Here is a 71,784-nt window from a genome sequence, read left to right as displayed (position 1 = left end):
ACTAGGTACTGCAATCCCGGACCGAAGAAATGACTGGTTTGACGGCGAATGCAAACTGTTAGTAGAGGAGAAGAATGCAGCACGGGCGAGAATGCTGCAACACCGCACGAGATTGAATGTGGAGCGATACAGACAAGCGCGGAACAGAAAAACTCGGTTTTCCGAAGGAAGAAGCGTCAGCAGGAAGACCGAGATCGTGAGGCGATGGAAAATCTGTACCGCGTAAACGACACACGGAAGTTCTACGAGAAGCTAAATAGTTCGCGCAAACGCTACGTACCGCAAGCCGATATGTGCAAGGACTTGGACGGTAACCTTCTCACGAACGAGTGTGAGGTGATTGAGAGGTGGAAGCAGTACTATGACGAGCACCTTAACGGTATTGCAGCAGAAAACGAAGGTGGCACGGCAACAGACCTTGAAGCACGCGCAGACGACGACAGGCTACCGGCCCCTGATCTTCAAGAAGTTGAAGAGGAGATCGGTCGGCTGAAGAACAACAAAGCAACTGGTGTAGATCAACTACCAAGTGAGCTATTAAAATACGGTGGTGAAGCACTGGCTAGAGCGCTGCATTGGGTAATTGCCAAGATTTGGGAGGAGGAGATATTATCGGAGGAGTGGATGGAAGGTACAAAAAGCGCGACAAGTTGGATTGCTGCAACTACCGCGCGATCACATTGCTGAGCGCCACCTACAAGGTACTCTCCCAAACTCTATACCGCCGCCTGTCACCATTTGCAAGAGAGTTCGTGGGGCAATACCAGGCGGGTTTCATGGGTGCCCGCGCTACCACGGACCAAATTTTCGCGATTCGGCAGGTTCTGCATAAATGCCGCGAATACAACATGCCCACACATCATTTGTTCATCGATCTCAAATGCGCATACGACACAATCGATCGAGATCAGTGATGTGCGTTGTTCGAGTATCAGGGACACCCTCGAGTCCCTTTGAATCTCGAAGGGGGTTACGGACCTTCGTGTCTGCTATTCAACATCGCGTTAGAAGGTGTCATCAGGAGAGCTGGGATAGACACGAGTGGCACGATCTCCAGGAAGTCCATCCAGCTTCTTGGCTTTGCCGATGATTTTGACATCATGGCATGGATCTTTGAGACGATGGTTGAAACGTACATCAGACTGAAGACTGAAGCTAGGTGGATTAGCCTTTTCATTAGACGCATCAAAGACAAAATACATTAAAGGAAGAGTGTTAGCACCCACCCCGAGTTAAGATTGACGGTGACGAAATCGAGGTGGTCAATGAACTCGTGTATTTTGGCTCACTGGTAACCCTCGAAAATGATACCAGCAGAGAAATTCAAAGACGCATTATGGCAAGGAAACGTGCCTACTTTGGACTCCGGAGGACGCTCCGGTTGAATAAAATTCGCCGCCACACGACTGTTTACAAGACGCTGATTAGACCGGTGGTCCTCTACGGCCACGAGACCTGGACTTTGCTCGTGGAGGACCAACGCGCCCTTGGTTTTTTCGAATGGAAGGTGTTGCATACCATCTACGGTGGAGTGCAGATGGATGATGGAACGTGGAGGAGGCGAATGAACCATGAATTACACCAGCTGCTGGGAGAACCATCCATCGTCCACATTGCAAAAATTTGGGGACTACGGTGGGCTTGGAACGTCGTAAGTCGTAATGCCGCACGACGACCCAGTGAAAATGGTTCTAGAAAGCGACCCAACAAGAACAAGAAGAAGAGGCGCGCAGCGGGCAAGGTGGATCGACCAAGTAGAAGGCAAACTGCGGACCCTTCGCAGACTACGAGGCTGGCGAACTGTGGCCATGGATCGAGTAGAGTGGAGACGACTTCTTCGGACAGCAGAGGACAACAAGGCCTTAGCCTGATTGGTAAGTAAGTAAGTATTTTATAAACATTTTAAGAATTTCATTTCTTCTGGTTGCTGCAATGTTGCCCAAGATTGGTCATATCAACTCGGCGAAGGGAAGCCGTTCACATCCGCCATTATCCATTTTTTACGATCGTCATAGCTGCAGCTACACGAGGGCACTCGCAGAGCTTGTGCTGTAGCGTTTCAATGGTCACCATGCAGTACGGACAATTCGAGTCGTTTGCACGGCCGATAATGTTCATTAGTCTGCGGTGTTCCGTCTTTTCGTTGACTAACATGTAGAGATCGCTGCGTTGACACGACGATAATCCTCTGGACGAAATATTTGTCCAGATTTTTTTTTTCAATTTTGACCTGGTTGGTTCAGTTCCACCATAGAGGTAACTCTAAGACCACTGGGTCCCGAAGAAAATCATTATTAGTTTTGGCTCACTCAGTACCAGAACAACGGTCCCAAGCAGTCCCAAGCTATTTCACTCACCCCTGCATGTTCTGCATGAATCCACACACCCCTGATGTTATCTGTCAAACTTTCATAGCGAATCAAAACAAACATAGTGTAGTAATAGAATTTCAACTAGAATAGGGTACGTTAATCGTTTGCTTGGGACCAATAGGCTACTAAAGTGGTGAGCCAATTTAAAATCGTTAGTTTCGTATTGATTGTTGGTTCCACCCTTGGCAGTTCGGTTTGCTCAAGATAAAGGCATAATTTGATCGCTGGTTGGGTTTTATTGGATGTTGGTTGGAAGCAAAGGAGTCTGCTGAGAAAGGAGTTTGAAGCAAGGAAGATCGGCAGGAGGAGGAATATTTTGGAAGAGAAGGGAACGATAATAGCATAGAGGTAACTCTAAGACTAGAAGGTCCCGAAGAAACGTGCTCAACTTTTTGGCTCAGCTCTGGTACTCTCTTCGGTCCCAAGCTAATCGACTCACCCCTCGAAACATAGGAAAATCCACAAACCCCTCATTTTATCTGTCAAACTTTCATAGCGAATCAAAACAAACATTGTGTAGTAGTAGAATTTCGACTAGAATGGGGTACGTTAATCGATTTGCTTGGGACCAATAGGCTAGTCAAGTAGTGAGCCAATTTAAAATCGTTAGTTTCGTATTGATTGTTGATAATAGTGAATCGAATCGATCTCCCTATTATCGGTTGATGAGATTGGTGGCGGTTGATGTGAAGCGCTTTACATTTGATCGCCGACAATTGTAGTTTTAATCCGAGGGGGACGACTCTATCTACGATGCAAAAAAGATTGTGTTTTGCTGTGGCTAGCTGCACGCACGCTGGGTAGATAAAAAGAAGATTGATGACGATTCTGGAGATTTCCTGCAAAAAGATGATGACCAATGCAAGTAGATGTGAAAAATGAAAGAAGATTTTTCGGAGATTGATTCGCTAGTGTGAGATTTTTTGAGCATCTAAACTTGAGATTTAGATGTGTCGCCCCCCTCGTTTTAATCCGCCTTTCTCTCTGGTACGCGTCAACTGCTGCATTGGAATTCGTGCGGGCGGCTCACGAAACAAGAAAGTCCCCATCGTTGCTGTCAGTTTCGCCGTGTGAACACACTGTGATGGAATTACATACGAAGGATACCATACCTTCGCTGTAATGAAGGCGTTTGATAAAATCACCTTCTGTTGCAGGGTAAGGGAGCGCATGTTATGTAACCATATAACTTGCGCTATTCTGGCTACTAAAGCAGTTTTGCTTCACCATCAGCCGCACTGAGTTGGTGAAAATAACACCATAACCTTCCAAAATCTAGGCAAACAATATCAACGTTCTGGCTTGCCTGTCTTGAAGACCCACTGTAATCGCCTAACAAAAACCATCCAAGCCAGGATGGTGGACCTCAAAAATCAGAACTTTGCTAACAGGATCCGCTCTCTCCCAGATTGTGCAAAGCCCTTTTGGAAACTAACCAAAATCCTTAAAAATAACCCAAGACCCATTCCACCGCTGACCCCACTGGATAGTCGTGGCGACCCAGTGGTTCATCTGATAACTCCAAAAGAGAAGGCTGCCGCGATAGGTCACCACTTCGTCAGCTCCCATAATCTCGGACAAAACATCGTCAGCTGAGGTTGCTGAAAACGCAACCAACCTCCATCAGATTCCTAATATTTTTACCGAGGAATCCGAGATTACGGCTGACGAATTGTTGGCCTATTTCAAATCATCCAAAAACATGAAGGCCCCAGGCACAAACGAAGTGACAGAGGACTAACTGGCGAAGAAATCAATTAAAATAATGTGGTTCGCTGTAATAGAATTTTCTTAGAAGCTTGTGCCATCATCCACCAGATGGGATAGTATTTTTGTTTTGGTTTTGCACAAAGTTGATTTCGTGTACAATGATTCTTTGACAGTGTGCAAAGAGTGCGTATCATTTTGTCATTTTTTTATGCATTTCAGTTTTGAGTAGAGTGAAAGAGATAGAACCAAAACATTCTAGTACATTTGGTGAAAATGCTAGTTCAATCCAGTAGTAGTGTTGCCATGTGGTACAATCCAGTAGTAGTGGTGTTGCCATGTGGTACACTGAAAAATTGCAATAGCAGGTTAGTCACCAAAGTTTTCGAACCGCTCCGTCTGTCACTTCGTTTGTGCCCCAGGTTTCGACAACATTCTGAATCTGGAACTCAAAGACTTGAGTTCCACATTCTACAACCATCTGGCACTGATTTTTAATCTGTGCCTCCGACTTGGCTACTTCCCCCTCGTGTTGGAAGTCAACTAAAGTCATACCCATCCGGAAACCTGGGATCCGTCCTCTCCTTCAAGTTATTGACCAGCCAGCATTCTCTCAGGGTTATCAAAACTGTTCGAAAGAGCAGTCTATCACCGGCTCCTACCATGTACCGAAGAACGAGGAACAGTTTGGTTTTCGGAAAGGTCGTTCGACTGTCCACCAGCTGACTCGAGTAACCAACATTCTCAGACGGAACAAGTCTGTTTCGAAAACATCTGCCACGGCGATTTTGGATGTTAAAAAAGCATTCGCCAATGTCTGGCATGATGGCATTCATCCATCGTCTAGGTACAAGGGTAGGGTCATCGGAGCTCTGACTGCCAAACTTCAGAGAGGCCTGGACGTCCTGTTTGAATATTTCAACAGCTGGAAGATCCGTATCAACGCGGCAAAAACCCAGGTCATCATCTTTCTACACTCTAAATCTCCCAGACTTGTTCCGTCGGTGAATAATAAGATCTGCTAAAACGGCTCAGTGGTGGAATGGTCCAAAGAGGTCGTGTACCTCGGGCTAACACTATAGACAGCAAGCTTCTTTTCAGGGAGCACGTTGACAAAACCAAAACCAAGCGCAACATCTTGATAAGATCGTTGTATCCACTCATCAACAGGAGGTCTACCCTGTCCCTGAAAAATAAGCTTGCTGTCTACAAACAAATCATCCTTCCCGTAATGGAATACGGGATGCCAATATGGGAGAGTTGCGCCAAATGCCATCACCTCAAACTCCAAAGGATCCAGAACAAGATCCTTAGGATGATCCTAAATAGTCCCCAGCGAACTAGAAATTTTGATATCCCCCTTCAAACATTAGAAGAACGGAGAGTTTTTATCCTGGAAAGGTTCAGATACACCGGTCTGACATCAACTAGTCAGATCATACGTGATCTAGCACGTTAGGTTAAGTTATACTCGTAGTTAGGTAGGATATCATTTTTTTTTTCAATTCAAACATAACACATAACAGAAAAAAAAGGTGTTGAATAGGGTTCTTTAATTTTGAAAAATGTATCGTTTTTTATACATCATCTCAAAGAGCTTCGTTTTCGGAGCACAGCGATATTTTTTTTGGAACCCACACATTTTCATCTCGATTTTTAAATCAAGATTTAAAGCAAAATAATAACTTCACTGTTTGACACTAAACTAACAAACTGACAGCTCGCTCCCGTACAAAGTGACACCGAGGGGCGCTAATAAGGTGATTTTTGCAAATGTAATCGTACTTATTTAAAATAGTTCCAGTGTACCAAAATTGATGAAATTTTGGGTTTGGGATCCATTTTTAATGCAGATTACGAATATGCATTTACCTCAATACCCTTAAAGAACCCAATTATACCCAAACAATCGATTGGTCATTCCGCTTGTTGTGTAATATTACCATAGAGGTAACTCAAAGACCAGAAGGTCCCGAAGAAACGAACTTAACTTTTTAGCTCAGCTCTGGTACTATCTTCGGTCCCAAGCTAATCGATGCACCCCTCGAAACATGGGAAAATCTACGAATTCCTCATTTTATCTGTCAAACTTTCATGGCGAATCAAAACAAACATAGTGTAGTAGTGGAATTTATACTAGAATGGGGTGCGTTAATCGATTTGCTTGGGACCAATAGGCTAGTCAAGTAGTGATCACTCTCGAGCCAATTTAGTTTCCAACCGATGTGGCTAGTGTGCATACAACATACACAGAAATTCAAAACAACCCAAAATTAAGTTCTTTTCACTCATCTCCCATGTTCCGTCACGCAGAAAAAAACATAGTGCAATCAAACAAATTATGTTTCATGTTAAACAAAATTTTGAATAGAATATGGATCAATAAAATTGATAGATTAATTCAACAACAAAATTGAGTTGGGATAATACCATAGAGGTAACTCTAAGACCACTGGGTCCCGAAGAAAATCATTATTATTTTTGGCTCACTCAGTACCAGAACAACGGTCCCAAGCAGTCCCAAGCTATTTCACTCACCCCTGCATGTTCTGCATGAATCCACACACCCCTGATGTTATCTGTCAAACTTTCATAGCGAATCAAAACAAACATAGTGTAGTAATAGAATTTCAACTAGAATAGGGTACGTTAATCGTTTGCTTGGGACCAATAGGCTACTAAAGTGGTGAGCCAATTTAAAATCGTTAGTTTCGTATTGATTGTTGATAATACCATAGAGGTAACTCTAAGACTAGAAGGTCCCGAAATAATGTGCTCAACTTTTTGGCTCAGCTCTGGTACTCTCTTCGGTCCCAAGCTAATCGATTCACCCCTCGAAACATAGGAAAAACCAATAACCCCTCATTTTATCTGTCAAACTTTCATAGTGAATCAAAACAAACATTGCGTAGTACTAGAATTTCGACTAGAATGGGATACGTAAATCGTTTGCTTGGGACCAATAGGCTAGTCAAGTAGTGAGCCAATTTAAAGTCGTTAGTTTCGTATTGATTGTTGATAATACTACTAATTTTATTGAATTGAACATCGGCTTTTATTGATTTAAAAAAAATGTTTGCTTGAATCAAATTGAAGCATCATTTAAAGTAATTGTCGTTTTTGTTGCATTGAAATGTTATTTTTGTTGTTTCAAAACCAAATTTATTTAAATTCCCAGGTCAGATTAGCTGTCATTATAAAAAATAAACCCACATTTTTCAATTATGGTTTTAATTAAGTTACTAACTAAGCCACTGTTTGTTTGTTAATTTATTGTGCCTGAACGGGTGGAAGAACGCTTTTCCCTTGTGCGCCTTTCTGTACACCTTAATAAAGATAAATCAATTCTGTACACCATGGTGTAGATTCTAATGTTATTGTTGGTGATAATTTCGAGGGTAATTTTGACAATTGTTGTGCTGCTGGTAGCGATTCTACTGTAGATGCCGATGTTGACGCATTTCAGTGGTGCAGAGGAGGAGTTCCTGTAATGATAGAATATTAGAAAATGCCTAGGAAAATGATCATTTTACTTTTTTGCTTTTTTATTAACAATGTTATGATGTCGATACAGACTGACACTGCACTACACACACATAAATATTTTTAAACAATTGTGTTGGTTTGATTTAAATGGGCTTCTTTATTGATTTGAAACTTCATTATGAACTGAAACAAATAGAAATTTCGTATTAAATAATAACAAAATATTTTATTGGTTTACGCCTCAGTGTTTTTTCTACGAGTACGATAAGCCAAATTTGGGTAAACCGGCTCAAAGTAGTTTGCATTTAAGCACGGCAAAAAAAATTACCCATCGCTAAGTTATTTTCAATTTTTTCTACCCAAAATTAAGTTCAATTAACTCAAATTTGGGTATATCGCATATTACTCAATTTTGGCTTCTCGTACGGAACTAGACGGTTGAGTCGAATCTTTCGTTCTATTTTTGACAACAATAGCGAGAGGAAATGAAACGGGCAGAGGTCAAATAACTCAAATTTGAGTTTAAAAAACCCAAGCGGTGGGTAGTTTTGTTTTTCTGTGTACGCTTGACGATTTTTTTTTATTTGAAGAATTTTCTTCTAAGAGTTATGTCTGTTTGTCTATGCTTCAACGGTTTCCCGGCGGTCTATCGGTGATGGGATTGCACACAATACGGTTAGGATGTTTGAAGAATTTTCTTCTAAGAGTTATGTCTGTTTGTCTATGCTTCAACGGTTTCCCGGCGGTCTACACGGTGTTTCGCGAAAACCCATTAATGGGTATAAAAATACCCATTTCCGCTAAAAGTGCCCCTCCTCATTTAATGGGTAAACTATGGTTTACTCATAAATGGGTAAATGGGTGGTCTGTCAATAAATGGGTGTTTTTTCACCCATTTTCTTATATTGTGTTTACCGTAAAATGGGTGAAAAAATACCCATTTTTACAAATGGAGGATGCAAGCGCTCGTTGATGTAAAAATGTTTTTAAAACATTGAAAATAAATGCAGGTGTTCCGCTCAAATTTTTCACGAAACATTATAATACAAATTATCCATTGTATTGACTTATCCGTAAGCCTCTCCAACGTTTTGGATTCTAATATTTTCCGGAGATCGTTTACTTTCGCCAAATATGCTGCGGACAGTAACTGTTTGGTTTGCATTCCCAATGAGCCGGTGACGGAAATGAGACGATAAAATTTCGAAGTGTTTTTTCACCCATTAATGGGTAAAAAATATACCCATTATTCAACCGTGAACTGATTCTTTAAATGGGTATTTTTTCACCCATTTTATGATTTCAAAATTCCCCCATTTTTTGACAGCTGCATACATGGTTTGAAAATGGGTATTTTTTTACCCATTAATGGGTTTTCATGAAACACCGTGTATCGGTGATGGGATTGCACACAATACGGTTAGGATTCTTAAATTGCACGCAAGCAAAATGCCAAAATATTGAATTGACATCGATTTTGTTTGTTTGCTTATCTCTGGATAGGTAATGGTCATAACAAATTTACACGGTGAAGCAAATTCATAATATTATTGGCTTTCATTACGCGCTCCTCGCTATAATCCACAACTTTATTTATCTGGTTTACAACGGTCTCATTGAGAAAACTCGTGCAGTTACTGCACTGTAAAATGCAAGACTTATCCGAATTCAATATAAGCTTTGTAAAATTAGTTGAGCAACAACCTTGTCTGTACGATAGTACCGTGGAGGATTACTACCGTGGATACGTCCAAGATAAAGCTTGGGAAACAATCGCGCAAACTATTGGAACCAATGGTAAGATTTGTGTGAAGCACTGCAATATATGTATATTTTACCCCAAATTGTTCTGCTTCTAGTGACTGTAAAAGAATGTAAAGCTAGATGGAGAAACTTACGTGGACGATTTACCAAACATTTGAAAAGCCATGCATCGTCCAATCCTGCCGAAAGCAGCAAACGTCCGTATTACCTGGCAGAGCATTTGTCATATCTATTACCCTTCACAAAACCCAAAAAATCGCAGGCGGAGAACGACGCTCCCTACCTTGAGGACAGCATATCTCGGTTCCTGGAAATAGATTCATCCATTTCCGATCAGATCATAGAGGGTGAGGAGCTTGAGCCAAATGAAGAAATCGAATTCAAGTATCAGTTCAGAGAACCCAGCGAAACAGATAAAAGCGAAAGATTTGACCATGGCTCAGGAAGTTCAAATAAACGTGATGCACCTGTACACTCCGATTCGCACCTAATGCACGAAAAGTATAGGCGATTAGATGGCAGCGGAGATTTTCCTTGTGAAGTAAAAAGATCACATCAAACACAGAACACGATAGATTACAGCGATAGTGATGTGTTGTTTCTGATGAGTCTGCTGCCAGATTTGAAACGCATGAATGACTATCAGAAAAGGAAGTATAAAATCGGAATACTTCGAATGGGGGGTGAAATCCTGAACGAGCATCCTGCAGCCCCATCGGCCAGTTCTTGTCAGAGGACAACTAGGCGTAACTCATCGTCATCATACATGTCGCCTGACTCCGGCGTATCAAGAACGCACCAAGGGCATGTTAGACCGTCAGGCAATGGAGAATCAAATGAAAATTCCACGTCCAATTGAGTAGAGGATAATCAGACATCATATTTAAATCACTAATCATGGTAAGCTCCAACTGGTATTATCCTCGGATTAAATCCCGATCAAGAATGTTCGGCTGCTTTGATGTCGACATTAGAGTTATTCAACGCGACTATAAGAAAATATTTTGCAGATCATACAAACAGGAACGGTATTAAAAGTTAATCAGAGTTGGTTGGAGCTTATACCGCCATAAGAACATGTTTATACACAATAAAAATTGGGGCCCTCTTGTTTATGTTGATACCGTACCTGGTAGCTCAAAAATTACTTAAGTTTTGGAACTAGTTTTTGAGATAAGTACAGTAGTACAGCTTTCGATATCAAAATACCGTAGAACCCCGTTAGTTTGAATAGCTAAAATAGCAACTAAACGACGCTCATTTAGAATTAGTTTAACTGGTAACCCTACACTGGTGCCCAATGACCTGTGTAGGGGTACCAGATCAGTGTTGGGAAAATATCAACAAATTCAAATCTCACCAATGCCCAGGATCACGCTTGATTTTCGTAGACAAAAATCAACAAGCATACAGTTGCGGTTGATTTTGCAAGCTGTGATATCGCAGCTCGGAATATCAAGCAAATTAAACTCATCAGCTGCAAATCTCAACAAACTGTGGTGAGATTGAGTTTAATGATTTTTGCTTTAAACCCGAACGCAACCGAAACTTCCATACAAACTAACGGCTGGCAGCAGCCACTTCGTGTCTGCCATCGGTGAAGATTAAAAAGAGATAGAAAACTATACTTTCTCTTTCTAAGAAAACGATGTGCAACAGAATGATTGTTGTGTCTAGTCAACTATCCGCTTGATTTTTGCACGTTGTGAATAGTCTTGCAATATCAAAGGAGCTTGTAAAATCAATATCAAGCATGATATTTTGTTCCGATATCACGCGTGATATTGAGAGCGGAAAAATATAATTTGATTGATGATTTTGCCAACACTGTACCAGATAAACAAATTATAAATCGATGCAATTGTCATTTAAGCTATTTAAACTAACGGGGTGCTACCACCGACAAACCGACATGAAACTTAAACATGATCGAGAATCCATAACGGCCGATTAAAATGTGCAGCGATCCCATCTGTCAAATCCATAGAAATGTTTTATCTAGCTAAAAATAATTTGATCGAAATAGATTAGACACGGAGCAACTCATAAATTTTGTACGCGTGTTCGTGGCTAGGATAAATATTTTCCGCGAACAGATGTCAGCACAAACGAAGTGACAGACGACTAGCTGACGAAGAAATCAATTAAAATAATGTGGTTCGCTGTAATAGAATTTTCTTAGAAGCTTGTGCCATCATCCACCAGATGGGATAGTATTTTTGTTTTAGTTTTGCACAAAGTTGATTTTGTGTACAATGATTCTTTGACAGTGTGCAAAGAGTGTATCATTTTGTCATTTTTTTATGCATTTCAGTTTTGAGTAGAGTGAAAGAGATAGAACCAAAACATTCTAGTACATTTGGTGAAAATGCTAGTTCAATCCAGTAGTAGTGTTGCCATGTAGTACAATCCAGTAGTAGTGGTGTCGCCATGTGGTACACTGAAAAATTGCAATAGCAGGTTAGTCACCAAAGTTTTCGAGCCGTCTGTCACTTCCTTTGTGGATGTCAGTTTTGTGCTTTGATCAGAAATTACTTTGTAATTTGTATGATCATTCATGTCGGTTTGTCGGTGGTTCTACGGTATAGGGGATCCCAACCAGCTTTCTTTGTGTACAGAAATCTGGCAAAGTGGCATCGCAGCGCACTACACAAAATTTTCAAATATCCTTGTCATTTTGAGAGCATGCATGTTAACATTCATGCGGTGAAAAGATCTGTAAAAATTGTAAGTTCCAACGCTGTTAACAATCGTTTATAGTTACAGCTACGTGCATTCACAACAATCTCATTATTTTGAATTTCATAAATAGGAATATAGGATCATGTAAAGTTACACCTTAAGGTACATTAATTATAAGAAAATATCAACTTTTTGTAACTTTTCGTGCAGCTCGGATTGAAAGACACTCGGTTACTTATCAAATTATATTATGTTTCTCAAATAAAATTAAGCAAAATTCATGGCGGTTATAAACACGGCGGTTATTATTAGTGCACCCCACACGACAAGTTTCATCAATATTTTCGTAGGGTCATCAATACAGGGTCGCTCCTCACTAAAATTGTTGTATCAGATGGAATATTCCGAGTCAAATCACAACTTTTCTGACAAAAGTTACCTATGAAGCCTGCTGCTGTAGTCAAACAGAAAGGGGAAATATTGAAACCTATACATATTGTTACCGGCGGGTAACATTGTTTTTATAAGGAACCAATGAACACGGGAAACAGATTATTTGTATTAGTGAATCAGTCAGGTTGAAACGGTTATTTTTAATGCGCTGGCTGGCGATATAGACGATAGGCTGAGCAAACGAACAGCTAAACTGATGGTGTATGCTAAACCAGTGGTGGGTGTCGATATCCACTGTACCTGGACGGAGTGAGAGCGGAAGTATGAGAAAGTGAAGAGTGATACAGCCAACGAAGAGCGAGTAGCGTGACGATGACGAAGGATCGGGAGTCGGGATTTAGCCTCCGAAGAAGATAATCGATCGCTGGGCCTCAAGCAATGCTAATTGGCCGCTGCCATCCGGCCGCCACCTTCTCGATCGTTTGTACCTGCCACGATCCCGCGTGTGCCGTCAGCAACACCGGCCACCATCACGATGGTGGGGCCTTCAGCGATTCTAACCGGCGACTTGCATCCGGCCATCCATCCACTGCCATCCGGCCGCCACCATTCGGCCGCCGCCACTGTCTGACCACAATCATCTAGCCACCGCTATCGGACCCCCGTATCACCATCAGCACCATGTGCACGGCTACTTCCGATGCCACCACCATTGGCATTATCTAGCTCATCGCTTGTCTCGGCTGTTTCGTCACCGCCACCTAGCGCCTCATCCAACAGTGTACCGGAGAAATTAAATAAAAGGTATTTAACCGTTGTCCACGAGTAATTTTGTAGGATTCCGTGTTCCGAAAACCCAACTTTTTTTTACGTAGGACTACGTTTGTGACTTTGTGAAAACCGAAAATGGAACATGTAACGAAATTATGAAAGATTTTAAACGTTAATAACTCAGCTGCTCCTGAACCAATTTCAATAATTTTATCACAAATCGATCAGAAATATTTCTACAGTAAAAAATTAAAAAGATTTTCAACAAGAAACTATTGAAAAAGTTGTAAATGTCAAGCAGTATCCTAAAGTGTCGAAATAACTAACAAATCCACTAATTACGTACATGCATATGCTGTTTCCCCAACACAGTCAATAAGGAATCGTTTCTAGACGAAACATGTCGATGTATCAATTCTGCTTCCCCAACACTGTCATGAGAGAGTCGTTAGTAAACGAAAAAAGTCGAAGTGGCATTCGCCTTCGATCTTCGGGCGTGTGCGAATAGGGAGGATGCAATTGCGTAACATTTTTCACACTCATCGCCATATTCAGAACCATACGCCCCCAACGACCACACAAAATGCTCTCCAGAATTGTAATCTTGTAATTAAACTTGGAAGCAGGGGTGCAAGTGATTTTGATCGATTCTCTTCATCGACTTTCTGTTTTGTTAATAACTCGACGGAAAACACATTCATTGATACGTTTGTTGTTCTGGATGATAGAAGAGCATAGCAGAAATAATGCAAAATAGGTGAAGCCATGGAACCTTATTCAAGGTGTCACTTCACGGTGAAGTGATTGCCGTGTAAATCAAATGGGAATCACTTCACCGAGAAGTGACATCGGTAATAAGGGTCATGGTCATCAAAAGAGGAAATCGATGAAGAGAATTGACTTTCACCTTTGATTCACATTAAATTACACTATTTTTTATGGATGTCCATTTATTCGGTTAACGATTAATCGTAAAGATTTTTTCCATCTATTCAGTTATTCGATCGCGCAATCGACATCCCTTCTTATTTCTACTCGTTTAATTTAGCGCAGTATAGAAAATAAATAAAAGTACTATGTATCTGAACAGGCATAGAGAAGAACCATGACGTGAAACAGGATCATAAATTCACCGAAAAAAGTGTTAAGCGTCTTTCTGGTAAAAGCTAAGATTTAACAACTTGTTGAGAGAAGGAGTTTAACGCTTTAGCTGAGTGGACACCGATATTCTGCGGCCTTCCAACCTGTCGCAGACACCAGTTCAACCCCTGTCCAGCAGCAGACGGGCCGACACTCTTGGGAGTGCCCAATCATTGCACCGACGAATATGGGATTGTCCGGTCCGATTTGCTGATCCAGCTGCCTACACGTCATCATCATTTTCCAAAGGCTTTAAACCTGTACTACCATCGGCACTTTTCAGGGCCAATAAGTTTTTCCAAAAGAGTTAAATATCTGAACATGTCCCAACTAAAATTCATATCAAAAGGTTTTATTCAAGGCACAAAATACAAGCTCCTGCTGCAGTTAACAAATAACATTTATTATATAAGACGACGTAGTCCTACGTCACCATTGTGTAGTTTTTGTGTACGAAATACGCGTACCTGTCAAAAGATAAGCAATTATAACGGAATTAAAAGGAAATAAATCAACAAACTCAAAACGCTCTTCATAAAGGGATTCCGTCAAGAGGTTCGACGAAATTAAAAGATCTATAAATATTGTCAATATCGATGTATTGACGTCAATCTTGACATCAATACAGAATATATTGACAATACGATTATTTTCAATGTTAAGTAAACCTCACACGCATCAATATATTGACGCGAAGGGGAATTATTGACAATAATATTGATGATGTGAATTCAGAAATATTGTCAATCTCAATGTATTGACGTCAATATAGAATGTATTGACAATACAATTATTATCAATATTTTTTTTTCTTTATTATAGAGATTTTTAGCCATAGGCTAGTTCATCTCTTACATATTGTCAATAAAAGCAATCGTGTAGAATCCACTTTTTGATTTTGCTTTATCATCAATAACAATCACCACACGGGCAAAAATGTCAATACTCAAAAGTATTGACAACCATATTGATGAAAATATTGATAAACAGATTGACGCAAAATCAAAAAAAGGTTACTTTCATGTTTCAATATTTCCTCTAATTTTCCTCTTTTGTTTGACTACAGCAGCATATGCGGCCTGTTCCTCGCCAGCTTTTGTCAAGGTGGTTGTGATTTGGCTCGGAATATTCCATCGGATACAACAATTGATAACCCCCCGACATAAAAATATTGATGGAAATATTGACGAAACTTCTGTGGTGTAGAGTTCACTAATATGTTCGTCGTCAATATTTTGAAAACTATGCAACCCGCTTTTTTTTACGTTAACAAGTATTTAGAAAATAAACGTTCATTCCACTTTGTTCCTTCAAACCTTAAACACCGTAATTTCCTTGTAACTCTGCAAGAGGTTATGGGCCCAGAACCTCTTGCATGTAACGGGACCCTTGAGCTTGACGTCTTGTAAAATCTTGGCTTTGATCGAATCCAATGACAATTTCGCTCCAGGCGCCTCCAATCTAATGAATTCCGCCTCGCATGATGAAAGGGCTACGGTTGGTTCCTTCTTCACATTCCAGGATATGGCAGCCTCTTGCATGGTGAACAGAGATAACCTGTTGTCGATCTTCTGTCATTAGGAAGTCCTCCCCAATCGGCATCGCTATACCCTTGAAGTCTTCCAATTTTGTCCTTTTCTGCGCTGTTCACTTCAGGTATCGGATGATACGCTTGGTTGCTTTCCAATGTTGTCTAGCAGAGTTGGCAAAGAATTGGCCCACAGCATTTACAGCCTACGTAATGGGGCTTATTACGGATGCCACTTCACGGTGAAAACTTGTCACTTGTCGTCACGGTGAAGTGATTCCCATTTGATTTGTACGACAATCACGGCTCTTATTTTGAGTATCACTTCCTTATCACCGTGTAGTGATACCCGTTATAAGGCCCAATATCTGGTCGACTAGCTTGCGCAACATATGACAAACAGCCAACAGCTTCCTTGAAGGGTACTCTTGACATCTGTGCTACCTCCTCAGCCGTTTTGGGAGACATCGATTTGCCTTGTCTTAGACTTGGATCTGCTGGCGTTGCGACGGGAGTAGCGCTGGATTATCTCTTCAAAGATTTTTGGTCCAACGAAAGACGCCCTTACACTCGATCTATGACAATTCGAATTCCCAGGCAGTGTGAAGCTTCACCCAATTCTTTCATTTGGAATTTCTTCTTCAAAAATTTCTTCAGCTTCTTCAACGCCCGGTTGTTTGTAAATATCAGCAGGTCATCTACGTATATCGTGACAAATAGCATAATGTCACCATCTAGGATCCAGTGTAGGTGCATATCTACTTGTGATCTGATCGTTGCAGTCCGAATTCTCGCAATACGGCTTGAGATGACCTTATCGGATCCTTCCTGCTGCATTATGTACAATTCTTCATCGCCTTCCTCACCCTGCAGGAACGCAGTAACCACATCCATCTGATCCACATCGAAATCGAACATCACTGCCAGTGCCATGAGGTAGCGAATTGTTGAATAACGTACTACCGGAGAATATACATCCTCATAGTCGACTCCTGGTTTCTGCGAGCAACCCTTCACCACGACTCTCCCTCCACATGGACATGGAGGTTGACGGTACTGAAGCAAAGGGTTATGTTTAATTTCTTTATATTTGCAACGATGATGGTTTCCTATAGTGACACATTGACACATATCACCTTCTTAATGCTTCAGTATGCCTCAAACGATTAATTCTTGGTTGTTAATAGAACTTCCTTGGTGAAATCGGCTGCTTCATGCAGACTGAGCAATTCTGATTATAGTATCAGATTTGTTCGGTATACAGAGGAACAGGGAGGGCTTATTAGAAACTTCTCACCAATTAAGTAATGAAATTCTAGTAATTTTTGCATATATGTAATTTCATTAATATTTTATTTTATTTAAGCATATTATTTTTGTTACAGTCAATAAGCATTAGCATACGATACAAGAGATTTAATATTACATGCTCGTTTTTGCGTAAAATAATCAATATTTATTTTACTTGTAATTACCTTTGAAAGTTTTCTTCAAGTTTTTTTTTGTGATCTGAAAATTTTCCCAGTTTGGTTAGAAGTTTCGAAGCTAACGCATGTCCACAGGCCCAATAGAAAGATAGGCAGAAAAATGTATCATGAAGAATGGTTGCATGCAGGGTTGCTTCCACTCACTTGCTATAGATGAGTGATTTTCAGAGTTTTTAATTCGTTAGATGTTGTAATAGAGATTTGTGTTGTTGGATGCGGGAGGAGATTGAAGGGCGGGTGTTTGATGTATAGAGCCTGTCAATTTCGCTTTCAGAATGTTGCAGTCAGCGGTTTTATGATTCGTCAGCTCTCGCGATTCGCAGAATCGTTGATTGTGACTGCAAGTGGATTTGGCGGGTTTTCTGTGTCGGACGCTTGCTTTTTAAGGAGCCAAAAACTAACTGCACTGTCTAACATGTGCAGAGTATCATTATAGCGTCTAATGGTTTTGAGATTCCTGGTTGCGTGAAATATATTTGTGAGAATATCTTTTTGAGATTTCAGTAGTCACGTTTTGTTTGTAGTTTATATTTTATTTCTTTCATGTAATCATCGTAAATAATAGTTATTCAATAATAGATAGTTCATCCATATATTCGTACTTTGACGCGAAGCGCTGTGGATTATGAGATGCTCGATGACCCTGGAGGGATCGATTTTGCTTACTGAGCAGAAAATCATGGATTTAACCCCAAGCGCTTCCACAGCACAATAAATCGTCACCATCATTTGTATATTTGATATTGAAATTAACCTTGGAAACTATTTGCATATCAAGTGAAAACGTAGTTCTGTATTGTCGCGAAGAATTATGGTTCTGAGATGCTCGATGACCCTGGAGGGATCGTTTTTGCTTACTGAGCAGAAAATCATGGGTTTAATCCTAAGCTCTCCGTCATGACTCTTAAAATTCATGATCACTAAACAAAATGAATATTTTCTTTCGATAGCCGGCTATCGAGAGATTAAATAAACAATACATACTTTTGGTTGCATCGCCAACTTGAGGTGAATCCTAACCGAATACCCTACCCAACCCTCCAACTCCGTAGCACTTATGAGGGTGTCGCTAAGTCGGTGGCCTCTCGTTAAGTACTACATCAACATTTCCTTCCCTATCCCTAGTTATGGTAAAGATGGGCGTGGCCGGGAATAGCGACAGTCATGCTTCTGTTACTCTTGTTTAGATTGGAACCAATGTTTACTTCCCAGCATTATTCCTGAAAGTAGTCTAACTGAGAATTTCAGAAGAGACGTGAGTGTTGCTAGTATCCAATCTACGAAGTATATCATAACAACGCTAACGCTAACGCTAGCCCTTCACCACGACTCTCGCTTTGCATCGCTGTATGCTGCCATCGGCTCTACATTTGGTTTTAAAACCCCACTTGTTACGGGTTGCCTTACATCCACGTCTGATTCTGTTCCAACGATGCGATTTCCTTCTTCATCGCTTGTATTCACAGCTTTCGATCAGGTCGCCGCATGACCTCATCGTAGGATTGTGGATCTTCCTCCACCGAAAAACTGACATGAATGACCATAGCAAAAACAATAAAATTTAACTACTGACATCTGGCTCCGTGTTCGCGGGAAATATTTGGCCAAGCCATGAACCTGCTTGCAAAAGTTATGAATTGGTTCGTGTCTGATCTATTCTGGAGAAATTATTTTTTTTTTTCAGTTCGGTATCACTGCACATTTAAATAGGCCGTTAACGATTTTCGGGCATAGGTCATAATTAAGTGTCATGTCGGTTTGTCGGTGCTTCCTCCATGGAAACATCAATCGTTGATGAATCGGATGGCTGGGTGAGAAAATCCATCACCAGAAAAGGAACCGTAACTAACAGAATCATCATACTTGCCTGGGTATACGCGCTCCCGACCGCTGCGCCTCAACCCTTGTTGACTTTCTTCAACTGGTCTTGTTTGTTGCGGTGGGATCGCAGGTTCGTTGCAGGCATCTTTGAAATCGTCACAAGATGTGCTTGAGCTGCTGTCCGCTGATTCTTCCTCGTCGTCAAAGCTGACTTCGTTCTCATTAGAACATTCGATAGGCACTAGGGGAAACGCTCCTATAGTTGCGGTACGTTAGAAGCGTTAGGTTTCTATAGTTGTGTATGGAGACTCAATACACAACTATAGGAACCTAACGCTTCTAACGTACCGCAACTATAGGAGCGTTTACCCTACGACAATACGGCCCAGTATTGATTATGAAATCGTTTCGCTCCAGATCGAATGAACACGCCTTTCACCTAAAGCCCTACAGTAAAAGTATGGACGTCTGTCAAAAGTTGTTCCAATCAAACCGTCAAAATGCACCGCTTTGCTCGATTGGAACAGCTTTTTTTCAGTTTTGTGGTGACAGTCGTCCATACTTTTACTGTAGGGCTTTACTTTCACCGCCTTTGGATCGAACCTTTTACGCTTCATCTTCGGAACATGGACCATCACGCTTGAACCAAAAACTCGCAAATGCTTCAAGCTTTTCCCTGTATTCTTCAAGAGTCTTCCCTCCGATGGACATAGCAGGAGAGCGATTCAGCAAGCAACAATTATCCACGGCCTATACACATTTAAAAAAAAATGTATGGACAATTATCTACGCAGGGGAGGGGGGGGGCTGAAGAATCCCAAAAAAACTGTCTACGTAGTTAATGAACAGCCCCAAACAGACAACAATCGATTGCTGGCTTCGTCCACAAACGTAATAAAATAACTATTGCCAGCCAACGACGGAACCTCTACCGGCCCACACATGTCGGAATGTACAAGCTCCAGAACCTTTTATGTTATTGTTTCACTTCTCTTGAACGGTAGTTGAGCTTGTTTGCCTTCTGAACACGTAGTGCAGTCTGCCAACCAGTTGATTGAAAAATTAACATCCTCGTACGATTACTTGAGCTACTTCAAACTAGGTAGCCTCCTTCAAGTGGTCCAATCATCGATGGCACAACTCGATGTCGTTGGTAAAAAATTACCGTTCCGATTCTACCACACGGTACAGTCCGCCTTCTTCGACTCCATGCATTATCAATTCACCATCATCTGGCACCTCGCACTTGTCTGCCGAGAACATAACTTTATGGCCTCGTTTGCACATCGTACTTACTGACAGCAGGTTTGAATCTTCAGAACATCATGAGCATAAGGGGAATCGTCCCGCTTCTGCAGAACCACAGTACCTCTCGCCACGGCCTTCATCAGGGCTGGTAGCAGGTCACTTTTTAGTGACTTGGTCACTATTTTCAAGCCAGTCACTAAAAAGTCTCTTTTTTCATCAAAAGGTCACTAAAGTCACTATTCCTTAAAATTTAGTCACTAAAGTCACTTTTTTACCACCGATGTTGAGAGTAAAAAAAAAAACTTCAAAAACTCACATCAAATCACAGATTGATTTGGTAAAAAATGTGTGTTAGAAAGATTCATTAAAATGCGTGTAAATTCTGACGGACAAGAAAAGTTGCGAACAGACGGAAATGTTAACTGTAAAATTGATGTTGACGAAATCACTAATATTTTTATTTGTTTGATCTCGAATTGGTTATAGACCTATCACAAATTGTAAGAGGTTTCGCAGGTTGCAATTTTCTCAATTTGATTGTGTTAGAGATCTCGAATTTTTAGGCCCAAAAAAAAATGGTCCAAAATGGTCACTCCGCTCATCAATTCTGGGTCATCTTTTTTGTCAGTGTGCCACAGGTGTGCCGATTGTGCCGGTCATAGAGCAAGCTGCGATTGTTTGTAAAATACCCATCCCGGCAACCCGGTATTTCTGACATCTTGAATGTTTTGTTTGAAATCGCAGGGATAAATCGGATTGAGGATGACGCGGGAAGTGGCGGGTGTGCGAAATTTTGGTGTGTTGTGTTCTTAGGATAATAAAAGTTCTGTGTTTTAGGGTTTTATAATGCCCTCAAAGGCAGCCCAGACAACCAGAAGTCGTATAACAATGTACAGAAAGTATCGTAAATATCTACAGTTTAAGTCAACATCGCATATAAGTATGACATACATCGCATTATGTTTCAGTTAAATCGTAAAGAATGCAAATTTCCGACTTAAATACGACGAATCTTTTTTTCATCGTACTGTTTCACAAATTAAATCGGATTACATCGTAAGGTTTTTCAAATTGAATTTGTTATTACAGATTGAATCGTATATAATGTCAAATCAACTCGTTTAAAAAGAAATTTAAATTTGCACGTATATGGCCTCCACTTTGTATATCACAGAAACAACTTTGAATATACGTACATTCTGGTTGTCTGGGAGAACAGAAACCTAGCCTTTCGTGATGTGAAAAGCAACGGTATATTAGCGGCCGGAAAGAGTTGGAACCGGTGGGGAACATGGTTCAAGATCGACTATAGAGGATGATGAATAGACTTCTGTAGTTTGTTTGGTGTGAGTTGCAGCATTATTTGAATTAAGGGTATTAACGAGGTCTGATTAACTGCCTCTGTCTCTTGAGCCCACTCTAGAACCATTTCGTATTTAGATCTATATTTTAACTGCTGGTCTGAGTTCCTCTGGTATATTCAATTAGAGGATGTTACAGTTGTCTAGCAGTGCTCCCATTTTATTTAAAATGATCCAATGCCTACGAAATTGTGCCGAAGATGTGCCGACGAATGTGCCCAAGCTGTGCCGAATCTAATTTCGGCACAATGTGCTGAGTGACTTACCCCTTTGTCCAAAACTCCAAAATGCATCCCTAAATCCGTAATTTTTAACGATCAAGATTTTTAGACCTAGACGCATTCAAATTTTATTTTATGTCCGTGATCTTTCCATCTGGGATAATTTTCTTCGTTGCACAGTAATAAGAGGTTTTTTAAAACTGCGATCTAGAAAAGTTGTCTATGTCCCACAGTTATTTGTTTGTTTCCTTGTGTTACAGAAGATTATCTTCTTGGAAGGAATGGAGACGACCAGTGCGTTATAGCGGCTACAAATAGGAGAACGATTTTTTTTAATTAAAATACTAATCGCTTATCGCATCGCTTCATCAATATCCTAGATATTTAAAATTGACTGTCTTAATAAAATTGTCAAAATTTGTCTAAATCTTTGAATTTGAACATTTTTCTCCGTGCCTCAATTTTGCGATCTAATCATCAATGTGTGCTTTCGATGCTTATATCAACTTAGTAAATAGCAGTGATGGAAAAGTTCGCAAAAAATCACTATGACTCTGAACTTTTCGCTTGGTGAACTCGTGAAATATCGCGAACTTTTCCAACACTGGTAAATAGTTTGTTTAAAAAAATGCTTATTCAATTCATATTTATTTTTTGAGGATAGTGGGATCCATAAACCGTTTGTTTTATTTTTTAGAAACATGAAAAATGCGGGTTTGTGAGCTTATAAAATTTCTCGAAGTGGCAATCGAAATCAATGAAATATTGAAACCATATCTTTCTGACCAATAAATGTCACCATTGGTCACTTTTTTATTGTTTAAAAGTCACTATTTGGTCACTATTTTCGTTATTTTAGTCACTAAAGTCACTACTATTAAATCACATACTCACTACCAGCCCTGCTTCATAGAACCATTGTTTGCCGTTCCAACGTCGTGTTCTATCACCATCTCTTCAACAAACTTCTGGCTAGGTTGTACCATGTGGCACGTCATTCCCGAGTCAATATACCACGTCTAGCTCTTGCTTGACATCACCCATGTGCGATGTGGTGGAAGAATCTGCGTTCGGAGCTAACAGAAGTTGAATCAATGCCAATCTATTGTGATATTCGGTCGGCAATTAGCATCGCGAACACTGGTTCGTATAATCCAAGAACGAAGCATATTAGTATTCGCTATCATTTAGTACACGAAGCATTAGAGCAGCAAACAGTGAAGCTCGAATACATCTCGACAGCAAACCAACCTCCGAATGGATTCACGAAACCAATCACCCTTAAGAAGCAAGCTAAGTTAAGCCAATTCTTAGACATCGCGGATTAGAGAGGAGTGAAAACCAAGCAATCCGCGATTTTGTTACGTTAGCAAGTATTTAGAAGATAAACGCTGTTCCTTCAAACCTGAAGCATCGTTTTTCCTTTTAACAACAAGATATTTGTATCAATACCTTCGAATATTGTCAATATTTTCACGTCAATGTTTAAATGAATGCACCCACCACACGAACATAAATATTGCTCCTGCAAACAATGCATCCGATCGTCGATCCGGCGCAACTGGTAGCTCGCACACGCCCACCAACACCACCACAGGTAGAGGAAAATTTCCCTATCTGATGGTAGTGCTAGTATGCGTGGGCGAGCCACCAGCCACGCCAAATCGACGATCAAACGCACCGCCCCCAAAAGCCGACACGTCCCTCTGAAAAAGTTATCGAGATTTCTACTAATTAATGAATTATTGACAATTACCTCTCATGATCCTTGGCTCCACTATGATTTTAACTTACCACTTTTTGATTATTTATCAAATACCTCTCCAAGTATATAACGCCCCGATGCCTTGTTGGTTTCTGTTCTCATTTGGATTGGTCCTGAATTTGTTTGATATCCTCAATTGAGTTTTTAAATTTCTTTGAATTCCAGCTTGTACGTGTCTCACGTCATATGATTCGCCATTCATAAAGATAATGCGTTAAAAGGGAGCAAATCATACATAAAGGTAGATTAGTATTAGTTGTACTTGATCCAAACAATAGAAAGAAGCATAGATAAGTTAAGAGTTAGTTTTGATCCGTATTCAGCCCTGCCGGCCCCTTCAACACTATTTGCAGAAATTGTGATTAGATTATGCGACACTGCTACTACTACTAAGTTAGATGCATGACTTGTCAATTTTCGCTAGAGAAGAATACTCCCCCTTATTCTGCGAGTCACGTGACTCTCTGTCACCGGTGAGGTGACTATTGTCACCTCGTGTGAGGTGACTCTCCATGTAAATCAAATGGAGAGTCACCTCACACGAGGTGACTATTGTCACCTCACCGGTGAGAGAGAGTCACGTGACTCGCAGAATAGGGGGGACTGTTTTCTAACGCAACGCAATGTATCAATGAAGGTGTCTTTCAATAAATCACTCAATCAATTTGATTATTGAAAATTTGCTCAAAAGGGTTTAGTTGACACATCATACCTTACCGAAAACTAAAGCACAACACCTAATTCTTATTTCAAACCTACCAACATATTTAACACACCTTTCCTAAAACTTCACTTATTCGTAAGCGCCTGATTGAAGATATGACTGCTATTGACATTCCCCCTTATTCTGCGAGTCACGTGACTCTCTCTCACCGGTGAGGTGACAATAGTCACCTCGTGTGAGGTGACAATAGTCACCTCGTGTGAGGTGACTCTCCATTTGATTTACATGGAGAGTCACCTCACACGAGGTGACAATTGTCACCTCACCGGTGAGAGAGAGTCACGTGACTCGCAGAATAAGGGGGATTGCCTGTAATTAACAAATATACTAAATAGAAAGATTTATTATACAACTCTAAAAGCTAGTTGCCTCCCTAAGCAGACCCCCCGCGTCCTATCTCTTATGTTAATTAACTTTCTGAATTCTCTAATTGAAGTTCATTTGATGATTATTTAGTTAATAACTGAAATCTCTAATCTACCTACACAATCATAACCCATACTTTTAAACTAAAATTTAACGTGTTTCAAGTACTTCTGGCTCTGACATTATATCTTTCTTCGTCCCAGGTGACACCTTCAAGTGACTAAAATGCTTCACTTTGGAGTTAGTTTCCAAGCTAATTTTAAATTGTATATTGTATAGGGTAAATGTTCCAATTACGCTCTCACGTTTCCACTATGTCGCACCACAAAAATATATATGGGTATGTCACAATAGAAGCACACCACAGTGGAAATCCCGAGTCATAGTTCAAACACTTATCCCAAATCAAAATGAAGCACATATAAGATTAGTTACAATACCATGTATGGTGTTTAACATTGCTTCCTGAGTAATACTTCAATGAAAACAACAATGAAAGCTTGTCTTGCAAATAGGAGGAGCACCGTTGGGTACTTTCTGAAATATTTCAATAGTATAATTCCCTTGCAAACCCAAATAAATCTATCTGCGTAAAAATAAATAAAATAAGAGTGATTTGCGGCAAAACCCGCCAGTATCACACCCAACGTCAGTGCCTATACGTAAGCGTACTACGATGCGGCTCTCAATTAAAGGAGTAACAAGTGTGATACTATCACTCCTAGACTAGATCTTTGGTTCTCTCATGCAGTGGTTTATCAGAGAGGGGAAGCTTAGTAATCCCCATTGCCTGCCCATGGCGCCATTCTATCGCGACATGAGTAAGCAACGCCGACCATAAACCTACCGTCTCCAACACTCCACTAAAAAGCATGAAATTAAGCCCGCCAACCAACAGCAAGGTGCAAAAACTAGCAAAGGGGAGGGGATGACGGAAATATTGATGCACACAATGAAACAAAATCAAAAAAGTTTGATTGGGGAGGGGGACGCTTAACCCCTCCCTCCACCCTTCGCTGCACCAGTGATCAGATTAATGGATTATTTTGGAGCATCTGTCATCGTAACAAAAGAACAATCCATTGTTGGAGCAACTCTATCAAATTTATTCTGCAACTCGTTCCATTACCATCTAAAACTTACTCAAAATAAGAAGAAACAACTTTGTCCTTCCGTTACAGATACAACGAAGCAGCAAACACAATGTCCCTCTTGAGCACCCGTATCGCTTCGGAGAACTTGTTTTCCAAATCGGTATTGCCGATCGTCTTAGAGGCCTGCACCATTTGACGCAGTAATTCCTCCAACCGTCTCATACAACGGATAATCGAGCCTTCGAAAATGTCGGTCATCTTACACAGTTGCAAAAACGAGGATCCTTTGCACCAAGCCAGCACGACATCCATCAGGAATGGCTTAAAGGATTCCACGTACCGTTCTTCGTCCAGCTCGACCTTGCACTCGTTCGAGACCTTGGCGATTCGCCGTGCAAGATCCTGCATCTGACGCAGCGGCCCGGACAGTTCCTCGGTTGCAACCGGAACTTCTGCGCTCTTTTCGTCGCACACAAAGCACGACAGTAGAGCACAAGCCTGGGAGGTCGTCAAGTTCGTGAAGGTCCCGTTGAAGATCATCTCCGTCAGTAAAAGTTCATCGGCGCAGCTCAATTCGCAAGCTACACGTCCCTTAAACTCGATGACATCAGCAACCGTGCAGTATCCCAGTCGACGGAGCACCCGCTTACGATGCTTCAACTCGTCCATGTGGAGCAAACTTTTCGCTTCTCGGAAAGCGTTTTTCTCCAGCTTGAGTTGACGTTCTAGTTCCAGTTTCTCCATGTACTTTGTGTAGAGTTTGTCCAGTTCCGGCGAATCGTGCAACGGATGGGAGAAAAGTCGCTTTTCAAACTTGTCGATCATATCTACGATGATTTGGAAGTCCTTCTCCTTGATGTGCATGTCGTTGATGGGGTTCAGCAGTGGAGGTCCTTCCGGGAATCGCTTCTTTACTTCGTTGATGGTTTTGAGAACCGAACGACGATTATCCGCCGGTCGGAGGTCATTCGGATAGTACACCCGAAGCGAGCTAACCCGATGTACGAGGGTATGCAAAACCGGTACGACCTCAACCGAGCCACGTTTGTTCGGTGGACAAGGTTTAGGGACACCTTCCTTCTCGAAGCCGTCGTCGACATGCAGAAGCACGTCGATGATGACTTTCGTTTCCGCTTTCAGGGGATTGGTTTTAGCGTCAACAGTTTCTTTTTTAAAGTTTACTATGATACCCCACTCGAACTCTCCGGCATCTGATTGAATTTTGATCATCCTTCCTGGTTGTAGGAACGGAACCAGATAGGTGGGTCTCGTGATATATTCCCGGAATTGTTTTCCCAATGTGTCCAATTGATCTCTGATGTGGTGATAGGACGCAATCGATTGTTCATCTTTTATGTAGACACCTTCCAGCTCTTTCTGCTTCTGCTGTACTTTTTTGTAAATATCCGGAATGGACGACTGGTTTTGAAACTGGAAGAACGATCTCTCCAGCATGTACTCCGGATTGATTTCCTCCACTCTCAGCAAATTCAACACCATATTGTACGTCAAATGGAATGCCGAATTCATTGGATCCGGCTTTCCCTGAACTATCTCCTTTCCTACCGCCGGCGAAACCGCTTCGTCAATCATCAGAATAACGATACCTTTGTCATCCAAGCCACGACGGCCGGCACGTCCCGACATCTGAATATACTCACCCGATGTAACCCACCGGAAATCCTTACCGTCGAACTTACGAGGACCTGTGAACAGAACCGTACGGGCAGGCATGTTCAAACCCATGGCAAAGGTCTCCGTGGCAAACAGAGCTTTGATCAAACCTTCCCCGAATAGGATTTCGATGGTTTCCTTCAGGATTGGCAGCAACCCACCGTGATGGATACCGATTCCTCGACGCAACAGAGGCAGGACATTTTCCACCTGAAAATTTGAATGCAAATCGTAATTTGAACAGTTAAATCACGACCACGCAATCACCCACCTGAGGCAATTGTCGATCCTCCTCGCTCAGCACGTCCATTGCATTGTTGAAAACCTCGTCCACCAACTTCTTCTCCGTAGTCGAATTAAAATCCAGCTTCGACATCTGCATCGCATAAATCTCGCAATCCTTCTTACTGAAGGAGAAAATAATGACCGGAGCAAAATTTCTCTCCATAATCATTTTCACTATTTTGAAAATGTTCGTCTCGCCCGAATTGGTTGCTTTCAGACCACCTTTCTTGCCTTTCTGGTCCCCTTTGGCGGCATCTCCGGCATTTTGCAGGACCGCCATTGCAGTGTTGAAATTGTCCTCCTTGAACTGACCCTTCTCATCAACAACCAAGTGGATTCCGTCACCTCCGACTGGAAACAGATAATGCTGCAACGGTGTCGGACGGTAATCTGTGTACACTACATGGCACGGTTGTTTATGAATATGGCAAACCCATTCGGCAAACTGTCGAGCATTCGGAATGGTAGCGGAAAGGAACACGTAGTGAACATTATCCGGTAAAAGGATAAGCGTTTCCTCCCACACCACTCCACGCTCTTTATCTCTCATGTAGTGGATTTCGTCGAAGACGACCCAACCTACTTCACGCATAATTTCCGAACCCCGGTACAGCATGTTCCTCAAAATCTCCGTTGTCATAATCAAACAGGAAGCAGACGGATTGATCGTCACATCCCCGGTAACAAGTCCAACGTCTTTGAACTCTTCATGAAACTCTCGATACTTCTGATTGGACAGGGCTTTGATCGGAGTAGTATAAATGACCCGCTGTTTTGCGGCCAAAGATATTGCGATTGCATACTCCGCTACCACGGTTTTACCGGCAGAAGTGTGAGCCGACACCAGAACCGATTGCTGATTCTCTATGCACAGGATTGCCTCCTTCTGAAACGGATCCAGCACGAAAGGGTACTCCTTCACTGGCTTTCCGGTACGAGGAACCAGTGGCATGTACTTGTGATCGGGATATACGGCTACCTCATGGGTACAAGCCTCCGGCGATTGGATTGTGTGGACCTTGATGCGGGACTCGATGTTATCCAAACTAGAATGAAACACACTTCGATGAGACACTCTTCGGCCAACAACAACAAATCCAACCGAACTTACTTGATATCATCCAGAAGCGATTCAACTTTAGCTCGTTTAGTGGACTCCTCTTCTTCGGCGTCGTCGTCATTGTCTTCATCCAGCTCGCGCTTGGGTCCACCCGTTTCGCTGTAGGAAAGAAAAACCCTTAGTTAACCAATATGATTGGATAGAATTATACGTACTCCTTAATCTGTTCAGGGCGTCCTTCCTGACGCTTGCCGGATCTATCCGTTTCCTCTACCACGATCGGCACATTGCCTGCGTCCTCGTTGTCGTTCTCGGCTTCGAACAAATTGAAAAGATCATCGACATCCGCCATCGTTCGAAGGATTTCAAACGATCACCACAATACAAGAGTTTTGCAAGAATTTTACACAAATCGATGCTAGTTTAAACAAATTTTCCACGTAAATGCAGCTAAAAACGAACTATTTCAATAGGAAAAAAAAATGTGGAACGGCGTGCGTGTTGTGTTGTGTTTATACGGAATAAAGTGACGTTTCGAATATCGACAGGTTTCGGAACAAAAGCACGGTTGTCAGTGTTGCCAGGAAACAGGAATTCAGACATAAAAAAAAAAGTCAGGGACGTACGAAGGTGGCAGAACGTATAGCGCCTGCACGGTGTTTCGTGAAAACCCATTTATGGGTAAAAAAAATACCCATTTTCAAACCATGTATGCATCAGCTGTCAAAAAATGGGGGAATTTTAAAATCATAAAATGGGTGAAAATACCCATTTAAAGAATCAGTTCACGATTGCATAATGGGTATATTTTTTACCCACTAATGGGTGAAAAAACACTTGGAAATTTTATCGTCTCATTCCGTCACCGACCATTGGGAATCCCGAAAAAAAAATTACAGTGAAATTTTCAGTGGAAACAATGCTCTAACATTAATATTTATTGTCGACAATAAAAATGATTGTTATAATGTTGTACTCTTCCGAAAACGGCAAAACTGCTACCTAGCTGTACAATGAATGTACATAATAAAATGTTGTTACAATGATTTTTATCGTATTTTTCATTTATTTTATTGTTAACATGATTCGATCATGAACAATAATTAACAACTCTATTACAATAAAAATTGTTGTTACATTAAATATTGGTGTATTTTCATTGTGGGTTACTTCACGAACAATAAAAATAAATCTGATTGAAGCATGCAGACTATGAGAGGGTCAGCAACACTGCCAATGTAATTAAGATAGGCGCTGCTCGTATGGCTCTGGCTTTGACAGTTCGTTTGGCTCAAAATCAGGCAGTCCGCGTCCGCTCACATCTTATCCTAGACCCTCTCTAAAGCTTAATGGAGACCTTTTCCGTGCAGTCAATAATTATACAATAATAATAAAAAATTCCACCACTTGAAGATGTCAAGAAGTAACTCTCAGGTGGAACCATATTTCATGGGCGATTCTCTCCAGTCGAATGCATTAACTTATCAACGACGCTCAACCACCAAGGAGACGTGACCTAGGGATATTGAGCGCAGGGGAGTTGGCCTGCATTTCTCACAAGTTCCGGATCGAATCTCGATCCATAACCAGTAAAAAAAAGGACCACCCGTAACAGACATATACCACCCCTTCCCTTCCCGGGGCAATGTTTTATTTTTTCGATTTATTTTTAAAGTCGATAAAGTAGATCTGTCAAGCCAACACATACACTCTAAAGTACACTGCTATTTTTTTTAATCAATAAATTCGCCAACCAACAGTAAAATAACAATAATATATAATGTTATTGAAAAAAAAATATATGCGAAAATCACGAAAATTTCATTGTTAAGATACTTAACAACCCCCCTTTTTTATTGTAAATTTTCCATTTACCATGAAATTTATTGTTTTGTACAACATAAATCAAGGTAAATTTATTGTAGACGTAACAATATAAATCATTGTTAAGACAAAAATTTTCGTCTTATTGTTACATTGTTTTTTAATGTATTTTTGTTGTTATTTTTTTTCGGGATGCAAACAGTTTCTGTCCGCTTTTCTTTTAGCAAAAATGGATCTCCGGAAAAGATTACACTCAAAAATATTACAAAACGAATATAGATTAAATTTTATGCATTTTATGGTTTTTCAAAATTTATACATTGGTTCGATTCAAATTTTCGTCAAAATTATACTAAGGCTGTGGTCCATTTGGTGAATTTTCACTTAAATTTGACACATTCGAAACTAAATTATAATGTTCGAAAATCCCTCTGTTGTTGATCGGCCAATTTTCGAGAAGGTGTGTGTCAAAATTGATTCCTTGTCTGTCAGATATAAGTCTGCTGGAATAGCAGGTTAATTTGGAAATTTTCCATCTGTCAAGTTTAAGTGAAAATTCGCCAAATGGAACACAGCCTAAGTCCGAATAACGGAGTGGAATTCGATCAGTGTTTACTAAAATGACAGGAAAAAGAACATCTGGATTCCCTTTGGAGCTTCGTGCTGGTGAAGAGCTTCGTCCCGGCGGATTTCTACTGCGCCTGTGATCTGCTGGGTAGCATCGAAATTGTAAGTATTTTTTTAAATAATATTCATAAAAAAATAAACTAATTAAAAGCGTCCTGAGACAATTTCAATTTTAATTTGAAAACAATCATATTCACCATACATAAAATAAAGAACCGAAAAATACATTCTCTCGAATAAACCGTATCTAAGCATTGTAAGTGTATTTCGATTTTATACTATGGGACGCTCGATGGCACGCATAAACTATTTTTATACTAATAGTACGTTCAGACTACAGAGTTATAACATGTTATAACGGTTGTCAAAAAATTGCAACACAGAAACCACCATCAAGATAGCGCTATAATATGTTATAACTCTGTAGTCTGAACGTACTATTACGGATAAGTCTATACAATCCATTAGTAGTGTTGCCATGTGGTACAATCCAGTAGTAGTGGTGTTGCCATGAGGTACACTGAAAAATTGCAATATCAGGTGCGTCACCAAAGTTTTCGAGCCGCTCCGTCTGTCACTTCGTTTGTAACATGTTATAGCGCTATCTTGATGGTGGTTTCTGTGTTGCAATTATTTGACAACCGTTATAACATGTTATAACTCTCCAGTATGGCCAGCGTTTAAGCTCGTGTTCGCGAGGGTTGGAACTGGTTTCAACCTGGATAATAAACAAATTCGCTATATGAGAAAGCAACAAAGAAAATCGCTTGGCAACAGAACCTCTTAAGCGTAAAAAAGTCAAGTATTATCGAGAGTATTATAGTACATACAAGACACTGAAGAAGTCTGCACATTTACTTACTTACTTAAGTGTCCTGAGCGCCATCCCTGGCGCAAAGGGCCAACGTGAAAGATCTCCATCCTGGGCGATTGTTTGCTTTCGCCTTGACCTGGGCCCAGGTCAAATTCCGGTCGACTTGCTTAATCTCCTTGTTTAGGCTTCGCCGCCATGAGCCCCTGGGTCTGCCTCTGCTGCGATGTCCGGCTGGATTCCAATCCAGCGCTTGTTTGCAGATTTCATTTCCGCTCTTCCGTAGAGTGTGGCCAACCCACCTCCACTTACGTTCCCGAATTTCTGTCGATATCGGCTTCTGGTGACACCGTCGATGGAGCTCGGCATTCGAAATCCAGTTGTGAGGCCACCAAGCACGAATTATATACCGCAGGCATCGGTTGATGAACACCTGCAGCTTCTGTGTGATCTCCGCTGATACGCACCATGTTTCGCTAGCGTACAGCAGTACAGATTTCACGTTAGAGTTGAAAATTCGGATCTTCGTGCGGAGACTAATCTGATTTGACTTCCAGATGTTTCGTAAACTCGCAAAAGCAGCCCTTGCCTTCTTGATCCGTGCACCTATGTCACTCTTGGTTCCGCCGTCCGACGCTATCTGGCTGCCAAGATATTGGAAACTTTCAACCTTCTCCACTTCCTGACCAGCTACCGTAAAATTGGATGGATTTCCCGTGTTGATATCCAACGATTTAGTCTTGCTGACGTTGATGTTGAGACCTGCCGCTGAGGAGCGTTCGGCGAGATCGTCGAGCTTACTCTGCATGTCAGAACGCCGTTGTGATACTAAAGCAACGTCATCCGCCAAATCTAGGTCGTTTAGATGCTCCATTGTAATAGGCTGCCAGAGCAACCCACGGTTCGGCACACGGTCGATCGCACCAACCATTATCTCGTCGATTACGATGAGGAACAGTAGCGGTGATAGAATACATCCTTGCCTCACTCCAGCGACTACCCGAATAGGGTCAGATAGGGCTCCGTTGTGCAGCACCCTGCACGTGAAAGCCTCATACTGAGCTTCGATGAGGTTGACGATTTTATCCGGAACTCCCTTGCGCCTTAGGGCGCCCCACAGGTTTTCGTGGTTGAGTCGGTCGAAAGCTTTTTCGTAGTCAATGAAAACCAAGTAAAGGGACTCTTGGAATTCGTTGACCTGCTCCAAGATTATGCGGAGCGAGACAATATGGTCCACACAGGATCTTCCAGCACGGAATCCCGCCTGCTGCCGTCGGAGAGTCGCGTCGATCTTCTCCTGTATCCGGTTGAGGATAACTTTGCATAGAACTTTGAGAACACAACACAGTAAGTCTGCACATTGTAGACGAAATACGCATATTTGCCAAGGATAAGCAAATACCTAAGGTAGAGGAATTAAATGGAAATTAGTAATCCTTCTCTCTCTCTCTTTATACAAGTATTCCACTAAGACGCCCACATTCATCAGGACTCTTAAGCGTGTTTGCCTAGTCTGCCAGAAATCGGATAAGGAAGGCTTCATAAGGCTGCAAAGACTGGACCCACAAGACTTGCGGAGGAATATTAAAGCGTCCCTTGGCCTTTTTGTGCCAATGCACAGTGGTCCAGAATACAGATTAAAACTTTAGACTAAAAGTCTCTTCTACAAAGTTGTTCCTTATAGTTACGCCCTCATTTTTATGACAATGAATTCTAGGGTGGTTCCTATTATGGTTAAAATCAAAAATCTAACTTTTTTGAAGTAATGAAATTGGGTTGTTAGCGGAATGCTTAAATAAAACAACAAAAAAGGTTATCTTCCATTTAATTCCACTTAATTAATTATACATGACAGATACGTATTTCGACTACAATGTGCAGTCTTCATCAGTGTCATTCCCACTAAAGAACTTATCAAAATCTAACCCCCTTAAGTACTCATCTCCTAGGTAAAAAAAAGTCAAGATCACAGGTATACAATGTGTTGAATTATGAATTGATGTTAAAAAAGCGGAGCTCTAGGAACAGGATCGTGGATTTACCACTTTTACGGATGTTCCGGATCTTCCGCTGCACAGTCCGAAGGCCATCTGGGTCTATGACCCAAATTCATTTTTATATCACAGATCCTAGTGTTAAAAAAACGCGTAGCTCTAGGATCAGTTTCATGGATTGATTATTTTTACGGATGTTCCAGATCTTCCGGAGAACGGTCCTATGGACATCCAGGTTCATGTTTATGTCACAACCCCAAATTCTTTCTATCATCACAGTTCCTAATATTTATAAAAAAAAACGCGGAGCTCTAACATCAGGATCGTGGATTTACCACTTTTACAGATGTTCCGGATCTTCCACTGGACGGTCCGATGGCCATCAAATACATTCTTATATCACAGATCCTAATGTTAAAAAAACGCGGAGCTCTAGGATCAGTTTCATGGATTGTCCACTTTTCGGATGTTCTATAGGATCAGTTTCATTGATTGTCCACTTTTACGGATGTTCTGGATCTTTTGGAGGACGGTTCCATGGCCATCCAGGTACATGTTTATGTCACGACCCCAAATATTTTTTTTATATATCACAGTTCCTAATGTTAAAAAAAAAACCGCAGAGCTCTAGGATCAGGTTCATGAATTGACCACTTTTACGGATGTTCCGGATTTTTCGAGCACCGTTCCGTTGTCTCCAGGATCCATATATAGGAACCATGACTGTATTCTGGCTAATTGTGAACATTTGTGCCCATTAATCTAAATTACAGATCGTGCGCCACTTGCAAAACCCTACAAACACACCTTTCAAAAAAACGTGTAACAACTCTTTTGTGTGCTTTGTTTTTTTTTTAAAGTAGACTACTCTATTTTCAATCTTTTTACAATCAAAATCATCTACAAACCCTAGAAATTCTAAAGGTACCACAATTTTTGAAATTCATTCAGAAATGGCTAAGTTATGCCATTGCAAACATGCCGTTACACGTTTTCGGAGGCTTCGTAGTCGGCGTAAAGTTGTTTACCCACCGTATTCGGAGTGTTAATCACCCATATTCTTGTTTCGTTCGAGCCATACCATATGGGTGAATACATTCTTTTCTTAAGAATTTGAATGGCAGGGAATAAAATTTGAAAATTCCTTGAATTCCAGGCAAGATAAAATGCCTTAAGGGTTCCAGGTTTTTGCCAAGTAGTACACAGTCTGAACCCACGACTATCTTCGTGAAATGCTCGCATAAGGTGATTCCTTGTAGAGTCCTTTTTCTTATCACACTTCGTAATTCCGAAAGTACAAACACCCCTATTCTGTATTTCGTTTCGAACGAAATTCTCATACAAAAAAATATTTTTTTGTATGAGAATTTCGTTCGAAACGAAATACAGAATAGGGGTGAAAATCTCAAGATTTACGGGGTTTATAGAAGAAGGTAGCAGTTTCAGCTAGGACGTGCACTCACAAATGCTTAAATATTTTGATTTGCGGAATTGCGAAGAGTAATCCGAAAAAGGGGCTACAAGGAATCACCAGAAGAAAATGTGATAAGGGAAGAAATCATGTTACGGAAAGGGAGACTTTCGTTCCTCATATAACAACCCATCTATAGATCAAGGTGGACCACACATCAACAATCACTCACACGTGGGCGGAAAGGTAATAAAAACACAAGCTTTTATGTTTATAGCTATCTTGGACTCTGTGTACGAGTTTTCGCAATGTTTCATCTTTTGAAATCAACTTTATTTTTTTCATTATCACTCGTAAACCTTCTTGTTAATGTGCCGACCGTGCAAGTTTTACTCTGTTTTACCATCGTTTTTTTTTTGAGTAATTTGTTTTTTGCTTTCTTTTTTTTGCATTCTTTTTTCGGCATAGTATTTTTTTTTTTGTTCAGAGTTCGTTAATTCTTTTTTATGGTCTCTGTCCGAGCCAAGTGTCCTATCTCTTACATTTCTACATCATTGATAACAGCTTTTTATGTTCTTATCAACTACGACAGTTTTAGGTACTGATGAGCTTGCAGCAGCTACTATCTGCAGCCACGTCGCCGAGTCGAACCACACAAGGTGCGTGCTGTGTGCTGCAGTTATCTCGTCTGTAAGAAATACAAGAAACAGAAGAACACAGAAGAAAACAAAATTCGATGGTCCAGAGTCAAGGGTTGCCAGCACGCTCGCAAGAAGATTTACAGCCAGCTCGAACAGGTCGGCCCTCTCTGTGTGATGACATCCGGATGGGGACGATGGCGCTCAATCCTTCCACGTTGGTTAAGGTTTAAATAATTTCTTCAAGGTCCTAATCGCTTGTTTCTTTGTGTTTTGAATATATTAAATTAATTTTCCCTTCCTTCGTTAGGTTGTTCTAGGATTACAAATCACTGTATGTACACCTTATGTTTATTATTTGTTTCTTGTATTATCTTATAGCTTTTTCATCTATAGGTGTGTGTATAGATTTTATTTTTTTATTTTGATAATTAATTAATAGTTAATTACTAGACTTTTCTCGATAAAACTATCATCGTTTTGTTTGTAGTTTGAAAGCCGCTAGAATCCGCGCGGTTCGAAGCGTGCCCATTATCGAAATAAAACTTTCATAGTTAATAATTTTGGTTCTGTTCGAACAGTCACATGACTTAATAAGTTATCTGCTTAAAAATGGGTTTCAATTAACGGACTTTGAACAATACAATCTAACCTAATGTTTGTAGTTCAATGTGGGTTGGGAAACATTCCTGATCGAATAATGATCTCAGCTCTGAGAATCGAAATTCCGTTCGACAGATCTAACAATTCCAAACGTCACAAAACATTCGACTACAAAGGTAAATAACAAAAAAAAAAAAACACTTTTCTTAGTGGAGAATTCTTACTTGCTACATTCGAAGAGAACAAAATCCACTTAAACGGTAATGACAAAAGTGAAATAAAAGTTAATATTTCAATTCAGTTAACTGCTTTCTGTCTCTGCTACTGATTCTCCCACAAGTGATGGCCACGGTAGCGATTATCAACGGCGCCAGGAACGGTCCTCCGATTCCATGTCCTCTTCCTCTTCCTCCTCTTCGACCAACTGTACTTCGGAAGTTTCTTCCATAGAGGCCGTTTCGTTCAGCGTGTCCATCGATGCAGCTGAGGAGGTGGTTTCCGCCCCAACAACAGTGCCAGCATTTTCACCAACTGCCTCATCCATCTTTTCAGCGGTATCTGCTGCGACCTTACTCAATCCGTCCGCTTCGGAAGCATTCTCAACCGGGGAAGCTTTTTCCTTGCTTTCTGTTGTAACAACTTGAGCTCCCACTGGGGTTGCGTTGTTTTTGATGTTAGTGTTGTTGATCACAGCCCACCCAATCTGCAGGGTTATGTCCCGGAACATCTTTCCGCGAACAAGCGCCTTCTCCGCATTCTGGCGAATCGAGTAAGTGATCGACAGCGATGGCACCGTTTCTTCCAGCTGATGCTTGGTAATCTCTCCGAAATGCTTGAAATGTCCAAGCAGGGCATCGGCATCTTCCAGGGAAAATCCAGTTATGGCGATCGTAGTTGGACGTCGGTCAACGCTGGTCGAACCAAGTGGAGCAACTCGATTGGTAGCTCGAACCGCGCGAACACCTTGCGGACCATACAACTGAGGTTTGCTGACAGGGGCTGCACCACTGACCACTACCGGGGTAGGAGCATTTCCTGATCCCGGAACTCGATGAGTACGTTGTTCTTGGGCAATCAGCTCCAACTCCGCATCCAGGATCTCTTTCTCGTGTTGTTCCTTAGTCTTGCGTTTGGGAGCTACTTGAGCCACGATTTGAGACTGATCACTGGCAATTTCCGCCTTCAGTTTGTCGATCTTACCTTCCAGTTCTTTGATCGAGGAGAGCAGCTTGGCACGGCTTGGATCATGCGCTTCGAACTTTTCGACCATCATCACCAACGTTCGCAGTTCCTTCAGGTAGCCCTGCAAAAGGTCGTACTTTCGCTTGCGTAGTCCTTGAGTAATTTCCTGAGTCTTCCTCATAAGATCGGACTTGGCGTGATTGATCTTAGCAGCATGCTTCATACGGAGTTGATTAGCCGTAACGATCGGGGTGGTAGTCGTGTTGATCAGTTTTGTAGCGGTGGTTAAATGAGTGGCTACTACCGTGTTAGTAGGGGCTACATTCTCGCCACCACTTGCCATGGAAGTTGCTGCAGAAGTGATAGCGGCAGCAATTGGTGTTCCATCCTTGGAAACAGTTGGGGCTGCGGATGTAGGTGTTGTTGCAGCCGATGAGATGTTCAAGTTGTTATTGATGCTGTACTGATTCGGGTATGATCTACGCAGTGAATGCTCTGTCTTTGCGCCTGGTGTAATTGCAGGCTGATCTCCACCGACCGGCGACGAATGCCAGAATACTTTAATGAAACGATTGTTCAGCACTGCTTCGGTGCTTCGGTAAGCCACGTTTGCTTCGGCGTGCGTTGAGAATGTCACTATGGCCGCTTCTGGATCTCCGTCATAGCTAATTTGAATGTTGACAATCTTTCCAAACTTGGAGAAGTGGTTATTCAGATGAGCAATTGCATTCAAACCACGCGGAATTTTCCTCAACTCTAAAGAACAGTTATGCTGTGGGTTGACAATGCCTCCATTGCCAGCCGGGTGACCAGTCACTCGTGGACCTAATCGGTTATTCATTGGGATCTTTCGCTTCATATGGGCATCAGCGACCGCAACGGCATCCTCTGGTTCGAACCTGCGCTTGGGTTGTTGAGCCGAAACGTCTCCACCTTTATTCGCATCAACAACAGGAACAGAAATTAGCTCTCTTTGCAACGGAGTGGCTCCGATGGGATTACCTGGAAAACCGGTGGGGAAACCAGGTGCCACACCTCGAAAAGACCCACTCAACGCACCTCGCGGTCCAAACCCGGGAACTCCGGCAATGTTTCCCAGCCTCTGTGCAATCGAAGGACGTCCAGGAGGGAAATTCGGTGGTCTGTTCCACAGTTCCGGTGCGTCCGGACTGTACTCTGGATGGATCGGTCCCGTTCGCATCTGGGCTGCTGATTGGATCGTAATCAGTGCAGGATTGTTGATATCTTCCAAAACCACCGGATCTACGCCGTGATCCCATGGACACGTTTCACCTCGCATACAGTAGCCCTTCTCGTCGAAATCCCTGCAGCGCTGCCTTTTCGCATTCAAAGGCCCTGGTTCAGCACTGGGTGTGTGATCCATCACAGGAGCAGGCACGGCAGCCGATGCCGCCGCCGCCGCAGCCGCCGTAACCGGCGATTCGGATCTTGCCATTTTTCTACGATCAACCACCGGCGAAGGTGATCGACTTCCGGACTGACTTCTGTTTACCGTGCGGCTAGCACCGCCCCCACTTGCTCCCGAACTACCACCGCCGGAGTTACCACCGCCGCCACCACCGCCGCTTCCTCCTCCACGTCGGTTTTCATAGCCATGGTTCTTACGGTCGTACCGATTACGGAACGATTCACCACCACGGCCAAGCGGCGATTTGTTACTACGGTACTGACGGTTCGCCTTGTCCCGGTTGGATTCACCTCGGAGGGGTCCACGATCACGTGAGCGGGATCGACGAGATTCGCGCGATCGTTCGAAGGAACGTGAACGGGACCGGGACCGGGAACGGTTCGATATCCGGCGGCCACGGTTGCGACTTTCTTTGCTCTGGAAAAGAGATAGAATGGAAACAAGGTGCGGTTAATATTGTTGCTTAGTGTTAGAATAATTCCATGATAGTTTCGAGAGAATGCAAGGAACTGAAGAACATTTCAAGTGGATTTTCATGAGATATCTATGGACTATTCTGAGGTCTTCATAACTATGTCAGGGTTCCCAAAATTTTCCTGAAGTTAATGAAACTGCCTTGAAGTTCTTTTGAAGTATGAGAAACTAGCCTGATGCTCACAATACTTCTAATCAAAATTTTAAACTTCCTTAAGTTTCCTTAAATTTTCTAACGACCATTGATCTTCTCTAAATCTTTAACAATTCGCTGAAGTTCTCGTAACTTTTTTTTTTAATTTATGTAATTTCTCTAATGTTAATGTTCTCCGAGGGGGGCGACACATCTAAATCTCAAATCTAAATGCTCAAAAAATCTCACACTAGCGAATGAATCTTCGAAAAATCTTCTATCATTTTTCACATCTACTTGCATCGCGTATCATCTTTTTGCAGGAAATCTTCAGAATCGTCATCAATTTTCTTTCTATCTACTCGGCGTGCACGCAGCTAACCACAGTAAAACAAAATATTACCTACATCGCAGATAGAGTCGCCCTCTTCGGGTTTTTTTTCTGAAGTTCATGGAAATGCCCTTAAATTATCGACACTAATTCATAATCTTCTTCAATAGTCGAGACTTTCCTGATGTTATTAAAACTGCCAGATTTTTGAATTTCCTTAAAGTTGACTGCTCTGCATTTCTGTATATTATTATAAGAACCCACAATTTTACTGAAATAAATTTTATTAATTAATAAATTTTCCAGAGGCGTCGCGTGCCTCATTTGTTTACCTGTGCACCAAACTTTGTTCGTCATAGTTTTCCACTACATATTAGTTTTTGTTTTTTTGTTTTTTCAATGCTCCATGAATAGCGTCGTGAATATGCAATTGTTTCATTTGTAAATGATATCGTTTCGCAGCGAATTGACTCAACAGAACTTTTATCAAAATTAAATTTCCATGCACCCACTCGGCAACTCCGAAATCGAAATTTATTTGCCATAAAACATCATCGCACAAATTATGCAAAATATGGGCCATTAAACCGCATGATGGCCTCTTACAATAAACACTGCGAAACCATTGACTTTACAATGTCTCGGCATAAACTAAAGCAATATTTTTATTCCATAAGAAATAACAACTCATAAAAGAAAAGACAAGAAAGCTGACACTACTTTTTTTTATATAAATATATATTTAAGAAAACAAAACTGTATTAGTTGTACTAGTCTACGTTGGTTGACGAAATAAATAAATAAACAATTCGAAGGACATATTCTCTATTACTATATTAATCACTACCTAACGTAACATTTGAAGGGCCTATCATCTTGTGTAAACAAAACTTGTATGGCCCTTTTTGCGTTAACCGAAGTAGGAGGAATTGCAAAACTTAACTAATTCTCGTTTTTATCACAAGGAAGTCGAAGAGTTTTCTTTCGACTGAAGCGTAATGAAGAATATCCGTCAAACACTTCCGAAAACATTTTTGATACAAATCAGAGTCAAAATCAAGAGAAAATTCATGAAGTCCCCTGGGTAGCAAACTTGAATTAATCAACTCTTTATTCATCAGAACAACACTATCAGAATGGACCATGGACGCTCATAAGTGTGGACAGGCGCACCGGCGCAACCATCAGAGAGATTTGATTGAGTGATTTACAACTCGACAGTGCTTTTCATCGATTTTCTCTTTGCATTGCTACAGCTAAGCGAAACAATTTTCTAGAATTTGTTCAATGCAGAGTAGTAACAGGTTGTATTGGCTATCAAAAGCAACAGCAAACGCACCGAGAAACGTTAAATCTAACGAGTTATTAACAAAAGAGAAAATCGACGAAGAGAATCGATCATCGCGTATAGGCCCTTATGCATGTTCACTGTCGAACTGACAAGAGGGTGAGAGCGAGCTTTTGCGCTCTCTTTCTCCATTACTCTCTTTGCCTGCAATCAGATATCCAAGTGCACAGCAAGAAATGCACACTTTAGGTAGAGTCGGTGTATAATGAGTCACGCCAAGAGAAAAACAGTTTAACTCGCATCACGGTTTTCGAAAGATTCTCTTTCCTTTCACTTGGCAACAGAGGACTTCTACATCAACTTCAAATGACTTCTAGCCATAAATAAAAATAGCGGCTGTAGTAAATCATTATATCAGTGATTTTGTCAAATTATCTTAACAAAAAATAGTAGAAATTCTCATTACTGGTCATTACTAAACGTATCCCATGACAAGCTAATGCTCACTGCGTATTTATGATAATTTCTTCGATTATATTTTATATTTTATTGCAATACCTTTCGTGGACCTTTCATAGCATCGTAATGTTTGTTTACTTTGCTCGATAGGTAGCCGGTTTGACAGTTCAATAGGTAGACTTGGCTTCACTCTTGGCGTGACTCATTATACACCGACTCTAACTTTAGGCACCCATACATCACAAATGTTCTTCTAATTTAAACTCAGACATTCATACCGGTCTGCAAGTATGATACACGTCCAAAGCGTACCAGACTGCTGTTTCCGTGTTGCTCCCGTTTGACGCGTGACTGCTGAAAGTTTCAATTACAACTAGTGGTGCAAACCGCCATGTATTGTGGAAAATTTGTGGTATGTTTCAAGAGGTGATAGAAGGTCTGCCTGGCTTACATCAGGCATTTGACCATTCACAAACTAGCCACCCGCCACCCAAAAAAGCTCGCTTTAGGTACACTATTTAACGAGTTTTGTCATGGTAGTGATATCGACATGCTTAGAAATCAATACATTAGGCATTAGGCAGACCATCCGAACTGAATTTAATTCTTTTTGAAGCAAACCAAGGTCGAAGATTCAATTGAGCCACACTATAAAACAGTTTATTCATGGTGTCTTGTGGTCTGGAGTAAAGAAGTACAGCTATAATGTGGCCATAAAATCTATAAAAATCTAAACGCATTTTTTTTTTAATTATTTACACCTGTGTCGTACACAGGTTGCACATGTGGACGCGACGCCACTGAAATTTTCCTTGAATTTTATAAACTCACGGTACTCTGCCGTAAATCACAAATTTTCCCTGAACTAATCTGGACATCCTTGAAATTGTCTATGCTGAAGTTCTTTTTTTTTTTTTGCAAATTTTCTTATATAGGGGAAATGTAGGTAATGTCGGCCTACATGTCCCTAATTTGGGCCCATCGCTAAAAGTCTGCTATTTATCAATTTTATCTAGATGAACGAGTCATTAGGACGGTACTAATGGATATTTTTGGCCGCTATTGAAAATTTAGTCGATTGCTGAATTTATGTATGGGCCCAAATTAGGGACATGTAGGCCGATATTACCTGCATTTCCCCTATAGTCATAATTCCCTGACACTTCTGAAGTTTTCAGATCAATCATAGAATTCTCGGAATATCCCAAAAGTCAACGGAACTTCTTGAAAGTCGCTGCAAACTTCCCTAAGTTATTAGGCTTATTCAATGCACCACCAATGTAGAGGGCGCCAGTCTCGAGTTCGAGAGGAAACGTCAACCAAACCGATTGTTTACATCAGAAAAAGTATTTTTCATAACGCAAGTTAAAGCATTTTTCATTGAACATCTTGTCAATTTCCATCGGTAATCAACTTGGCTACACTTTCGCAATTTTATGAAGTTCTAGAAATTTCCATAATATAATCACATATAACACCCTTAAAATACTCTCACATTTTCCGGATGTTCTTATAGATTTTATTGCGTTCAAGAAATTCTCTCTGAGTTTTGCTGAAGTTTCCAGAATTTTCCTGATTTTCTCGAAATTTCTTTAAGGGCCTGTTCATAAACTACGTAGACAGTTTTTTTGGGATTCTTGATCCCCCCCTCCCCCTGCGTAGACAATTGTCCATACAAATGTTTTAAATTTGTATGGACCAAGGATAATTGTCAACCCCCCCCCCTCTCTTAACTGTCTACGTAGTTTATGAACAGCCCCTAAGGTTTCTGCAATTTCCTTGATTCTCTAAATCGCTGATCTATCTTGATGTTCTCGGAGATTTCCTGAAGCTCTCAGTTCTATTGAAGATCTCGGTTCTACACTGAAATAAATGGAATTCTCGCAGAACACCTCTCGCAGAACTTCCCTGAAATTCTCTGGTTATATGTGAAGTTCCTGAAAAATTTCTCTAATTTTAATAAATTCTCTGAACAGCTTAAGGGTTCTCGGTGTTTTTTTTTCCAGCACACCATGACGTTCCTGCATGTTTCTAAACTCACGACAATAGGGGGCTTATTACGGATGTCACTTCACGGTGAAAACTTGTCACTTGTCGTCACGGTGAAGTGATTCCTATTTGAATTGCACGGCAATCACGGCTCTTATTCTGAAATTCACTTCCTTATCACCGTGTAGTGACACCCGTAATAAGGCCCATCATGTTCTATATTACGTGATATCCCATACAAACGAACTGTCAATCTATAACATGAATAGTTCTTGATATAGCTCTGTTGTCTACTTGATAAAATCCTGAAAAGCAGTGACTGGCAACCAGGCCACGAAACAGCTGGTCGCTATTTGTTGGCTTAAAATGTCACTTTTCCGTCGAGTCAATAAAAACATTTGGAAAAGACTCTGGATGAACAATAGAAAAGGGTCCATCAGCATTTGTAAACAAACCGTCTAAAGCTCTTTCCTCACAAAACGAAGGCCTCTCACGCAAACCAACACCATCATTGTGTAGAGGAAACTTTTTCCTATTTGATGATGGTATTGGTTTGCGTGGGCGGTCTTCGCTTTTTGAGGAAACTGTTTGTTTACAAATACTGATAGGTCCTTTTCTATTGTTGATCCAGAACTGGCAGTTTCAAGCAACCATTCTAAATCTCCTGACCCACCTACCCGAGACGAAGTTCTTCCGCAATCAATACCATCGGATTGGCTCCATTCAACTGTCGCCAACTAATGGAAGGTTTCACGGTGGTGGTCGCCTTCGGAGTGTGCCCGTCGAACAAAAAAAAATGTAGCAAATCAACGATTTTCTCCGGTACCCAACCAAAACGTCCCGTCACCAAAACGGACGCCGTTTTGTGTCGACTGCCCAGGTACAGTAGGAGGAAATCAAGAAGCTCTACCGATGGGAAGTCATCAACATCAAGGTGAAAGTCAGTGAATAAGAGATTCCTCGCGAGCGTAATCCAACTGCGTGGTGCTGAGCGCTGCGCATATTGTTTCCGCCTCAGACGTTCGATGATACTAAAAAGATCCGCATTTAAAGAATGTCCATGTGGGCTTTCTTTACCTTGCTCTGGCTGTCTGTGTAGCCTGCAAAATCGACGCAACGACGGTTGAAAATGCAGCGTTGAACAGCTTTCCATTTGTATGATATGAAACTGGTCAGGCTGCAGCAAATATTCCGACACTCATTGGTCAAAAGTATACGGATCTCCTCGGTACTGGCTTCGTACGCTCTGAAAGCTTCCACCCGATAACGCCGTCAGGATAGGTTTCCACAGCAAACACAAATCCCTGATGCTGCACATGCAAACAATAACAAAGTTTCTCACTGTCATAAATGATAAACCATATCAAGTCACCGTAATGTGAACACCTCAACTTGATATCGATATCATCTCTTTATATCACGTGATATAGAGCGTAATGAGAACGAGGTATAAAAGTGTCCACAGTTGTCCTCAAGTTCTCTATATTTCTGATTGATTGAGTGATTGATTTATCTTTATTAATGAGGCTTTCAGCCTGAGACTGGTTCGCCTCCAAACATATTTCTGAAGTTCTCTTGACAACGGTGTAGTTCTCCGAAATTCTAGGAACTTCTTAAAAGGTTTCTGCAGTTTTTTCGGAAGTTAGTAGAACCGCTGTGAGGTTCAATTTACTCTGATGCATTTTCGAAAAATTCAAAAGCATTTTTTTTCGATGCATCATTTTAGATTGCAAAACAGCTCGCTTCATTTAGTGTATAATAAAAAAGAGAAGAATGACGCGAGCTTTTTGCAATCTGAAATGATGCGTCGAAAAAAACTGCATTTGAATTTTTCGAAAATGCATTAAATAATCTAGGTCCTATTTAGGATTATCTGCAAAAATGCAAATTTGATCAACGCCCACCTACACTTGTGAGCAGTTGCGAGTCGTTTCATAAAAACAAAAAAACAATAAAACAATCGATGGCAAATAAACTAATTAATTGACTCATTTATTGCGAAGTTTTTCTTCATTTATACTGGAGTGATTTTAATTTCGTCGTTCTCAAATTTCGCTTTCACCAATCCCACCTTGGAACATATTATATGATAACGCTTGGTTTCCATGGCATTTCTTCTGATGTTTACTTTTGACTCCTTTGTTCCAAACCAGCTGGTTAATCCTCTTCCATATGTTTACTTTTTACCCCTTTGTTCTCGAGCTTACACGGAGAAACGAAAGAACTCAAAATTGACATAGAAAGTACTTGAAAATAAGTTTTCCCCTAACACTACTGTTTTGGATACAATTCTATTCTCATTGATAAGCACTTTTAACTTAATCATGAAGTAAAACTAAAACAGTTACTTTTACTTTAATACTCGAAAGTATTAAGTTGATAGGCTTGTTTCAAATGTTACGCGAGTATTATTCATGTGTTCATTTTTAGTAAACAGGGCCCCGCTGTTGTGTCACTTTTTGTCGAGTGAGTGAACTCAAATCTATCCGTGCACTCGTCTATGGATTTGAGTTCACATTATCCCAAATGGTCATTACCCCGAATCCCTTGCGAAAAGCTATTGATTATATATTTTCCTTATATATTAAAAGAAGGGAATAACGGCGCCGGTGGTGTAGTGGTAAGCGTGCTTACCTCTCACCCCAGCAGGCCTGGGTTCAATCCCAGTCGGCGCCGCCGGGATGTTCTGAGGCATAACATCTCTGATCACGCCTTCCTTCGGAAGGGAAGAAAAGCCGTTAATCCCCGGTTCATGAGTTGATGGGTCGATAGGTAGGGTCCAGGTGTAGGAGCTGCTTTCCTGGCGCGTCGGTAGCATTGGTGCTCAGCACGGAAAACAAGATCGACGGAAAAAACAAACCAAAGGAAAAAAAAATTAAAAGAAGGGAATATTCCCTGCTTTATCATACATCCAAAGAATTAATTATTTTCTCTTTTATATATTCAAAGAAGGGAATATTCCCTTCTTTATCGTTTATCCAAAGAATTAATTATTTCCTTTTCTTATATTTTCAAAGAAAGGAAAACGCCTTGAACCATTAAGAAGTTTTTCTATTCTTTTTATACACGCGAAAGAAGATTCCAGGAGTGACTATAATAAACAAAAATAGTCAATCTAATACATGTCATACTTTTCTGGGGAATGGTTCATTCTGGGGAATGGTTCATTCTGGGGAATGGTGCATTCTGGGCAATGTTATAGAACCGAATTTCCCATTCAGCGTGTTGATTCAGGCGCAAGCTAACGTCATCTTCTGTCGAACTGTGCAGTGAGCTTAGCGAGAAATTCGTTTATGTTGCCGTGGTAAACCAAAGAGAAAGTCGATGAAGAGAATCGATCAACGAGGATAGGTTCTTTTCAAATGTTACGCGAGAAACCACAATACTGGATTATTAACTTTTCGAGCACCAAACCGAACCGCGGATTCCATTTATCCGATTTCTTATGCTTTTTATACCGTTGGAAGGGTTATTTCCTCAACTTTTATTAATATGTTAATCACTCTACCTGTTTTTATCAGTCTATAAATCCAGATTATTAGTTTTTAACATAATTTTCCAGAGGACATTAGGTAGAGGAATTTAAATATTATCTTCAATCTAAGCAGCGTCCGCACTTCTATTAGCAATTTGTCAGCGTCACGAACACATGACGTTTTCGTTTGTTTGTATTTATCTGATGCTAGCTATTCTATTTATTCCAATCGACAGAATTGTCCAAAACGGGTTTAAAACGTTTTTACGACGCTCCAAACTTCTCACGAGAGTGTGACTATTGTCGGCAGCCTCTTTTTCTTCGGCAACCTTTCCACTTGAACTGCGTGTTAAACAGCTGTTCTATTATCGGCAACTCGAAATACCCCGCATTTTGAAGAACGTATATTTTATGATTCTGGCATAACAAGATTGCTCAGTCGTTAAAATGTAATCAGAGTGAAGCTGAAAGACTAAGATCTTTAAATACTTTCAGCAAACTGTTTCGGTGGTTTAACGTTTAAATTGTGGTTGCTGAAAACAGGTGCCGAAGCCAGCATTTACCCTACCTACTCTTTCAGTAATGCAAGTAAAATCCGACTATGTTGCATTCTACTAGATATTTTTATAAGCTTTCAGGGAAAAATATGCAAGAAGGAATAAATTAGTTTTAATTAGCTAAAACGGCTTGTCTACCTAGTACCGTCTCGACAAAAAATTAATTTCAACAAAAAAAATAACAAACGCTCCCACAAACTAACTTTGCCAACAAGATAAAAACATCAGAAATCCGTTGACAATAGCCGAAGATATTACAAAATTGAAGAAAAAAAAGTGATTTTACTCCGGTAATCGAAGAGTTAAAAACTTTTGAAAATCGTCCAAAAACTGATACTAAATAAATGCTAACTTCCATTTTGATCCAATTATTTAGCCTGGGCGTTTATCAAAACCAAACCAACGACAACGCGCCGACTACAGGGCAATAATGTGGGTGCCTTCTACGGATGACTCTCAACTCCGAATGCACAAACGGTCTCGCAGAGACAATTAATCTACCGATTAAGGGCAAATAAAAACCGTACCAATTGTACCTCACCTCTCTCTCACCCCCTCCCCTGAAAACAGGGGGAACAATGATCGAGAACATTCAATGACGTCACCGTCAATATAGTGTGCTGCTCATGTTGTGGCTTCTTTCTAGATTCAGCCTACCCACTACCAGTAGTAAGAGCGCAGTGATAAATATAGACAAACAAACGACGACGACGACGATGCGACGTGCAACGTGTAATTTAGGTGCAATGGGAAGCACATAGGCGCCGTTTGGTCACCCCACTATAGACGGGAAAAAAACTGCGTTTACTGGATACTTACATGTTCGTCCTTGTTATTGGAACTTTTGATCGGAATTTTGCCGCTAGCATTAGATGAATTCTGACTGGAAACTAGATTGTTGTTGGCGGCCGGTGTCGGAATTGCTCCACTGTTGGCACTACTTGATAGTTCATTGCCGATTTCGTGCACTACACTGTTGTTATTGTTGGTACTGGAAGTGACCGAAGATTTTTCCCCGGAGGAAACAATTCCAGCCGATGCATCTTTTGATGATTTACCGTTGCTATTGTTGTTTTCGTGCAGAGGTGGTGTGAATTCTCTTTTGATACGAACTTTGGAACTGCTGTTGTTTGTATCATCAGGGGTTGCCGACGGCTGTGACTGTGCCGTTCCAATGGAGCTGGTATTTTGCTGTTGCACCGCAGCCGCAGCTTCTACTACGGCTATCGCTGCCGCTGCAGCTGCTGCTGCTGCCTCTTTGGCTTGCACTATTTTGATATAATCCTCACTTTTGATCGATCTGAATAACCGTTCCAAGAATGGTTCCGTTTCGTGAGCGAGAAAAACATCCAGCTGTTCTTTCATGCAGTCCCGCAGATCTTTTTCGGGTTTGTCTTTTTTAAGCAGCGCCAACACGTACCGAGCCAATGCTCCCGGATCTGCGTCACACAGAGGTTCCAGGACCTCCGTCAGCCACGTCTTCAACGCATCCGGATTGTTTATATGCATCGCTGCTTTCGACCTTTCAATTTGTGTGGCGGATAACTACGAAATGACACCTCGACGAACTCTCCTGGAGAACACAACACGTCCGCCCTGCTGCTATTATTAAAAATCCACACACGCCGATCTACCTACGGTATTTCGATGTATTGTGTAATGGCGATGTTTCACTGAATTATTCTACTCTGTATGTGTGAGTACAGCTGCTGCAGAAAATTTTACTCTTGCTTCTTTTTCTTCCTGCTGTTCTTCTCTTCTTCTTGCCACCAGCGAAAAAACGCACCAAATTGGACACTATCTCGTCTTTTCGTTTTTTATTTCAATCTGAAACGAGAACAAACAGCACGATTAACAGATTGATTAACACCACTGGAGGAAAACTGACGAAAAAACATTAATTTTAGCAATCCACGCACCAGTTGACTAGCGATAAAATTAATAAGAAACAATCTCGTTCAACTTCAATCTCCACCATTCGCTTTTGCCTTTTCCGACTCTGGCTACTGGCACTGATGATGGCTGCCTGACTAGACTGTCCATGGACCAGTGCTGCCAGAAGCGCAGAGAAAATAATGAATCGCAATTGCATGCAAATAGAAAATTGAATAATGTGAAAATGGTTTTTGTATATTGGAAACGATACACTGATAAATTGAACTATTCCCATTTTGGTTGAAATTTAATCAATTTGACATTAAATTCAGTTTAATCATATCGAATGATTAAAAATTAATCCTCTCTTTCTAAAAAATAAGCATCTGATATTAATCCCAGTTTAATCATGATTGATTAGATTGTAGATTATCTTTTTTTGAATAAACTTTAATCATTTTTGATTATATTTTAATAATTTTTGATTGAATTTTAATCTTTTTTGATTGTACATCAGTATTGAAAAAGAAAAAAAATTAATACTGGAAAGATTATTTCGAATCTGCTAACTACCGAAGTAATCATGGCTCCGGACTCAATTGGCAAATCAAAGTTGGCACTCGTGGAGAATAGAAGAACTATAACAGTGATGATGGTTTCAAAATTTTCCACGGGGAAGTATACAAATGCAATCTTAAAATGCTTTTATTTTGTAAATGGAACATTTTATTTAAATCTGGTTGCTGCTACAGTGGTAGAAAAGCTCAAATCTATGTGTACACCTAAAAATCTGAAAATAAATTAATGTTTCTGTATTATTTGTCTATTGAGTAGTCCTTAAGTTTTCTACTAACATAGCATCAACCAGAATTAAATAAAATGCTCCATTTGCAAAATAAAAGCATTTTAAGATTGCACTCGTATACCTCACCGTGTAAAATTTTGAAACCATCATCACTCTCATAGTTCTTCTATTCTCCACGAGTGCCAACTTTGATTTGCCAATAAGGTGAAGCGGGAATCTGCATACTTTTTAAGCTTTTTTTATTTTATTTATCTTTGAGTGTATGCTCATTAATGTGGTGTTTACATCTGTGCTGTTTTGCTAGCGCTAGTGTACTAGTTCTGTACTAAAAAATAGTCAGCATAATGTAAAAAGGGCGTCAGCATCTAGCAGCATGATATTTCAGGAACAACTGAAATTCGTGCTAGTTGGTTGAGCTGGCTGTGCTAGTGTACTAGCAGAAGTGTGAACAGTTCATAAACCTTGGAAAAATGCTCATTTACTGCGTAGCTACTCAGATTTACTGTACAGCCCGTGTTTTCTGTAGTGAGGGGAGCACCTCGGGGAGCACTGGAGCACAGACAAGAAGTTAAATTTTGACAACCGTGGCTCGAAAACCGGTCGATCGACACGGGAATTTTCAAACATAGAGAATAACTTTCGAAATGTCACTTTTAACCACGGGTTAAATCGAGGGTTAAATTTAGCTCAGCAAAATTTGCCATTTCAGTGTCAACATTTCAAAGGGGCGTAATTGTATTTATAAACAATGACTTTATCCGTCGATTTCTCGTGAATTAAAACTTACTCATGAAGATTAATGACACAAGAAGGGAGATGATTACCAGCTAGCATTGTTAATTTGGAGGGATGAACTTTTATTTGCGAGAAATCGATAGCTGTTTACTTTGAAATGTTGGCAAAACTCAAAGAAAACCAGTTTTTCCTGTGATTCTTAAGGGCCACCCACATTAGATCCGTTTGCGTTGCTTTGACGTAAATTTGACAGTTAGACAATAGATTTAGCTGTTACTTTGCAGCAACGCGTCCGATCCGGATTTAATGTGCGTGGGCCTTTAAGAAAATTGACGTGCACAAACATTTTTTTTCTGCATCATTATGGTAAAAAAGTCTAGTATAAATACCGCAAAACCAGCAGACCTTAGGCCGTTCGCGATGCTGCTGTATTTTATATGGATTGTTTCAATTTTAAACTAGAACAGAAACGCACCCCTCGCAATGCTGAGTTGCAGTTTCATTATTTGAGCACTATTTTGCACCAGATTCACAACTGCTCGACTGTTCGGTTTTATTTCCGAGCGGGTTTGAAACACGAATGGAACTCTGTTTCATATTTCTGTTGATGTATTCATTTAAGTTGAGAAGATTCAAAAGAAATTTGGTAATTTACAGAAATTTTGGGAACTTCTGAGAGGTTTGAGGATATTTTATAGAAGTTCGGAGAACTTAATTTAAATAACGAAGACCTTCTCAAAAAATCGGAGAACTTTATAGAGAACAGTAAACTGTAGGGAAATTGTATTTTAGAAAAGTTTCAGGAAGTATCATTGAAGATTGGGTAATTTCAAAGAAGTGAGCGGTTTTTCATAAAAAGATCGGGCACGAAACGAAAATCAATTATTTTATTCATGTGTTTCACTTATACCTTTTTGCCAAAACATCAGTCTTATACATTCCATAAGACAAATCACATAGGTCCTATAAGACAGCATAAAAGGTATGTGTAACCGCTTATACATTTCATTCGACGCATGATATTCATTAAATTTTTGCAAGGCGTCTGCTTTTTAATTGACTTTTAATTTTATGAATAATCAGAAATAGAATTTTGCCAAAAGGTATAAAGAGATTTCTATCCGTGGGGAACAGACTCGTAGTTCTAAGAATTTCATAGTAATTTATAGAATTTCATGAAAGCGCTTGCGTCTTTTACATCAAGAAGATATTCTCTCATATGATACCAGGCAGTCAGAAATTATTCTAATGATCTGAAGGTGTTCTAAGATCTCTATGAAGTCCGTTAGATATTTTTTTCAAAACTTCGGGTTGATCAGGTATCATTCTAAAAATATTCAAATATTCAACTATCTAAATCACATCTCTCAGATATCCTCTCATATGATACCAGGCAGCTAATAAATTATTCCATGTGTTTTAAGATGTCTCTAATGTTCTCTGAATACTTTTTCTAGACTTCAGTGAGATCAGGTACTATTCTGATGAAGATCTCGAATATCCAACAATTCCAATAACATCTCCCTGATATTATCTCATGATACCATAAAATATTCCAAAGGCTTCTGGTGATCAGAGATCTCCAAAAACTTCTCAGGATGTTCTCATGTCTTCAGGTTTATTTAGTATAATTCTGAAGATCTTCAACTTAAAATATTCACTTCAGATATTCACCTACGATATCAGGTTGCTCAGAAATTATTTCAAATACCATCAGGTGATCAGCGATCTCCATGAATAATCATACTTTATTTTTTTATATGTTTCGACAGCAGAATCGTCCGGGACCTCTTCTCGTGGTTCGTACTCGTTACCTGATACTGGATTACGAATCATCAAAGCAAACAAAATCTGCAAACGCACACATATGTAGCGATAAATACCAAACTCCGTTTGGAACTGCACGTCGCGCTGATCGTGTTGCAGTTTAATTTTTGACAGTTTCAAATTTTAGAACTGTTGAGTAGTTCGAAACAATTTTGAAACTTAGCATTGCGAACGGCCTTACGATTTTGTTTTTTTACCAAAATTTTATTGTATTTTGCATTTGTAGGTTAACTCTTCAAAAGTACGAAATCTCCAATAAAAGTGTGTTTATGAATCAAGGAATAAGTGCGCCGAAGACACAAAAATGACTTAATGTAAAAGCGCACTTTTATAAGGGATTCCGCACTTACAATGTGCGCAATAAAATTATGAAATAGAAATATTTTTGGAATTACAGAAAAGAAAAACTGATTTTTTTGAATATTATATATTTTTCCTAGTTTGTTTTCCACTATTTTAAGAAAAATCAAAACGTACCAAAACGTGTCAAGCTCATTCTAGAAGCCTGCCCGTCGCTTCACTCATCTGACTAAACAACACAGACAGGACAGTAAATCTAAATAGCTACGCAGTAAAGGAGCATTTTTTAAGGTTTAAGGAGCATTTCGACAGTGAGCATGCATAAGGGCGTATACACGATGATTGATTCCTTTCATCGATTTTCTCTTTGCATTTCGACAGCTAAGCGAAACAATTTTCTAGAATTTGTTTAATGCAGAGTTGTAACAGGTTGCATTGGCTATCAAAAGCAACAGCAAAGGCACAGAGAAACGTTAATTCTAGCGAGTTAACAAAAGAGAAAATCGACGAAGAGAATCGATCATCGCGTTTACGCCCTTATGCATGCTCACTGTCTATTTCAGCGTTTTATGCCGTGGCCAGGGTAGACGCGACACGCAACTCACGCAAGAAATAATAATAAATAATAAGATTCTTTTGAAATGGCCAGGGGGAGAAAAAATACTCATTTCAATTAAATAAATATTAATTGCACATATTAAAACACGTTTATTGAATTATATTTTTCAACAGTCAATTATTTACACGGATTAATAGTAATTTTATTCCAGGAAATAATCACCATCAGCTAGACCATCAGCACAGCCATCAGTGTTGTCTACGAATAATTCCTCCCGAACGTAAAGACGCCGACAAACCAGCATGAATGATCATACAAATTACAAAGAAATTTCTGATCAAAGCACAAAACTGACATCTGCCGCCGTGTTCGCGGAACATATTTATCCTAGTCACGAACATGCGTACAAAATTTATGAGTTGGTTCGTGTCTAATCTATTTAGGACAAATTATTTTTATCTAGATAAAACATTTCTATGGTTTTGACAGATGGGATCTCTGCACATTTGGATCGGCCGTTATGGATTCTCGATCAAGAGTTAAGTTTAAGTTCCATGCCGGTTTGTCGGTGGTAAAGAGCTGGGGTTTCAATACTTACTGTTGGGATTGGATCGTAACCTTGAATAATAATTATATGTAATTATGGAAAGTTACTCTACGCTCGTATACCACTCCGTGGATTATTTTCAATCATCATCACTTTCATATCTCCACGGGAGCTAACTTTGATTTGCCTCCTGGGATTTTTTTTCCGATTTTCGAAACCTTTCAGGCTTCCTCTGGATGTGTCATTTAGTTTTTCCTCAAGCAAACCCCACACGCATCAATATATTGACGCGAAGGGGAATTATTGACAATAATATTGATGATGTGAATTCAGAAATATTGTCAATCTCGATATATTGACGTCAATATAGCATGTATTGACAATACGATTATTGTCAATAAAAGCAATCGTGTAGGGTTCACTTCAGAAGTGCCTCAATATTTTACATGGAAGTTCCTCGGATGTTTTTTTGAGTTTAGCGAACCCCACACGTATCAATATATTGACGCGAAAGGGAATTATTGACAATAATATTGATGATGTGAATACAGAATTATTGTCAATACCGATGTATTGACGTCAATAAGGAAAGCATTGACAATACGATTATTATCAATAAAGTGAACCCTACACGATTGCTTTTATTGACAATAATCGTATTGTCAATACATGCTATATTGACGTCAATATATCGAGATTGACAATATTTCTGAATTCACATCATCAATATTATTGTCAATAATTCCCCTTCGCGTCAATATATTGATGCGTGTGGGGTTTGCTTAAAAGCAATCGTGTAGAGTCCACTTTTCCTTAGCACTTTTTTTCAAACTTCGTACAGAAGAGCTTTTCCTGGAAGTTTTCTCAACTTCCTTCAGAAGCTGATTCAAACATTCCTTGGAAATTTCTTCCGACTTTCCTAAAAAGACCGTTCGTAGCCCAAAATTTTAAATTTCCGCGGCAAAAACTATAAATAGAAAATACCGATTTTTTAAAACCTATGACACCGACAGGCTTGAAAACCATCTGGCAACGCTGACTTGGTCGCACTCGCGATGCTCGCGATCGACGTCGTCGTATAGCAGCTCGCAGCCGTGTCACTTCACTCGTCCGTTCGAATATTGAACACCCCCCCAGAGCAGGTATGCACGAGACACTCTGCTTATTTCGATTCGGGGAGGTGAAAAGAGTTACATAAAAATAGCTCAATAAACAAAATGTTCCATGCTGAGAGAGCCTCCCATAGGAATCTTACCTGGTGGGGGACAACTAGAAACGGCGCACTAGCCGATCAGGGGTATCGGAAGGTCCCTTTTCCGAGGTCACCACCAGCTCACAATGCGTTTGGTATCCTGATAACGATTTGCAATGGCGAAAAACTACTTTTATCGCCCGATTCCTTGCTGTGTGTTTTGCACGCACGCAGCAGTAAAAATACTTTTCACTCGTTTTACTCCTATCGCTACTGACGACTGACTTAACTGGTTTGACTTCACGCGTTTTGCTCCCGAAATATTCTCGAAAGACGATGACAAAAAATGTCAAATATTGTGTCCAGTGCAAAAAATGCAGAACTTGCATTCACTTTTCGGCATGTTGATATGTAAAAATGACTAAATTTTCTGAAATTCGCCCATCCTTTTTGCACTGGAATGGTTTGTTGGCGTTGAAAATGAAAACATCAAAGCACCATCAGCTCTTGGTCAGATTGCTCGATTCAACAAGGAGTTGCACGGTCGATCAGACAAACTCAAAATTGAATCAAGTCCACTCAATTGACCACTTTGTCGAGCAGTTTTGGCGTGACTTTCTACTAGCGATTTCACAAAACTGGACCAACTAATTACTATTTTTTATGAAACGCACAAGTGTTGGCTGCTTTTCTCGTGGTTCTAGAAGAAAAAGTCTCAAAATAATGTTTTATTTCGAGTGGTAGTAAACGTCATTTTAACTGCTCTAATGAAGTGGTTAACTAACCACTTTAATCGAACAGTTAAAATGACGTTTACTACAACTCGAACATAAAACTGCTGGGTGTAGGAGAAGACATCATAACAAAAAGACTGGAAACTTTGCCATAATCCAAGCGATAGATACAATAGCACTGCACTTGAGTGAAGGGGGAAGCAACGCATAGAAAAATGAGCAAATACACAAACCTTTCTTCTGAGGATGTAATCTTTGATATCAAATTCGTTCGAAGCATTTACTTTTGAGCGGCACATGACGGGATTGTAACTGTGTCATAGCGTTCGTATAAGAAAATTGAAGAGTTACCAGTGATTTGTTGTCTTCGGTGTAGGGTAAATGCACCTACACCGTGAACTCCCGGTAAACTAACTGTTTTAAATCTGAACACTTTTTAATTTGAACCCCGTTAATCTGCACGCCCGTATTAACCCGAACCCTCGCCCGAACCATATCTTGACCTTACCGAAAATGGTTAAAAATTGTATATAATCCCTGCTAAACTTTAACTGGAATGGTTATGGAACTTTACATGAACGTTTATGTGATGATAAAGTTTTAATCTTATGTCGTATGGTTTTTTGGAAGTGGACTTTACAAATAATGGGTTGTTAAGAACCATCCCAAGGAACAATTGGTTGCATCAAATAAGCACATACGCCTAAGAGAAGCCTAATGACTGCTTCCCTAGTTGAATAATATACTTGTTGAATCATTACTTTAATAAAACATATTTCCATTTCATTAAATCCTTTTGTTCCACTGCACATCTATGCCTGAAGTAATAGTTGATTAAATAACTTTACTAACAAAAAAGTTGCTTTTGTTCCAATAAACATTGATGGTTGAACAATTAGCAGCTTAAAAGCTTTTGAAGATTCTACTAACTGATTTGATCAGCTAATGCATATATGCTTAACGACATATTTTACTAGAGTTGTTGTGTTCTGTACTAAAGCTAATTGGCAGCTTGATTATTTAGATAATAAAACAATGTGAATAATAGCATTGCAATACACTGTTATTCATACAAAAGTAATTTGATCTTGAGTAATGTTTTTTTGAAGCGTATCAAACGTTTTTATAATACTGTAGGTGATTTATGTAGAAAAGCGATTTAACAGCATTTTTGTATCCGAGTTCACCTTTGTTCTATCTCGTCCATCAGTTCGGTTCGTTTTATTTTGCTGCTCAAAATGGATAAAATTTACAAAAAATACAAAAAAAGTGGATCATTTTACAGGAAATTGAAACGTACACGTGAAAAATACGAAGTTATGTTTAAAAATATTTGTTCTAACCCCGGGTTCAACAAACAAAATGATTACACAATTAATACCGCATCTGTATCCGATGAATCAACTCGTAAGTCGATGAAAATGTATTAGTACAACGGTAAATGTTTAAAAAATCTATTTGACCTATTTTCTATTTAAGATCTCGGCAATGAGGATCATGAAAATAGCATGAGTATGGCAGCTAATAGCGATATATCGGATTTAAGTGGAACATCGTGTACCTATATCTTTGAGGAAGTCAATGGAGAAGGCTTAGTAGACCTCGCAAAGCTGTTCGATAACCCTGAAAAGGAGGACATCCAAACTGCTATCAAAGAGTGGTCTTTACGCCACAACATAACTCACAAAGCATTGAAAGATTTATTGCAACTTATGAGACTCCAATACAATGACCGACGATTACCCGCAGATCCTAGAACATTACTTGCTACTCCACAAGATACGGGAAAATTATGCATCGAAATGGCCGGTGGACAATATTGGCATTTTCGACTCCAGAAGTGCTTAGAATATTGGTTCAATAATCTAGTTGAGGACATTTCAATAAGTATCAACTTTAATATAGATGGACTCCCAATACACAAAAGCTCAAAATGCCAATTATGGCCAATTTTATGCAACGTCCATGGCGCACCTAGTCTGAAACCGATGCCTGTGGGAATTTTCTTTGGAAAACACAAACCCTCAAACATAAATGAGTTTTTAACGCCGTTTGTCAACGAAATTATCCCTATTCTACGGAACGGTATTGTTGTAAATGGCTGCACAATCAATATCAAAATTAGATGCTTCATTTGTGATTCTCCTGCTAGAGCTTTTGTAAAAGGTGAATCATATAATAACTTGATATTAAATCATTTTTAACATAAAAGTAGTTTTTCTACATTTTTAAATCATATCTTATATTTTAGGAGTTGTAAACTTTAACAGCAAAAATGGATGCCTCAAATGCACGATAAATGGCGAATATTCTCATATCTCACGAACAGTCATTTTTCCATCCTTACGCTGTACGCTAAGAACTGACGAAAAGTTTCGAAGAAAAATGTATGGGAAACATCACAATGGCGAGGAATCTCCTATCCTGAGAATTCATGATGTTGACATGGTAAAGGATTTTATTGTAGCTGATTCTCTGCATCTCCTAGAGCTTGGCGTAATGAAACGACTTCTAACCGGCTGGAGAGATGGTAAATTGGGATTTACCGGCAAACTGAGTGCATTCCAAATCCAAAAATTATCAGATAGGATTACTAAAATCAGATTGCCTTGCGAATTCCATCGTAAAATAAGATCTTTAGACTGCTTAGCTTTTTGGAAAGGCACTGAATGGCGAACGTTTTTGAATTACATCGGAATCATCGTACTGAGTGATATATTAGAGGAAACACTGTACTACCATTTCCTTGTTTTGTTCACTGCGGTCACAATCTGTTCGTCAGACTTCTATATAAATTTAAGACCGTTGGCGCAAGAGCTTTTTGAAAAATTTATCGAAGAATTCCAAAGCATCTACGGAGAAGAGTATATTACTAGTAATATACACAATCTAGAACATGTGGTAGCTGACGTTGAAAGGTTCGGATCTTTGGATTCCATTTCAGCGTATCCATTTGAAAATTATTTATGTCAGCTAAAAAGATGCCTAAGACAAGGAAACAACTGTTTAGAACAAGTGGCCAATAGAATCCTGGAGAAAAGTACTGTGAAGGATACACGAGAAACGCCCAAAGGACCATTTCCAAACTTGTTCAAGCGAAAAAATAACCTACATTGCTCAGTTAGAGATGGCTTACTACTAAATCAGTCTTTTGAGAATTCATGGTTTTTATCAAAGCAGAATGAAATTGTTAAAATGTGTGATGTTTCATATGACGAGCACAATCAAATTGTAATTCAAGGTTGTTCCGTAGCATCACCTAGTGATTTTTTCATTTTGCCAATCCGCTCTTCATACCTACGTATTTATAAGGCAAAAATTTCGTTTACTAATAGATGTAATCCGTATCGCCCAACAGATATTGCTTGTAAATATGTAATAGTAAGTTATAAGGATGGCTACCATGTTTTTGTACCATTGCTACACACATTTTTGTAAATCAGAATGGTATTATTAAAATACATGAAAGTTTCAGTTATCATAAAAATGTTTATTGATTTTATTTGTTTACCATTACATTTTAAATAATGTATTAGTTCTTTTAGTCATGGTTAAAAATTCGTGGTAGCTTTTTTGTTTCTTGCAAATCTGTGCTTGAACCACTTGTATAAAATAAAAACTGCATTAGCGTAACTTACAGCGTGTAGAAATCAAAGGTTAAAAATACACTAAAACTAAATCTTCATTTTAAACTGCACATCATTTTAAAGTGCATCAACAATAGTTATTTATCGATTAGAACCACTCGATTCAAATTATTGATTATTAGGTCGAATTAATATGAAGCTCACATTCCTCCACTTTGCTTACTAGCATCTCGTTATCTGTATCATCACTAGAAGATGATTTGCTTGATTGTGAGTCATCGTCCGATGTGGAAATCCATTCTTTCCTGGTTTTGTTTGAATTTCGGGTCGAAGCATCAGCCGCTAAAAGTTCGAAAAATAATCAATAAAGAATCAACAGCAGAACAAAAATGCTATCAGAATTACCTTTAACAAGTTTGTTATTTGACCTCTTCGCTCTACGATGAATGCTAGGTTGACGCAATCCCTTAGCTTCACTCCTTTTTTTAGAATTTCGTGCCACTTGCTTGAAAAAATGCTCAAGCAGCTGTTTGGAGAACGTGGTATTTACACTATGGACGATTGCAAAAAAAGTATCCAGAATGTTGGTACAATTCTTGATAGCCAATTTGATGGTCGTACTGCGACTAGCGCCACTCCATGAACATTTCATCATGACATTACGTTCAAAAAAATGGTCCACCAACGTGTAGGAGATGTTCAACCCGTTGCAGTTATCGCCAACGTAACCAATAACCTTTTTCATATAAGAGATCTGTAAATAAATCAAATACATGTCCTATGAGCATTTAGATATCGAAGGAAGAGTTAACAATTTGCTTAAATTATAGTTCAAAAAGCAATCGTATCGCCATGAATACTGTAGAAATACAAACTTACGAATCGCTTTGAATAGGTTTCATCTGCAAGGTTCTTTTCCAGCTCATTAATCTGTTCGGTGGATGACATTGGGGAAAAAGTAAACTTTTCGTCATTTTCATCAGACGGGTTTGTTTTAGCACGTAAAGCTGCTGCAAGTTTCACGTCTATGTCACTCTTGAACGCTGCCATCATGGATCCTATTGCCGAAAGCATTGCTTGCTGTATTTTTGAACACTCCAGTTCGATTTTTTCAGAGACAGCATTAACGATGTAATCAGCATCAACAACGGGCTATGGAAAATAAAATACGCTACCTAAGATAGGTGTAAAAATAGCATGAAGCAGTCCTACCTGTTGATAATACACGTATTCACCCTCCGTCATTATCGCTTGCATTTCATCTGTTGCCCGTTGTCCGGCTTCGGTACCTGTTGTCAGGTAAACAGATTGATCGGGCTGCTGCGTGGAAAAGATGTCATCTACCTGGTTTACACTTGGAGAGCACAGCAAGTTACGAGCAAGAACCGGATGATTCTGAGAATCATCGACGACCGATGTGACATTTGACTGCGGGCCTGTATGTTCCGTTCCGGTGTTCAGGTTAAGGTTAGGTTCATCAGCAGCGATGAATGTCGTACGAAATTTGTCATTCCCTACAAAGTCAATATTCAATGTAAAATGAGAAAGATGAAACAGTATAAAAATACCAACCATTTCCTGCAACCAGGTGGTTGAAATCAAATCTTCTGCTCAAACCATCCTTTGTTGTCTTCTTCTGTTTCTTCTTTCGTGGAGCCGAATCAGAACTCTCTGTGTTTTGACCTGAAAGTTCAGCAGCTTCCATTTCGGCCTCCTCGTAAGAAGGGATATACTTCCTTTTTACGCTGCATGCAATTTTACTCCAGCCGCTGGTTGGCTCTGACTTCAGGTCCTTCCGTAGTTTGTTAGCATTTTTTTCCGGCCACATTAAAAATCCATTGCAAACCCAGCGATGGGGAACCGCTGTCAAGACGAGTTTTCCTGCCTCCTTTGTTTGCACAACATCGAAATAATCTGTAATAAGTAGTCGATGCATTAACTTTTGATAGATAGTGTTTATGATATTTTGTCAGTAATTTACTTTTATGTTGATCCATTTTGTAGACAAAACTGGTAATAAACAGAGAGTTTGATGGTCACTCACGTTGCAACGACTGACAGAGATACAAAAATGGCACATCAGTTCAGGTCCGTTGTTAATCGTAAACGTCAAAGCTTGCAACAGTGCAGGCAGAAATTTGGAAAATGTTTGATAAACTAATATACTGTGGAAGTAATCACTTGTTCAGTAGGCAACCGATTGTATGATGAGCAGTCGTTGAAATATAATGGAAGGTAATGCTTTATTCAACTATATTGATCAACACATTACAAATCTGCTGTCTATATAGCCTATAGGCGGTATCATGTGGAACAGTAAATTAGCACAACAACTCTTCAGTATAATCTCCCGTAGCTTTTATGTGCGATTAGTTACATCTTATGTTATCATCCAGGATAGCTCAGATGGTATGCCAGCGACTATAGATCAACGGAGGTGAGTTCAAATCCCATACAATCACTTTATAATAAAATGTAATTATCATTTAAATTTTCAGAATACACATTCACTAGCAAACATGATTGTAAATTATGTATCAACTTCAAAATTAAAAGTTTCTTCATAATCGTGTTGCCTTAACTTTAACAGTATCTGTAGGTTGATTTATTAAAAGATCTTTAGAACCGATTGAATGTTACAACAACGATTAGAGGAGATAAAATTTTGCCATAGCCTTATAATATTTGATGCAAAGTTTCAATGACAACAAAACATAATTGTATAAGACTCGTTGACATGATATAGTTGTTTTTCTACAACAAAGTGATGTAAGTAAATACGAATTATGAAAGCTGCTAGAAACTACTCTCAAAACTATATCACACGTATAAAATGTTCAAAGAACTTATCCGTAGTCTTAAATCAGCGTAATTGAAAGCGACATAGTAGCAACTTAAACATATGATTTCAATTACTAATAGACCACAAACTGAATAAATTCTCCAGAATTGTGTGAAGAATGTGTGTGTAGCAGCTGCATACCAAGATAAAGCAGCAACTATTCAGTAAGCAACTAAATAAAACAGCTCAATAAATGTTAATTAGGTATGCAATTGTTTCTTGGGATTACTCCTCAAAATAATTGTTTTCTCCATACATTTTCGGAAAGAGAACTATATTAGAACCATTTAACGTATTGTTTGAGAATTTTAATGGTAATGGTTATGGTAGTCAGTAAAGTCCATGGATGGTTTTGTGTTGTCGGTCAACTTTTCGTGGAATATATCGCGAATTAGCAATAATTAATTAACAGGCAACCTATTCGCGATATATTCCACATAAAGTTGATCGATGTTACAAAATCATCCATGGACCTTACTGACTACCATAACCATTACCATTAAAGTTCTCAAACCATAAGTTAAAAGGTTCTAATATAGTTTGCTTTCCGAAAATATGTGGAGAAAACAAGGATTTTGAAGGATAATGGTTCTTAACAACCCATTATTTGTAAGGTTAAAACTTTATCACACAAACATTCATGTAGAGTTCCATAACCATTTCAGTTAAAGTTTAACAGGGATTATAAACAATTTTTAACCATTTTCGGTAAGGTAATATTAAGGTTCGCGTTTATGCGGGCGGCGTGCATAGAGATTGCTAAAGTATGATTGTGTCAGTGCTTTGTTTTCATCGGGAAAATTTTCCGCTATGAAGTTTTTTTTTCCCGATGAAAACTTTTTGCGTATACGTATACGTGACATAGTGTGCGTACGATAAACGTCAGCAATCTCTATATTAAAAATTGCTCAATCGTCATTTTGCACATGGAACGGAGCAAAGAGAAATGGAACATTGCTAAACGGAACGGAGAATGAAAACAAAACAGAAAATAAGGCTACCAGAAACACGCTTTTCCGATGATGATGATACACACAAAGAACAAAAATTGTTGCAATAAAAATAATGCATTTTCAAATTAAAAGTTTCGCAAATTTCGTAGTTTCAACTACGAAAATATTCAAATGAAAAGTTATTGTTTTGTTTTGAAAGTGTTTCTTTTACTCTCGACTCGCTATTTTAAAAGCGCATTCTTTAAAAATAAAAGTTGATCAACTTTCAAAAATACCTTTTCATAGCGATGTTTTTGGCAACACTTGACCTCCATTTGGCGCTAAATTTGAGTTGACGTCGATTGATGGAGGAATGGTTTTGGCTGGCTTCCATAGGAGTTTTTTGAGTATGGTAATTGATTCAACGGTAAGTTTAATAAACTACGAAACCATAATTGATGATGATGAATCTATTTATGAAACGTAACCAATAATTTCATCTCCACAGATCAACGTATTTAACTCGGTATTCAAGGCGCTTAGTGAAGAGCTCCATTCTGATCTTGAATTTGCTCATCTTCCGTGGGAATAATCTGACAACCATCTGCTAAATCTATAAGCTGCATACAGGTATAGCTCCAATCACCCATAATTGCTAATTGTACCATTCTCAAGACTTGTAGATTTACAAGAAATAACTAAAGGTTTCCAATATTGATTTGTAGTCTAAATACCCGGAACAGGTACCAGTTGCAGGATGAAGCATCCCATGAGCTGCAGTGGAAAAATCATCGGAGAACTTCGAGCCCACAGCAGCGACGTCTTCGGAAACCGGGTAGACATAACATGAATAACATATTTATAGAATATAGTATATACTATTAAATATTATCAAGAAATTAAAAATAATATAAATAATTAAAAAAATATTATATTGAAAATGCTTGTTTTTAAATCGACAACATTTATTTTTCCTATTCAAAGTGGCACATTTTATTTACACTATATTAAACTTTCATGTCAAAAGCTTGTTTGAAACACGCTGTTGATTTAAATACTGCCATGCTTTCAATTTGACAGTTCTACAACTCGATTTGAAAGTTTCAACTTTTGAAAGTAGGGAGTGGGCAACTTTTGAATTGACAGTTAGATTACTTTCATTTTGAAAGCTAGCCGCTTTCTACCAAAAAGAACCAATGCAAACTTTTAATTTCACTAATGGTTTTTTTAATTTTAATAATGATTATTTTGTGTGTGTAGGGTTACTAGAATTGAAAATAAAAATTAACCCCATTATGCAGTGTCTTTCTGAATAGCGTGGGTCCATTTTTGCCAAAATTTAGTCCACTCGGTTAGCTAATGTAATCGTACTTATTTAAAATAGTTCCAGCGTACCAACATTGATGAAATTTTGGATTTCGGTTCCATTTATAACTCGGTTTGAAGTGATCTGATCGACCGTGTAGATGTAGACTCGAAAGAGCTCGAAAAATAAATTTTGACAGTAGTTCACTTCGACGTTCGATCGATTCCGCAGAGAAAAACACTTCTCAGCTCCATCGAGTTTGGATTTTCGGTCCGGATTGTTCGTTTGAAAACGAAAGGAATCCCGTTTACCGTCGATTCTCGAACGGTTTGTGTAGGAAATTTCACCGTCTCACGATGTCCTCGAGCACCGGCGGCGTGAAGCCCATGACCATCACGGGCCGTATGGTCCGTGAGCGGGAGCGTTTGCTGGGAATGACCCAGGAAGAACGTGCCTGGCGATCTCAGTGGCTGAAGGATCAACAGCTGGCTCACAATGAGCCCCGACACGTTCCGGAATACTGGAAGGAACGATTGAATCCGATCCGTCGGGTCTACCGTGCCCCACTCGATCTGGTGCAGAAAGGACTGACGCCGGTTTTGGTAGGACTGTGCACGGGTGATGCTGTTCGAATGCTGGTGGTTATGTAATTTTTACTTTTCCACCTACAGGGACTAGACTGGGCTCATGCCATTCGATTCTGGACCGGAAGAATCGGATTGATTGCTTTCGGTATCTACGCCGGAGCTTACTACTTCAAATATAATCAAAATGTAAGTTTCGCCATGCACGGTTTGGTTGACTTGAGCATAATATGCTAAATATGTTTGTTTTGTTTGTACTTTGCTAGGACTGGACCCGAAAGGGAGGTTGGCGAGTGATTCACTCCCGCACGGCGGTGGTCCCTGGTGATGAAGGATATCCGAACTTCCCACAGCGCAGCAGTCCCGCTGATTATGCTGCCCGCGGTTTCAAGCAGTCTCCGATATAGTTGAGCGGTAAAAACAACTTTATGATTGTGTAGATTTGGTCGAAAATGTAAAAAATAATGGCGTTACAATTTGATGAGATCGATTGTTGATTTTGAAGTGATGACTCTGCATTCATAAGCTTAATTTGGGTATTGTGCTGATTCACATGGCCATGCCAAATAAATATTTAGGCAAATTTAGGTAGTTCGAGGTCTCGACAAAATATTCATATGTTATAGGGGAAATGGATCTAAGATTGGGCCCATCGCTAATAATCTGGTATTTATCAATTTCATCTAGAAACGCGTCATTGGGACGGTACTAATGGATATTTTTGGTCGCTATTGAAAATTTAGTCGATTGTTGAATTTATATGTATGGGCCCAAATTTAGGCCGACATTGGTGGGCGTTGGCCAAATTTGGATTTTTCAGATATAATCCTAAATAGGACCTATATTATTTAATACTCTAGTAACCTCAAGTCCGTGCTCTGTCACAATGTTTCATTGTGATTAATCAACACTCAAAGGGGTAAAATATAAAATTTGGGGTAAATTTGAAAGAAAGGGAACTTGGAGTGTAGAGCGCACTGCCCACTGGACGATTCTGAAGCCTGGCCAAGTGAGTGGGGTATGGGTTTATTTGATTGAACGTCATTTCCAATATATATATTCATACATTCAAATCATTGGCATTTGAGATAATACAGAGATAGGATGCGGAGGGCCCGCTTAAGAGGAGCGTAACCCATGTTATGGTTTCCATTTATTAAATAGTTCAGATTGGCTAATGACAGGTTTATAGTGAGAGAATGTACCATATTGGGAAAGCATAATTTTTATAGGGTTCAGAGCGGCTAAGCTGTTCGTTTGTAGTTTGACCTTCCTTCAAAACCAGTTTGGCTCTAGAACCATTTTAAACTTGTTCTGCATTATTCACATGTTGCAATTATTGAAAAGAGCTCGATATAAGATAGTTACAGAAAACAGACGTTGAGGCTCCAAAATTTCTCTAAAAACTTGTGTAAAGATTCCTATCGACTTCCCCACTTAAAACCCCTCTTTGATAACATGATGGCGCTGGCGTTGCAAAACTTACACTAGACACTAAGTGCTGGTATCGCCAAGTGGCAATTTTCAACAGATAATTTATCGATACTAGCGCCAAATCGGTCGAAAGTGATAAAATTATAGAGGAAATCAGGAGATACTAGCGCAACGTAACGGCAACGTTTCCACTTAACTTTACACAAGTTTTTGACCGAACTTGGACGTCTGGTCTCAATGAGATAGCATACAATTAAATAGAAATCCCAAAATCTTACCGAGTAGTTTAGCTGTTCTGATTTCGGTACAGTTTGTTGAGGTCGGGTATAGTTTCTGAGTATGGATGCCCATTTTGAAATAACTCATATTAGCACAGAGTAATAGTTTTATTGCTAGGGAACTTTCTTTTGGGATCGTCTTTTCTTCATACAATTCTCATTATTCATACTATACTAATCATGATCAGTCTTAGAAAATATTATATGTTTAAGCCCCGTTCTAGATTTGTTTGTTATTCATATCTTATGCATTGCAGATCGCAAAAGGTTACCAAATATGGGTTCTTTTTCTCATCCACAATAGTTTTGGGGGAGGGGCGATCTGAGAGCTGAATAGAGGCAAATAAAATAGGGAACACAACACCATGACCCAAACGACTAACCAACGCGTGCAACTCACACTTAACTTGTTCTATTTCTTTCTTCCCCTCATGTACCAATATTACCTACCTGAGAACAAATGGAAACACGGCCAGAATTTCAATAGGAAGAAGGAAAAAAGCGAGAAAACGTAAGAGAGTATGCAGTCAGAAAGGATTAGGCCATTTGGAAGCAGCCAATTTATACTGGACGGAACTGGTAAGTAGGATAAGAATTGAAAAAGGTGTGTGCTTGCATGATTTACCTATTTTAGAATTACCTATAAGCCACATGAGAACATCATTTCCTTCAATTACTACTCCATTGCAACACACGCCTAATAATGATCACTAACATTCATATAGTTTCAGCATTATCGACATTTATAATCAAAAGGTGAGTTGCAAAGTATAATTACCATGCATAGATATAAGTTAATGTATGTACCAGAACCTGGACGGACACGAGCCTACCCAGGGGAGGACCCGGATACGACCACACATGTGTGTCTAGAGTATCGCACGAGCTGACGAGTGCAACGGAAAGGACAGTAGGTGTATAGACTAGGGGGTTAGTCCCTAGATAAGCCAACTTAGCGGTTGGCACAGCCTATACACTGAACAATTACAATGACAATTACAATGGGCCCAAATTCAGGCCGGCATTACATCAATTTCCCCTAGTTTTATTTCCTTGATTTGTTTTCCGTCGATCTTGTTTTCCGTGCTGAGCACCAATGCTACCGACGCCAGGGAGGTAGCTCCCACACACCTGGACCCACCCCGGGAGCAACTAAACAGCTCCAGTGTAATGCTAATGTACCCCGAAAATTCTGGTACTCTGGTTCTGTCAAATCGAATAATGGTGGAGTAAATTTACAATTGGTCTTATTTTTTTTCAACTTTTTTTTCCCCGTTTTTAAGTTTTTTGTTTTTTTTCTTAACTTTTTATAAAAACATTGATATTTTTTTCTAATAGTCTTCCAATCGACTCAGCATGAGTCTCTATTTATGTGTGTGAGAGAGCGCGTAAGACAATTTTCTTATATGTATTTCTCGGCAACCACTCTACCGAATTGATCGCAACAACAACCAAATGAAAGCTACCATGATTCTATAGAATTTTAATTAATAGACTTTCAATCGATTAACTGGTTCCGGATATATGGACGGAACAAGACCCTAAAATCCGGGAACTAAGTGATGTTTGTCGGCAACGACATAACCGAAATAAACGAAACCCTTTAATCGGGTTACTGCCCAGTGCCCACATAAGAAATAACCATAAAAAGTGCAAGCGATGATGATGAATTTTGATATAATTAAATCGATTGAATTCCAAGATACAATACAACACCAGTAATACGTCTCACTCAAAATTTATTCTTGGTTTGCTTTCGACGTCCACATGAAGTGAAACAAAAACATGTTTTCTGATGTGAAAAAAGTTGTGCCACCAACGATGGCTGACCCCATTGTTTACGTACGGTGGAGACATCTACAATTTGCAAGTGGGTACGTGAAACTAAGGTTTTCTGTCTAGATGCTCGGGGGGTGCCTGGACCCTACCTATCGACCCATCAACTCATGAACCAGAGACCAACGGCTTTACTTCCCATCCGAAGGAAGGCGTGATCAGAGATGTTATGCCTCAGAACATCCCGGCGGGATTAAACCCAGGCCTGCTGGGGTAAGAGGTTATCACACCAATACACCAGCGGCACCGTTGTTTGTTATAGTTGGATAATAATTGTTTTAAATCAAAATTAAGAACAAAAATCAATATCTTCTTATACTGCAAATTGTTGACCCTTTCCTTTCCAGAAGGTTTTTCCTGGTTTTGATATTCAAAAATGTGTTTTGAAAAATGCGCTAGACTAGAACAAAGAATGTGCCATACATTCTAAAATGGTCGAATGCAATCAAACAAGTTTTTATTTTAAAAGTTGTGGATCACCGGAAGAAGAGGGTTAAATCCTGGCGTAGACCCACATTGTTATTTTTTTTTGAATTTTCAAGAAATTTAAACCAATTTTTGACGTAGGGGAAATGTCTCTAATGTTGGCCTATGGATCTAAGATTGGGCCCATCTCTAAAAATCTGCTATCTATCAATTTTATCTAGATGAACGCGTTATTGGGACGTTACTGATGGATATTTTTGGTTGCTATTGAAAATTTAGTCGATTGCTGAATGTATGTATGGGCCCAAATTAGGGACACTTAGGCCGACATTACCTGCATTTCCCCTATAAGGTTTTAAAGATTCCACATTGATACCTACCTAGTAGTGAAAATAAATATTACGATTTTAATTTGCTGCTCCAAATCCCGAACTAAATCATTTTTGTGTATGGATCAAGATAACAATAAATTTTCAATATTGCCCTAGTAGGGGCTCTACTCCTTTTGACATAAAGGTTATTTGGCATAAATAAGAAAAAAATAACAGCTCATATTCAAAAGGAGGGTTAGCACCAATTTTTTTTTTATATCTTTATTAAGGAGACTTTCAGCCCTGGGCTGGTTCGTCTCCGGAAAACCAATTAAATGATTATTTTCCCTTCTTTTTGTAATGAGCTGTTTCTTCTGTTGAATTACAACCCGTAGGCAATATAAGTGGCGATTATGCCAAACGAGTCAGAGCCATTATGGTAAAAAAGCATTGCAGATCTAAAAATTGTCTAGACATAAGATATTGAACATTTTAAAGTTTTCGAAAAACTACCAATAGTTTTAAAATCCCCCTGCGCTTTGGTCAGATAGCGTATAGGGCGTCATTATGCCAATTTGGTCGTGGCACATTTCGAGTATGAGAGAGTGATTGCAGTTTGCTCAAACGTGCCTGAGTAAAATCGAAGAAAACAAACTTTGCCAGAATCCAAGCGACAGATACAGTGGCGCTGCGCTTGAGTGAAGGTGGAAGTAATGCATAGAAAAATGAGCAAATACAAAAACCCTTCTTCTGAGGATGTAATCTTTACTATCAAATTCGTTCGAAGCATTTACCTTTGAGCGGCAGATGACGCGATTGTACCTGTCTCCTAGCGTTCGTATGAGGAAATGGAAGAGTTGCCAGTCTACTTGATTTGTTGTCTTCGGTAAAATGCAAGTACTTTCGATGATTACCCGTAGTTGCGATAGTGAAGCTGTATATCCATATTCTCGTTTATGTCCGGGCGTGTTTGCCATACAGAAACATTTTTATTTGATTTTGTGTAGGGTATGGGTTTCAGGTGTGGACGGGCATAAGGGTAATAATGTGAAGTTTACGTTAGGATAAAGTTAAAACATTGAGAAATGTATCACGTCAGTTTGAGAAGTACTTCGATTATCTCTATATATTCTTTGGTGTTTCCAAGCAGATAATCATGTTGGTGTTCGCTGATTCAATAGCAATGAGCTGTCCATAGTTGGGTCACCGACAAACCGACATGACACTTAATTTTGACCTATGTCCGAAAATCTTAAACAGCCGACTTAAATGTGCAGTGATCCGAACTGTCAAAACCATAGGATTTTTTGATCTAGATAAACATAATTTGTTCAGAATAGATCAGACACGGACCAATTCATAACTTTTGCATGCGGGTTCATGGTTTAGCTAAATATTTCCCGCGAACACGGAGCCAGATGTCAGTAGCGTGCTTTCGTCAGAAATTTTATTGTTTTTCCTATGGTCATTCATGTCGGTTTGTCGGTGGTTGGGTGTTGT

General features: G+C 39.8%; 5 protein-coding genes across 7 annotated transcripts; 2 read left to right on the top strand and 3 right to left on the bottom strand.

Annotated features, from left to right (window-relative positions):
- The first annotated feature begins 9,098 nt into the window (after window positions 1-9,098).
- Window positions 9,099-13,195, top strand: LOC135698567 (uncharacterized). Its single transcript, XM_065218612.1, has 2 exons — window positions 9,099-9,362; window positions 9,425-13,195. Exons 1-2 carry the CDS (start codon window positions 9,215-9,217, stop codon window positions 10,186-10,188), a joined length of 912 nt encoding a protein of 303 aa, XP_065074684.1. The 5' UTR covers window positions 9,099-9,214; the 3' UTR covers window positions 10,189-13,195.
- A 12,723-nt stretch (window positions 13,196-25,918) lies between these two features.
- Window positions 25,919-29,439, bottom strand: Mtr4 (exosome RNA helicase Mtr4). The gene is made up of 4 exons (XM_065218585.1): window positions 29,165-29,439; window positions 29,001-29,108; window positions 27,876-28,935; window positions 25,919-27,814 (listed from the first exon to the last, which is right to left on the bottom strand). Exons 1-4 carry the CDS (start codon window positions 29,299-29,301, stop codon window positions 26,012-26,014), a joined length of 3,108 nt encoding a protein of 1,035 aa, XP_065074657.1. The 5' UTR covers window positions 29,302-29,439; the 3' UTR covers window positions 25,919-26,011.
- A 6,440-nt stretch (window positions 29,440-35,879) lies between these two features.
- swm (Zinc finger protein swm) lies at window positions 35,880-56,305 on the bottom strand. 3 transcript variants are annotated; one of them, XM_065218596.1, is made up of 4 exons: window positions 56,078-56,305; window positions 48,994-50,001; window positions 39,042-39,885; window positions 35,880-38,972 (listed from the first exon to the last, which is right to left on the bottom strand). In XM_065218596.1, exons 2-4 carry the CDS (start codon window positions 49,681-49,683, stop codon window positions 37,219-37,221), a joined length of 3,288 nt encoding a protein of 1,095 aa, XP_065074668.1. In that variant the 5' UTR covers window positions 49,684-50,001; window positions 56,078-56,305; the 3' UTR covers window positions 35,880-37,218. The 3 variants fall into 3 exon arrangements, with proteins under 3 accessions (XP_065074668.1, XP_065074666.1, XP_065074667.1); XM_065218594.1 differs by having other exon boundaries at window positions 35,880-39,885; window positions 56,078-56,304; XM_065218595.1 differs by lacking the exon at window positions 56,078-56,305 and adding an exon at window positions 50,094-50,191 and having other exon boundaries at window positions 35,880-39,885.
- A 4,208-nt stretch (window positions 56,306-60,513) lies between these two features.
- On the bottom strand, window positions 60,514-62,332 carry LOC135698552 (uncharacterized). The gene is made up of 6 exons (XM_065218581.1): window positions 62,317-62,332; window positions 61,907-62,249; window positions 61,548-61,800; window positions 61,215-61,487; window positions 60,741-61,089; window positions 60,514-60,677 (listed from the first exon to the last, which is right to left on the bottom strand). Exons 1-6 carry the CDS (start codon window positions 62,330-62,332, stop codon window positions 60,514-60,516), a joined length of 1,398 nt encoding a protein of 465 aa, XP_065074653.1.
- A 3,321-nt stretch (window positions 62,333-65,653) lies between these two features.
- ND-B17 (NADH dehydrogenase (ubiquinone) B17 subunit) lies at window positions 65,654-66,480 on the top strand. The gene is made up of 3 exons (XM_065218580.1): window positions 65,654-66,017; window positions 66,087-66,188; window positions 66,266-66,480. The coding sequence occupies exons 1-3, from the start codon at window positions 65,772-65,774 to the stop codon at window positions 66,404-66,406; spliced, it is 489 nt and encodes a 162-aa protein (XP_065074652.1). The 5' UTR covers window positions 65,654-65,771; the 3' UTR covers window positions 66,407-66,480.
- Window positions 66,481-71,784: the final 5,304 nt, after the last annotated feature.

Source organism: Ochlerotatus camptorhynchus, unplaced genomic scaffold (genome assembly GCF_037179485.1).
Source record: "Ochlerotatus camptorhynchus isolate MF236.1 unplaced genomic scaffold, CSIRO-AGI_Acam_v1.1 ptg000090l, whole genome shotgun sequence".
NCBI classification, from domain to species: domain Eukaryota; kingdom Metazoa; phylum Arthropoda; class Insecta; order Diptera; family Culicidae; genus Ochlerotatus; species Ochlerotatus camptorhynchus.
Note: the sequence above shows the minus strand (reverse complement) of the source record. Positions and strands in the feature narration are given on the sequence as shown.

What these genes read in the sequence shown, in the direction of transcription:
- LOC135698567 (XM_065218612.1), top strand. Translation starts at nt 9,215, where the DNA reads ATGCAAGACTTATCCGAATTCAATATAAGCTTTGTAAAATTAGTTGAG. An exon ending in GCAAACTATTGGAACCAATG is followed by an intron (nt 9,363 to 9,424) that starts GTAAGATTTGTG and finishes TTCTGCTTCTAG; the next exon opens with TGACTGTAAAAGAATGTAAA.
- ND-B17 (XM_065218580.1), top strand. Translation starts at nt 65,772, where the DNA reads ATGTCCTCGAGCACCGGCGGCGTGAAGCCCATGACCATCACGGGCCGT. An exon ending in AAGGACTGACGCCGGTTTTG is followed by an intron (nt 66,018 to 66,086) that starts GTAGGACTGTGC and finishes TTCCACCTACAG; the next exon opens with GGACTAGACTGGGCTCATGC. An exon ending in ACTTCAAATATAATCAAAAT is followed by an intron (nt 66,189 to 66,265) that starts GTAAGTTTCGCC and finishes GTACTTTGCTAG; the next exon opens with GACTGGACCCGAAAGGGAGG.
- swm (XM_065218594.1), bottom strand. Translation starts at nt 49,683, where the DNA reads ATGCATATAAACAATCCGGATGCGTTGAAGACGTGGCTGACGGAGGTC. An exon ending in CCAATAACAAGGACGAACAT is followed by an intron (nt 39,886 to 48,993) that starts GTAAGTATCCAG and finishes TCTCTTTTCCAG; the next exon opens with AGCAAAGAAAGTCGCAACCG.
- LOC135698552 (XM_065218581.1), bottom strand. An exon ending in AAACCTATTCAAAGCGATTC is followed by an intron (nt 61,090 to 61,214) that starts GTAAGTTTGTAT and finishes ATTTATTTACAG; the next exon opens with ATCTCTTATATGAAAAAGGT. An exon ending in AAATAACAAACTTGTTAAAG is followed by an intron (nt 60,678 to 60,740) that starts GTAATTCTGATA and finishes TCGAACTTTTAG; the next exon opens with CGGCTGATGCTTCGACCCGA.
- Mtr4 (XM_065218585.1), bottom strand. Translation starts at nt 29,301, where the DNA reads ATGGCGGATGTCGATGATCTTTTCAATTTGTTCGAAGCCGAGAACGAC. An exon ending in TCGCTTCTGGATGATATCAA is followed by an intron (nt 28,936 to 29,000) that starts GTAAGTTCGGTT and finishes GTTTCATTCTAG; the next exon opens with TTTGGATAACATCGAGTCCC. An exon ending in AGGATCGACAATTGCCTCAG is followed by an intron (nt 27,815 to 27,875) that starts GTGGGTGATTGC and finishes TCAAATTTTCAG; the next exon opens with GTGGAAAATGTCCTGCCTCT.